The sequence below is a fragment of the Hyperolius riggenbachi genome, chromosome 2 (genome assembly GCF_040937935.1).
Source record: "Hyperolius riggenbachi isolate aHypRig1 chromosome 2, aHypRig1.pri, whole genome shotgun sequence".
NCBI classification, from domain to species: domain Eukaryota; kingdom Metazoa; phylum Chordata; class Amphibia; order Anura; family Hyperoliidae; genus Hyperolius; species Hyperolius riggenbachi.
In genome coordinates this window covers 365,040,414-365,112,502 of record NC_090647.1, presented here as the reverse complement: position 1 = coordinate 365,112,502, position 72,089 = coordinate 365,040,414, and positions in this window count along the sequence as shown.

Below are 72,089 nucleotides of genomic sequence, written 5' to 3'. Positions count from 1 at the left end.
TTCTTATATCCAAATGGGGGGTACAGTAAATTATTGAGCAATAGTAATAAGTAATAGCAGTAGGAAGTGATGTTACCCTAAGAGGGTAAGTATATCAGCCTGAATGTTATTGACTGTATTATAAAATACTTATGACATAAATCTGGCAGTTGTTATTGTTACTCCCTCCTAGTGATTCCCCACAATATGGTTGTACGTTTTGGCTTCTTATCTGAGGAAAGCCCTTCCTCTCTCTCTCACCCCCCCCCCCCCACCACCACCTTCCCCTCCACCAAGTAGCTAAATTAAGTCTCCAATGCTTCAGGAGATGGATAGGGCAGAGCAATAGGTAATGATAATAATAAAAAGTGTTAGGTAGATATAGGTATTATATAGTGCTACTGGGAGAGAGAAAAAGAAGAAAAAAAAAAAAAAAAAAGTCTATTAAACTGACTATATGGAGATGATGTTTCTGTTGTTTCTGTTTATAAATATCTGTTAATATTCAAATCAGAATTTTTAATTTCTCAAATCCAGCGATATACGCCACAGCACTACCAACTCACTACCAACTCACACCTACTCACATCCACCAGCCAATATATATCTGACCAGCCAATATAAGTTACAAATCAGGCAGTGCCGTGTTACACCACACTACACCGTATTACCCTGAGATGCCACATGAGTGTATAAGAGCACATAAGAGCACATAAAGCATATAGGGGTACATAAGTGGTACATAAGAATATAGAAAAACACCCCATAAGAGTCTTAGAAGGAGGAGGGAACAAACCAGAACAGAAAAAGAAAAAAAAAAAAAAAAAAAAAAAAGAGAAAACATTCCAGGGAGAAACCGCACAGCCTACGGCCAGTTTTGGGCTGGGCGGTACTCTCATCGCCTCAGCGTGTCAGCATGTCAACATGTCAGCCACCATAGATCGGTATGCCGAACCACTGCTCGGGTGGCTGCTCAGGTGGCTGCGTGGATGGCTACACAGTTGACTGAGTATTTGATTACCCAGGGGGTATATAGTGCTATCATCCAGCACTGGGCAGTACCGGTGAGTATGCAACAATTATGCGTCGATTTTGGTGTTTTGTGTCGCCACTTACAGTGCTGCAATACTCAGCACGCAAGCCCGCAAGTGAACAAAAGTATTAGGTATTAGGCAAATATATTAGTGTGTAACGTACTCAACAGCACTCAACAGTACTCAACAAGCAAATGCACTAAACCCCACAATACCCAGTCACACCACCCCCACAATGCCCTCACCCCCCGCAGCTTTTCCCCCAACAAACAAATATGCAAAATGTATGCAGGGAATGTATGTAAGTATTATATGGGAGCTGGGTGTGGACAAAAAAAAAATAAAAAAAAAAAAAATACAAAAATAGGCAGATAGCTAGGTAGTTGCTAGGTAGTTGCTAAGCTAGGCCGCCACTAGATGCTGATACCGCCACTAGATACTGATACCGCCACAGGTGCTGGGTAGGCAGTAGGCAAACACCAAGCAAACACCAGGCACCAAGCACCAAACATCAGATACACGTGCTACATACAAGTAATGGCACTAAGCAGTAAATGGTAATGATAGTGGCAATGAGCTACTTAACGGCACTAGCAATATTACAGTGATAACGCCAGATAATGCCAGTGAAGCCGGTACTGCCCTACTGCTGTTATTGCTGCTCTGATGCTCTGATGCCCCCAGCCCCAGCCCCACTCAGCTCTGATATCCCCAGCTATCCCCAGCTATTAGCCGCTACACCCGCTTCACACATGCCCAGCTCACAGGCTCATGTATTAAGTGTAAGACACAGAGGTGCTGAGCCTGATCAGGACAGATAGCTGTGAGATACTCCTGTTTTTTAATGCCTGAGGAAGCGGGCTTTTGACCCGAGAAACGCGTCGCAGTATTTTGGAGTATGTGAATAAATTTCCGTTAATTTGAACTGACAGCATCGTGTCTGTTTTGGGTTGGTTGGTCCACCACCACCACCTAGATGTTTTAAACCTTTTATCATCTTTTATTCTACTGGCGCCTCTGTACACCGGTTTATCCAGCGAACCACCCTTGGTGGAAGGGTGTCATACCCTCCTTTCTTCTATCACAGAGAGCGACATCTTAATCCTGAGTGGGGACAGGCTTGTACTCCCCACCTGCCTATACAGTGGTTGCCTTTGCGGTAACCCGTGTTTGTAAGTATAATACTTACCTTCATTTATATTCCTCCTGGGTTAATACCTACTACACCATATTGGGCTCTCGGTTTGTCTCTTTTACAAAAACACATATGTATATGTACAAGTAATGGCGTGTGTGTGTGTGTGTGTGTGTGTGTGTGTGTATGTGTATATATATATATATATATATATATATATATATATATGTATACATACAGTGGGATGTGAAAGTTTGGGCAACCTTGTTAATTGTCATGATTTTCCTGTATAAATTGTTGGTTGTTACGATAAAAATGTCAGTTAAATATATCATATAGGAGTCACACACAGTGATATTTCAGAAGTGAAATGAAGTTTATTGGATTTACAGAAAGTGTGCAATGATTGTTTAAACATAATTAGACAGGTGCCTACATTTGGGCACCACAAAAAAATAAATGAAATCAATATTTAGTAGATCCTTCTTTTGCAGAAAGTACAGCCTCTAAATGCTTCCTGTAGGTTCTAGTGAGAGTCTGGATTCTGGTTGAAGGCATTTTGGACCATTCCTCTTTACATCTCTAGTGCATTCAGGTTTGATGGCTTCTGAGCATGGACAGCTTTCTTCGGAGCAGTGCTTTTCAGCGCTGCTAGATTTGGGCGCAGCTGGCGCCTCCATAGACTACAATAGGAATCACTCCTATTGCAGTGCTCAGTGAGTAACGTCGGTGCCGTCAGAAGACGGAGCCGAAGTTGCTTAAAAACATAATAATTCGGCCTCCAGCAATCGCTGGAAGCCGAATTATTTCATTCCCCCACTATCCATGTCGGCCTGGAGGGGGAATAGTAATTAAATTGGCCCGGACTTGTGCAGAAGCAGGATCAGCCATATACCGCTGTATCCTGCGCCCAAGTCTACCGGCGCCGATTTCAAATGTACTCGCTTTCTTTAACTCATCACACATATTTTCAATTATATTCAGGTCTGGGGATTAAGATGGCTGTTCCAGAACGTTGTACTTGTTCCTCTGCATGAATGCCTTAGTGGATTTTGAGCAGTGTTTAGGGTTGTTGTCTTGTTGAAAGATCCAGCCCCGGCGCAGCTTCAGCTTTGTCACTGATTCCTGGACATTGGTCTCCAGAATCTGCTGTTACTGAGTGGAATCCATGTGTCCCTCAACATTGACAAGATTCCCACTCCCTGTACTGGCCGCACAGCCCCAAAGCATGATGGAACCACTACCATATTTTACTGTAGGTAGCAGGTGTCGATCTAGGAATGCTGTGTTCTTTTTCCTCCCCTTGTTCTGCCCAAATAACTCAATTTTAGTTTCAACAGTCCACAGCATCTTATTCCAAAATGAAACTGGCTTGTCCAAATGTACTTTAGAATACCTGAAACGGCTCTGTTTATGCTGTGGTGGGCAGAGAAAAGGCTTCCTCTGCATCACTCTTGCATACAGCATCTCCTTGTGTAAAGTGTGCCGAATGGTTGAATGATGCACAGTGACTCCATCTGCAGCAAGATGATGTTGTAGGTCTTTGGTGCTGGTCTGTGGGTTGACTCTGACTGTTCTCACCATTCGTCGCTTCTGTTTATCCGAGATTTTTCTTGGTCTGCCACTTCGAGCCTTAACTTGAACTGAGCCTGTGGTCTACTATTTCCTCAATATGTTCCTAACTGTGGAAACAGACAGCTGAAATCTCTGAGACAGCTTTCTTTATGCTTCCCCTAAACCATGATGGTGAACAATCTTTGTCTTCAGGTCATTTGAGAGTTGTTTTGAGACCCCCCCCCCCCCCATGTTGCTAGTCTTCAGAGGAAATTAAAAGAGGAGGGAAACTTACAATTAACCCCCTTAACCACTTGCCGACCGCCCACTGGGCGGCTGCAAAGTGGCACCCCCAGGACCGCGTAACGCCGATCTGCAGCAGCTCCTGGGGGACTGAATTGCCGGGGATAGTGTGCATTGATGCGAGCGCATCCGCCGGCATTAGGCTCCGCCCACCCGTGACATCAACCCGCCGGCCAATTAGCAGCATCGGCAAGTTGTTAACCCCCGAATCTGCCGCAAAGCAACAGTATAATACGCTTTGTAATGTATACAAAGCTTATTATACAGGCTGCCTCCTGCCCTGGTGGTCCCAGTGATCGAGGCAGCCCCCCTGGTAAGCACACACAAACACTGGCCCCCCTGCCCCCAGATCACCCACATCACCCCTCAGACCTACCCCCCCCCCCCCCCCCCCCCGATCACCCCTTCAGACCCCTGTTTGCACCCAATCACCCCCCTAATCACCCATCAATCACTCCTGTCACTCTCTGTCAATGCTATTTTTTAGATTAGGTCCTAAACTGCCCCCTGGGGGCTCCTGATCACCCCCCCCCCACACACACACACATACACACACACACACCCTCAGATCCTCCCTTGACCTCCCCGTGTACTGTATACATCTAACCTCCCTTGTAATCACCCACTGATCACCTGTCAATCACCCATCAATCACCCCCTGTCACCACCTGTCACTGCTCCCCAATAGATCGGACCCTAATCTGTCCCTTGCGGGCACCCAATTACCCGCCCACACCCTCAGATTGCCTTCAGACCCCCTTGATCACCTCGCCAGTGCATTGCGTGCATCTATTCTCTCCTCTAATCACACCCTGATCACCTATCAATCACCCCGTCACCCCCTGTCACCACCTGTCACTGCTACCCATCAGATCAGACCCTAATCTGCCCCTTGCGGGCACCCAAATACACGCCCACACCCTAAGGTTGCCCTTACACCCCCCCCCCCCTTATCAGCTTCCCAGTGCATTATTTACATCTGTTCTCCCCTCTAATCACCCACTGATCACACATCAATCACCCCCTGTCACTACCTGTCACTGCTACTCATCATACCCATCAGATCAGACCCTCATCTGCCCCTTGCAGGCACCCAATCACCCGCCCACACCCTCAGATTGCTCTCAGACCCCCCCCCCGATCACCTCACCAGTGCATTGCTTGCATCTATTCTCCCCTCTATCACACCCTGATCACCTATCAATTACCCCGTCTCCCCCTGTCACTGCTACCCATCAGATCAGTCCCTAATCTGCCCCCTGCAGGCACCCAAACAGCCGCCCACACCCTCAGATCACCCTCATACCCGCCTGAACACCTCCCCAGTGCATTATTTACATCTGTTCTCCCCTCTAATTACCCACTGATCACCCATCAATCACCCATCAATCACCCCCTGTCACTGCTACCCCTCATACCCATCAGTTAAGACCCTCATCTGCCCCTTGCAGGCACCCAATAACATGCCCACACCCTCTGATCACCCTCAGACCCCCCCTGATCACCTCGCCAGTGCATTGCTTGCATCTATTCTCCCCTCTAATCACACCCTGATCACCTATCAATCACCCTGTCACCCCCTGTCGCCACCTGTCACTGCTACCCATCAGATCAGACCCTAATCTGCCCCTTGCGGGAACCCAAACACCTGCCCACACCCTCAGATCACCCTCAGACCCCCCTTATCACCTCCCCAGTGCATTATTTACATCTGTTCTCCCTTCTAATCACCCACTGATCACCCATCAATCACCCATCAATCACCACCTGTCACCACCTGTCACTGCTACCCATCAGATCAGACCCTAGTCTGCCCCTTGCGGGCACCCAATCACCCGCCCACACCCTCAGATCCCCTCTGATCAACTTGCCAGTGCATTGCTTGCATCTATTAGCTCCTCTAATCACACCCTGAGACACCCATCAATCCCCTCCTGTCACCACCTGTCACCCCCTAGCACACCTACCCATCAGATAAGGCCCCAATTTGCCCCGTGTGGGCTCCTGATCACTTGGCCAAACCCTCAGATCCCACTCAGACCCCCTTCCGATCACCTCCCCAGTCATTGATTGCATATATTCTCCCCTCTAACCACCCCCTGAGACACCCATCAATCACCTCCTGTCATCACCTGTCATCCCCTAGCACTCCTATCCATCAGATCAGGCCCTAATCTGCCCCCTGCGGGCTTCTGATCACCCAGCCAAACCCTCACCTGACAGAATTTTTTTTCTGATCACTGCTGGTCTCTACGACTTAATTGTGACTGAGACCAACCGTTATGCAGGGCCGGATTTCTGGGAAGGCCTCCGAGTCTGGGGCCTAGGGCGGAGACTGGGGGCCACACAGTACAGTCTCTGAATCAGCTACACACACAGATCACTCTGACCCGTCTGTCCGTGCACAGCTGCCTGCCAGATACAAACGGCACACTCTCCTTTCATTTGCTCCGTTTTAGCTGGAGCAAATAGTTACTTTGCCAGCCGCCCTCGCTCTCTCCCCTGCGCGTTATTGGACAGTGGAACCTAGAGGGAGACTGGGATGAGAAGCTGCAGTCTGCAGAATCCCCGCCCCTGCACGAGTCATCATTAGAGAAGTGCAGGGGATCCCGGAGGACTGAAAGCAGCTCGATAGGCTGTGTTGCTGCAGAGGCTCCGCCCTCATACACAAGGAAGGCAGAAGCACGTGGGGCTGAAAACTGTCCTGTCTGCATTAGGATCAGGAGGCTGGCCCACGGATTACGAAAGAGTCCCTGAGGGTCGACCTACACAATAACATCAGGAAGAATGTAAGAAAGCCTGCCTCTCTACTCTGCCCCCCAACCTCTTCCAGTACCACCAGCCACCCTCTGTCACTACTACCACCCTCTCCCAGTACCACCAGCCACCCTCTGTCACTACTGTCACCCTCTCCCAGTACTACCAGCCACCCTCTGTCACTACTGCCACCCTCTCCCAGTACTACCAGCCACCCTCTGTCACTACTGCCACCCTCTCCCAGTACCACCAGCCACCCTCTGTCACTACTGCCACCCTCTCCCAGTACCACCAGCCACTCTCTCCCAGTACCACCAGCCACCCTGTCACGGTACCAGCAGTCACCCTCTGTCACTACTGTCACCCTCTCCCAGTACCACCAGCCACCCTCTGTCACTACTGCCACCATCTCCCAGTACCACCAGCCACTCTCTCCCAGTACCACCAGCCACCCTGTCACGGTACCAGCAGTCACCCTCTGTCACTACTGCCACCCTCTCCCAGTACCACCAGCCACCCTCTGTCACTACTGCCACCCTCTCCCAGTACCACCAGCCACCCCCTGTCACTACTGTCACCCTCTCTCAGTACCACCAGCCACCCCGTCACTACTGCCATCCTCTCCCAGTACCACCAGCCACCCCCTGTCACTACTGCCACCCTCTCCCAGTACCACCAGCCACTCTCTCCCAGTACCACCAGCCACCCTGTCACGGTACCAGCAGTCACCCTCTGTCACTACTGTCACCCTCTCCCAGTACCACCAGCCACCCTCTCCCAGTACCACCAGCCACCCTGTCACGGTACCAGCAGTCACCCTCTGTCACTACTGTCACCCTCTCCCAGTACCACCAGCCACCCTCTGTCACTACTGCCACCCTCTCCCAGTACCACCAGCCACTTGTTATAATTTAAGTAGGCCTCAGTTACTTGGCCTGAGTTTTATGTAAAAGGCTTGTCCGCAGTGTATGCCTTTAAAATAAATAGAAGTTTTGTGATGCAGGCAGAGGCATCTCAGGGTCTGCGTGTAGCAGAGGATACACGCAGATACTGAGAACATGTTCCTAAAAGAAGGCCATTGGACTACTCTGACCTTAACACTACACCACAGGAACATAAAACATTGGTCATATTTACTAAACATCCACGTTCCTGCATATGGGTCAAATGCCTCATTGATTATTAATCAAGTAGGTGTGTATGATGACACCACGAGTGAGTCCACCAATAATCTGGTCTAGGGGGTGGCGAAGATGATGTCATATTTAACTCTTTCCTAGTCGGTATAAAAGGCTGAGGGAGCTACGAGAGCTCACTTCTGCTTCTTCCTTCTGCACTAGCTAGCAAGGCTGACTGGGACGACTTCTAAGCATGTTCTTCCTTTCTGTAATCTGATATAATGTATGCTGTACATAGGTAGCTTAGTGTAACGTAGTTAGGAAGAAGGTACCTGATAGACTCCAGCAGGGAGTCTAATCACGAGCTTGTAACGCAACATGAAGATTGGCATAGCTAGGATATGATGAATGTATCTATCTGTATTCCTGTTTCCTGAATAAATAACGTAAACATTGAAGAAGCCTGAGAAAGTCTATATCCTGTTTGCGGTGTGGAGAGTCAAGTGATCTCACAGTCTGTGAGACGATGGTGTCGAAGCAAGGTGATTAGAACAGTTTATAACAGTGGTGCCGAAACCCTCTCCCAGTACCACCAGCCACCCTGTCACGGTACCAGCAGTCACCCTCTGTCACCCTCTACCAGTACCACCAGCCACCCTCTGTCACTACTGCCACCCTCTCCCAGTACCACCAGCCACCCCCTGTCACTACTGCCACCCTCTCCCAGTACCACCAGCCATCCCCTGTCACTACTGCCACCCTCTCCCAGTACCACCAGCCACCCCCTGTCACTACTGCCACCCTCTCCCAGTACCACCAGCCACTCTTTCCCAGTACCACCAGCCACCCTGTCACAGTACCAGCAGTCACCCTCTGTCACTACTGTCACCCTCTCCCAGTACCACCAGCCACCCTCTGTCACTACTGCCACCCTGTCCCAGTACCACCAGCCACCCTCTCCCAGTACCGCCAGCCACCCTGTCACGGTACCAGCAGTCACACTCTGTCACTACTGTCACCCTCTCCCAGTACCACCAGCCACCCTCTGTCACTACTGCCACCTCTCCCAGTACCACCAGCCAACCTCTCCCAGTACCACCAGCCACCCTGTCACGGTACCAGCAGTCACCCTCTGTCACTACTGTCACCCTCTCCCAGTACCACCAGCCACCCTCTGTCACTACTGCCACCCTCTCCCAGTACCACCAGCCACCCTCTCCCAGTACCACCAGCCACCCTGTCACGGTACCAGCAGTAACACTCTGTCACTACTTTTACCCTCTCCCAGTACCACCAGCCACCCTCTGTCACTACTGCCACCCTCTCCCAGTACCACCAGCCACCCTTTCCCAGTACCACCAGCCACCCTGTCACGGTACCAGCAGTCACCCTCAGTCACTACTGTCACCCTCTCCCAGTACCACCAGCCACTCTCTGTCACTACTGCCACCCTCTCCAGGAACTACCAGCCACTCTCTCCCAGTACCACCAGCCACCCTGTCACGGTACCAGCAGTCACCCTCTGTCACTACTGTCACCCTCTCCCAGTACCACCAGCCACCCTCTGTCACTACTGCCACCCTCTCCCAGTACCACCAGCCACCCTGTCACAGTACCAACAGCCACCCTCTGTCACTACTGCCACCCTCTCCCAGTACCACCAGTCACCCTCTGTCACTACTGCCTCCTTCTCCCAGTACCACCAGCCACCCTCTGTCACTACTGCCACCCTCTCCCAGTACCACCAGCCACCCTGTCACAGTACCAGCAGTCACCCTCTGTCACTACTGCCACCCTCTCCCAGCACCACCAGCCACCCTCTCCCAGTACCACCAGCCACCCTGTCACGGTACCAGCAGTCACCCTCTGTCACTACTGCCATCCTCTCCCAGTACCACCAGCCACCCTCTCCCAGTACCACCAGCCACCCTGTCACGGTACTAGCAGTCACCCTCTGTCACTACTGTCACCCTCTCCCAGTACCACCAGCCACCCTCTGTCATTACTGCCATCCTCTCCCAGTACCACCAGCCACCCTCTCCCAGTACCACCAGCCACCCTGTCACGGTACCAGCAGTCACCCTCTGTCACTACTGCCACCCTCTCCCAGTACCACCAGCCACCCTCTGTCACTACTGCCACCCTCTCCCAGTACCACCAGCCACCCTGTCACAGTACCAGCAGTCACCCCCTGTCACTACTGCCACCCTCTCCCAGTACCACCAGTCACCCTCTGTCACTACTGCCTCCTTCTCCCAGTACCACCAGCCACCCTCTGTCAATACTGCCACCCTCTCCCAGTACCACTAGCCACCCTCTGTCACTACTGCCACCCTCTCCCAGTACCACCAGCCACCCTGTCACGGTACCAGCAGTCACCCTCTGTCACCCTCTCCCAGTACCACCAGCCACCCTCTGTCACTACTGCCACCCTCTCCCAGTACCACCAGCCACCCCCTGTCACTACTGCCACCCTCTCCCAGTACCACCAGCCATCCCCTGTCACTACTGCCACCCTCTCCCAGTACCACCAGCCACCCCCTGTCACTACTGCCACCCTCTCCCAGTACCACCAGCCACTCTTTCCCAGTACCACCAGCCACCCTGTCACAGTACCAGCAGTCACCCTCTGTCACTACTGTCACCCTCTCCCAGTACCACCAGCCACCCTCTGTCACTACTGCCACCCTCTCCCAGTACCACCAGCCACCCTCTCCCAGTACCGCCAGCCACCCTGTCACGGTACCAGCAGTCACACTCTGTCACTACTGTCACCCTCTCCCAGTACCACCAGCCACCCTCTGTCACTACTGCCACCTCTCCCAGTACCACCAGCCAACCTCTCCCAGTACCACCAGCCACCCTGTCACGGTACCAGCAGTCACCCTCTGTCACTACTGTCACCCTCTCCCAGTACCACCAGCCACCCTCTGTCACTACTGCCACCCTCTCCCAGTACCACCAGCCACCCTCTCCCAGTACCACCAGCCACCCTGTCACGGTACCAGCAGTAACACTCTGTCACTACTGTCACCCTCTCCCAGTACCACCAGCCACCCTCTGTCACTACTGCCACCCTCTCCCAGTACCACCAGCCACCCTTTCCCAGTACCACCAGCCACCCTGTCACGGTACCAGCAGTCACCCTCAGTCACTACTGTCACCCTCTCCCAGTACCACCAGCCACTCTCTGTCACTACTGCCACCCTCTCCAGGAACTACCAGCCACTCTCTCCCAGTACCACCAGCCACCCTGTCACGGTACCAGCAGTCACCCTCTGTCACTACTGTCACCCTCTCCCAGTACCACCAGCCACCCTCTGTCACTACTGCCACCCTCTCCCAGTACCACCAGCCACCCTGTCACAGTACCAACAGCCACCCTCTGTCACTACTGCCACCCTCTCCCAGTACCACCAGTCACCCTCTGTCACTACTGCCTCCTTCTCCCAGTACCACCAGCCACCCTCTGTCACTACTGCCACCCTCTCCCAGTACCACCAGCCACCCTGTCACAGTACCAGCAGTCACCCTCTGTCACTACTGCCACCCTCTCCCAGCACCACCAGCCACCCTCTCCCAGTACCACCAGCCACCCTGTCACGGTACCAGCAGTCACCCTCTGTCACTACTGCCATCCTCTCCCAGTACCACCAGCCACCCTCTCCCAGTACCACCAGCCACCCTGTCACGGTACTAGCAGTCACCCTCTGTCACTACTGTCACCCTCTCCCAGTACCACCAGCCACCCTCTGTCATTACTGCCATCCTCTCCCAGTACCACCAGCCACCCTCTCCCAGTACCACCAGCCACCCTGTCACGGTACCAGCAGTCACCCTCTGTCACTACTGCCACCCTCTCCCAGTACCACCAGCCACCCTCTGTCACTACTGCCACCCTCTCCCAGTACCACCAGCCACCCTGTCACAGTACCAGCAGTCACCCCCTGTCACTACTGCCACCCTCTCCCAGTACCACCAGTCACCCTCTGTCACTACTGCCTCCTTCTCCCAGTACCACCAGCCACCCTCTGTCAATACTGCCACCCTCTCCCAGTACCACTAGCCACCCTCTGTCACTACTGCCACCCTCTCCCAGTACCACCAGCCACCCTGTCACGGTACCAGCAGTCACCCTCTGTCACCCTCTCCCAGTACCACCAGCCACCCTCTGTCACTACTGCCACCCTCTCCCAGTACCACCAGCCACCCCCTGTCACTACTGCCACCCTCTCCCAGTACCACCAGCCATCCCCTGTCACTACTGCCACCCTCTCCCAGTACCACCAGCCACCCCCTGTCACTACTGCCACCCTCTCCCAGTACCACCAGCCACTCTTTCCCAGTACCACCAGCCACCCTGTCACAGTACCAGCAGTCACCCTCTGTCACTACTGTCACCCTCTCCCAGTACCACCAGCCACCCTCTGTCACTACTGCCACCCTCTCCCAGTACCACCAGCCACCCTCTCCCAGTACCGCCAGCCACCCTGTCACGGTACCAGCAGTCACACTCTGTCACTACTGTCACCCTCTCCCAGTACCACCAGCCACCCTCTGTCACTACTGCCACCTCTCCCAGTACCACCAGCCAACCTCTCCCAGTACCACCAGCCACCCTGTCACGGTACCAGCAGTCACCCTCTGTCACTACTGTCACCCTCTCCCAGTACCACCAGCCACCCTCTGTCACTACTGCCACCCTCTCCCAGTACCACCAGCCACCCTCTCCCAGTACCACCAGCCACCCTGTCACGGTACCAGCAGTAACACTCTGTCACTACTGTCACCCTCTCTCAGTACCACCAGCCACCCTCTGTCACTACTGCCACCCTCTCCCAGTACCACCAGCCACCCTTTCCCAGTACCACCAGCCACCCTGTCACGGTACCAGCAGTCACCCTCAGTCACTAATGTCACCCTCTCCCAGTACCACCAGCCACTCTCTGTCACTACTGCCACCCTCTCCAGGAACTACCAGCCACTCTCTCCCAGTACCACCAACCACCCTGTCACGGTACCAGCAGTCACCCTCTGTCACTACTGTCACCCTCTCCCAGTACCACCAGCCACCCTCTGTCACTACTGCCTCCTTCTCCCAGTACCACCAGCCACCCTCTGTCACTACTGCCACCCTCTCCCAGTACCACCAGCCACCCTGTCACAGTACCAGCAGTCACCCTCTGTCACTACTGCCACCCTCTCCCAGCACCACCAGCCACCCTCTCCCAGTACCACCAGCCACCCTGTCACGGTACCAGCAGTCACCCTCTGTCACTACTGCCATCCTCTCCCAGTACCACCAGCCACCCTCTCCCAGTACCACCAGCCACCCTGTCACGGTACTAGCAGTCACCCTCTGTCACTACTGTCACCCTCTCCCAGTACCACCAGCCACCCTCTGTCATTACTGCCATCCTCTCCCAGTACCACCAGCCACCCTCTCCCAGTACCACCAGCCACCCTGTCACGGTACCAGCAGTCACCCTCTGTCACTACTGCCACCCTCTCCCAGTACCACCAGCCACCCTCTGTCACTACTGCCACCCTCTCCCAGTACCACCAGCCACCCTGTCACAGTACCAGCAGTCACCCCCTGTCACTACTGCCACCCTCTCCCAGTACCACCAGTCACCCTCTGTCACTACTGCCTCCTTCTCCCAGTACCACCAGCCACCCTCTGTCAATACTGCCACCCTCTCCCAGTACCACTAGCCACCCTCTGTCACTATTGCCACCCTCTCCCAGTACCACCAGCCACCCTGTCACGGTACCAGCAGTCACCCTCTGTCACCCTCTCCCAGTACCACCAGCCACCCTCTGTCACTACTGCCACCCTCTCCCAGTACCACCAGCCACCCCCTGTCACTACTGCCACCCTCTCCCAGTACCACCAGCCATCCCCTGTCACTACTGCCACCCTCTCCCAGTACCACCAGCCACCCCCTGTCACTACTGCCACCCTCTCCCAGTACCACCAGCCACTATTTCCCAGTACCACCAGCCACCCTGTCACAGTACCAGCAGTCACCCTCTGTCACTACTGTCACCCTCTCCCAGTACCACCAGCCACCCTCTGTCACTACTGCCACCCTCTCCCAGTACCACCAGCCACCCTCTCCCAGTACCGCCAGCCACCCTGTCACGGTACCAGCAGTCACACTCTGTCACTACTGTCACCCTCTCCCAGTACCACCAGCCACCCTCTGTCACTACTGCCACCTCTCCCAGTACCACCAGCCAACCTCTCCCAGTACCACCAGCCACCCTGTCACGGTACCAGCAGTCACCCTCTGTCACTACTGTCACCCTCTCCCAGTACCACCAGCCACCCTCTGTCACTACTGCCACCCTCTCCCAGTACCACCAGCCACCCTCTCCCAGTACCACCAGCCACCCTGTCACGGTACCAGCAGTAACACTCTGTCACTACTGTCACCCTCTCCCAGTACCACCAGCCACCCTCTGTCACTACTGCCACCCTCTCCCAGTACCACCAGCCACCCTTTCCCAGTACCACCAGCCACCCTGTCACGGTACCAGCAGTCACCCTCAGTCACTACTGTCACCCTCTCCCAGTACCACCAGCCACTCTCTGTCACTACTGCCACCCTCTCCAGGAACTACCAGCCACTCTCTCCCAGTACCACCAGCCACCCTGTCACGGTACCAGCAGTCACCCTCTGTCACTACTGTCACCCTCTCCCAGTACCACCAGCCACCCTCTGTCACTACTGCCACCCTCTCCCAGTACCACCAGCCACCCTGTCACAGTACCAACAGCCACCCTCTGTCACTACTGCCACCCTCTCCCAGTACCACCAGTCACCCTCTGTCACTACTGCCTCCTTCTCCCAGTACCACCAGCCACCCTCGGTCACTACTGCCACCCTCTCCCAGTACCACCAGCCACCCTGTCACAGTACCAGCAGTCACCCTCTGTCACTACTGCCACCCTCTCCCAGCACCACCAGCCACCCTCTCCCAGTACCACCAGCCACCCTGTCACGGTACCAGCAGTCACCCTCTGTCACTACTGCCATCCTCTCCCAGTACCACCAGCCACCCTCTCCCAGTACCACCAGCCACCCTGTCACGGTACTAGCAGTCACCCTCTGTCACTACTGTCACCCTCTCCCAGTACCACCAGCCACCCTCTGTCATTACTGCCATCCTCTCCCAGTACCACCAGCCACCCTCTCCCAGTACCACCAGCCACCCTGTCACGGTACCAGCAGTCACCCTCTGTCACTACTGCCACCCTCTCCCAGTACCACCAGCCACCCTCTGTCACTACTGCCACCCTCTCCCAGTACCACCAGCCACCCTGTCACAGTACCAGCAGTCACCCCCTGTCACTACTGCCACCCTCTCCCAGTACCACCAGTCACCCTCTGTCACTACTGCCTCCTTCTCCCAGTACCACCAGCCACCCTCTGTCAATACTGCCACCCTCTCCCAGTACCACTAGCCACCCTCTGTCACTACTGCCACCCTCTCCCAGTACCACCAGCCACCCTGTCACGGTACCAGCAGTCACCCCCTGTCACTACTGCCACCCTCTTCCAGTACCACCAGCAACCCTTTGTCACTACTGCCACCCTCTCCCAGTACCACCAGCCACCCTTTCCCAGTACCACCAGCCACCCTGTCACGGTACCAGCAGTCACCCTCAGTCACTACTGTCACCCTCTCCCAGTACCACCAGCCACTCTCTGTCACTACTGCCACCCTCTCCAGGAACTACCAGCCACTCTCTCCCAGTACCACCAACCACCCTGTCACGGTACCAGCAGTCACCCTCTGTCACTACTGTCACCCTCTCCCAGTACCACCAGCCACCCTCTGTCACTACTGCCACCCTCTCCCAGTACCACCAGCCACCCTGTCACAGTACCAACAGCCACCCTCTGTCACTACTGCCACCCTCTCCCAGTACCACCAGTCACCCTCTGTCACTACTGCCTCCTTCTCCCAGTACCACCAGCCACCCTCTGTCACTACTGCCACCCTCTCCCAGTACCACCAGCCACCCTGTCACAGTACCAGCAGTCACCCTCTGTCACTACTGCCACCCTCTCCCAGCACCACCAGCCACCCTCTCCCAGTACCACCAGCCACCCTGTAAAGGTACCAGCAGTCACCCTCTGTCACTACTGCCATCCTCTCCCAGTACCACCAGCCACCCTCTCCCAGTACCACCAGCCACCCTGTCACGGTACTAGCAGTCACCCTCTGTCACTACTGTCACCCTCTCCCAGTACCACCAGCCACCCTCTGTCATTACTGCCATCCTCTCCCAGTACCACCAGCCACCCTCTCCCAGTACCACCAGCCACCCTGTCACGGTACCAGCAGTCACCCTCTGTCACTACTGCCACCCTCTCCCAGTACCACCAGCCACCCTCTGTCACTACTGCCACCCTCTCCCAGTACCACCAGCCACCCTGTCACAGTACCAGCAGTCACCCCCTGTCACTACTGCCACCCTCTCCCAGTACCACCAGTCACCCTCTGTCACTACTGCCTCCTTCTCCCAGTACCACCAGCCACCCTCTGTCAATACTGCCACCCTCTCCCAGTACCACTAGCCACCCTCTGTCACTATTGCCACCCTCTCCCAGTACCACCAGCCACCCTGTCACGGTACCAGCAGTCACCCTCTGTCACCCTCTCCCAGTACCACCAGCCACCCTCTGTCACTACTGCCACCCTCTCCCAGTACCACCAGCCACCCCCTGTCACTACTGCCACCCTCTCCCAGTACCACCAGCCATCCCCTGTCACTACTGCCACCCTCTCCCAGTACCACCAGCCACCCCCTGTCACTACTGCCACCCTCTCCCAGTACCACCAGCCACTCTTTCCCAGTACCACCAGCCACCCTGTCACAGTACCAGCAGTCACCCTCTGTCACTACTGTCACCCTCTCCCAGTACCACCAGCCACCCTCTGTCACTACTGCCACCCTCTCCCAGTACCACCAGCCACCCTCTCCCAGTACCGCCAGCCACCCTGTCACGGTACCAGCAGTCACACTCTGTCACTACTGTCACCCTCTCCCAGTACCACCAGCCACCCTCTGTCACTACTGCCACCTCTCCCAGTACCACCAGCCAACCTCTCCCAGTACCACCAGCCACCCTGTCACGGTACCAGCAGTCACCCTCTGTCACTACTGTCACCCTCTCCCAGTACCACCAGCCACCCTCTGTCACTACTGCCACCCTCTCCCAGTACCACCAGCCACCCTCTCCCAGTACCACCAGCCACCCTGTCACGGTACCAGCAGTAACACTCTGTCACTACTGTCACCCTCTCCCAGTACCACCAGCCACCCTCTGTCACTACTGCCACCCTCTCCCAGTACCACCAGCCACCCTTTCCCAGTACCACCAGCCACCCTGTCACGGTACCAGCAGTCACCCTCAGTCACTACTGTCACCCTCTCCCAGTACCACCAGCCACTCTCTGTCACTACTGCCACCCTCTCCAGGAACTACCAGCCACTCTCTCCCAGTACCACCAGCCACCCTGTCACGGTACCAGCAGTCACCCTCTGTCACTACTGTCACCCTCTCCCAGTACCACCAGCCACCCTCTGTCACTACTGCCACCCTCTCCCAGTACCACCAGCCACCCTGTCACAGTACCAACAGCCACCCTCTGTCACTACTGCCACCCTCTCCCAGTACCACCAGTCACCCTCTGTCACTACTGCCTCCTTCTCCCAGTACCACCAGCCACCCTCTGTCACTACTGCCACCCTCTCCCAGTACCACCAGCCACCCTGTCACAGTACCAGCAGTCACCCTCTGTCACTACTGCCACCCTCTCCCAGCACCACCAGCCACCCTCTCCCAGTACCACCAGCCACCCTGTCACGGTACCAGCAGTCACCCTCTGTCACTACTGCCATCCTCTCCCAGTACCACCAGCCACCCTCTCCCAGTACCACCAGCCACCCTGTCACGGTACTAGCAGTCACCCTCTGTCACTACTGTCACCCTCTCCCAGTACCACCAGCCACCCTCTGTCATTACTGCCATCCTCTCCCAGTACCACCAGCCACCCTCTCCCAGTACCACCAGCCACCCTGTCACGGTACCAGCAGTCACCCTCTGTCACTACTGCCACCCTCTCCCAGTACCACCAGCCACCCTGTCACAGTACCAGCAGTCACCCCCTGTCACTACTGCCACCCTCTCCCAGTACCACCAGTCACCCTCTGTCACTACTGCCTCCTTCTCCCAGTACCACCAGCCACCCTCTGTCAATACTGCCACCCTCTCCCAGTACCACTAGCCACCCTCTGTCACTACTGCCACCCTCTCCCAGTACCACCAGCCACCCTGTCACGGTACCAGCAGTCACCCCCTGTCACTACTGCCACCCTCTTCCAGTACCACCAGCAACCCTTTGTCACTACTGCCACCCTCTCCCAGTACAACCAGCCACCCTCTGTCACTACTGCCACTCTCTACCAGCACCACCAGCCACCCTGTTGCTATTGACACTCTACCACTCTCAGCCACCCGCTGCTGCTGCTACCACCCTATGCACCAATGTCACACAAAACACATTAACTGGCTCCCCCTAAAAATGGTCTTGGAGATATGACTCTGGTAGGGATTAGATTGTGAGCTCCTCAGTGACAAGAATATTTGTATATTCTGTAAAATCACTGTGGAAGATGTCAGTGCTATATAAATACAAAGTAAAAAATCTGTATACTGTATGAGTAATATCTGTCTATCTTTGGTAATGATATCTGCCACCAATTGAAAATATACACATGTTATTGACATTTGCTTGCCTCCTGTATCTGCCCCTTCCTTTGTGCTACATCCCTATCAAACTTTTTCAGGATAGTGCTTGAAGTTTGGGGAGCAAGTGCTGTATAGACATGCTGTATGGCTTGGCTATCATCGAGCAGTGTACACTTCTTAGCTGAGAGGGACAACATTGCAGAGTGAGGATGAGCTATGTTCTTTGGCTTTCTAAGAAAACAGTGTACTTGTTTGTACTCCTTCAGCAGTCAGTAGCAAAGTTAATGATGCTTTTTTTCTAGTAGTTTATCTTAATTCATTTTCAGTTTTGTGTGATCTGGAAAAAATGATTGGGGGGGGGGGGGCGGCTTTTGAGTCTGGACCTTGGGTGGTGAAAAGTACAAATCCGGCCCTGCCGTTATGCCACACAATACGCAACCGCCAATCCAAGAAGCTACCATGCACAGCCTTTTCGGTGGAAACCACTCCAAGTTTTCGAACGTAACATTTTTTGGGGCCTTCTCCTTAACATGGGTCTACAAAGATATTTCTCCCACCCAGCATGGGTATGTGTAAAAATACACCCTAAAACACATTATACTACTTCTCCTGAGTACGGCGATACCACATGTGCAACAGTTTTTTGCAGCCTAGGTGCGCTAAGGGGCCCAACGTCCTATGAGTACCTTTAGGGTTAGAGATAGGTAGAGGGAGGGATCTGTTTGAGAGTAGGGTTAGGTTTAGTAGTAATAATACAAACTCTAACTCCATTTTTTCTATCACCTGAATCAGTAACACTAAAATACCATATGATTCATGGAAAGGTGTTATATTGGACTTAAAAAATCAGCCACTAAAATTTTTCTGAAACAAAAAGATATGATTAAGATTACATCTAAAGTTTTGTACCGTTTAATTAATACTTTACATGTGTTTTTACAGTAACATGTTATTTGTTAGTTTCTGCTAATTGTCAGACAGAAAACACGATTAAACATAAACTACCGTATGTGTCTCTGGAATAATAACAATAGTTAAAAATGAAATTTAAACAAAGTGATCATTCAAAACAAAATTTATTTGGAAGCCGATATTTTTATACTTATTATTGTAAAATAAGGAATTCGGCTGTATCCTGCACGCTTTTTTCATAGCAACTCTATTTCATGCAAGCATTTCTGTATCCATGTGCACACATTTTCTTCTGGTCCCTGTATCCTTAGCTGCTGCACCAGACTATTGTGGGGAAAAATGTCAAAAGTTGTTATAAAATCCAGATATACTACATGTATTGCTTTCTCAAGATCTAAATTAGCATCGACCACTTGAGTATGTCAGTGAGACAAGACCTCTCATGATGTTGATGAACTGAAATGAGATTATTTTGTGCTAAATAATCTTGTATAGCATCCCTTAGCATACCTTCATACCCTTTACACACAACTGATGTTATACTTACAGATCTTTAGTTCTGCTGACAAAAGCTTTCCACAATAACATGTGAGGCTCTGTAATATTTTATGGCAAAACATCTGAATCCTTCAATGTAAATCAAAGTGTTAGGCAAGGTTGCGTGCTAGCGTCCGCGCTCTTTGGAAACTTGTTCTCAGCACTGCTACTGGTAGCCTTCAAAAATTGTGATGTTGGAGTCCATCTGCACTCCAGAAAAGATGGAAAGCTCTTCACCATCTGTCTCCTAAAGTCAACAACCAAACGTCAGGTCGCCAGAGAACTCTTACAGTGGGATGTGAAAGTTTGGGCAACCTTGTTAATCATCATGATTTTCCTGTATAAATCGTTGGTTGTTACGATACAAAGTTTCAGTCAAATATGTCATATAGGAGACACACACAGTAATGTTTGAGAAGTGAAATGAAGTTCATTGGATTTACAGAACGTGTTCAATAATTTTTTAAACACAATTAGGCAGGTGCATGAATTTGGGCACCACAAAAAATAAATAAAATCAATATTTAGTAGATCCTCCTTTTGCAGAAATTACAGCTTCTAAACGCTTCCTGTAGGTTCCAATGAGAGTCAGGATTCCAGTTGAAGGTATTTTGGACCATTCTTCTTTACAAAACATCTCTAGTTCATTCAAGTTTGATGGCTTCCCAGCATGGACAACTCTCTTTAACTCGCACCACAGATTTTCAATTATATTCAGGTCGAGGGACTGAGATGGCCATTCCACAACATTGTACTTGTTCCTCTGCATGTATGCCTTAGTGGATTTTGAGCAGTGTTTAGGGTCATTGTCTTGTTGAAAGATCAAACCCCGGCGCAGCTTCAGCTTTGTCACTGATTCCTGGACATTGGTCTCCAGAATCTGCTGATACTGAGTGGAATCCATGTGTCCCTCAAATTTGATTCAGACCCAGTCCCTGTACTGGCCGCACAGCCCCACAGCATGATGGAACCACCACCATATTTTACTGTAGGAAGCAGGTGTTTTTCTTGGAATGCTGTGTTTTTTTTCCTCCATGCATAACGCCACTTGTTTTGCCCAAATAACTCAATTTCAGTTTTATCAGTCCACAGCACCTTATTCCAAGATGAAGCTGGCTTGTCCAAATGTGCTTTAGTATATCTCAAGCGGCTCTGTTTGTGCTGTGGGTGGAGAAAAGGCTTCCTCTGCATCACTCTCATATACAGCATCTCCTTGTGTAAGGTGCACCGAATGTTTAAACGATGCACAGTGACCCCATCTGTAGCAAGATGATGTTGTAGGTCTTTGGTGCTGGTCTGTGGGATGAGTTTCACTGTTCTCACCATTCGTTGCTTCTGTTTATCTGAGATTTTTCGTGGTCTGCCACTTCAAGCCTTAACTTGAACTGAGCCTGTGGTCTACTACAGGGAGTGTAGAATTATTAGGCAAGTGGTATTTTTGAGGAAACATTTTATTACTGAACAACAACCATGTTCTCAATGAACCCAAAAAACTCATTAATATCAAAGCTGAATATTTTTGAAAGTAGTTTTTAGTTTGTTTTTAAGCTATTTTAGGGGGATATCTGTGTGTGCAGGTGACTATTACTGTGCATAATTATTAGGCAACTTAACAAAAAACAAATATATACCCATTTCAATTATTTATTTTTACCAGTGAAACCAATATAACATCTCAACATTCACAAATATACATTTCTGACATTCAAAAACAAAACAAAAACAAATCAGTGACCAATATAGCCACCTTTCTTTGCAAGGACACTCAAAAGCCTGCCATCCATGGATTCTGTCAGTGTTTTGATCTGTTCACCATCAACATTGCGTGCAGCAGCAACCACAGCCTCCCAGACACTGTTCAGAGAGGTGTACTGTTTTCCCTCCTTGTAAATCTCACATTTTATGATGGACCACAGGTTCTCAATGGGGTTCAGATCAGGTGAACAAGGAGGCCATGTCATTAGTTTTTCTTCTTTTACACCCTTTCTTGCCAGCCACGCTGTGGAGTACTTGGACGCGTGTGATGGAGCATTGTCCTGCATGAAAATCAAGTTTTTCTTGAAGGATGCAGACTTCTTCCTGTACCACTGCTTGAAAAAGGTGTCTTCCAGAAACTGGCAGTAGGACTGGGAGTTGAGCTTGATTCCATCCTCAACCCAAAAAGGCCCCACAAGCTCATCTTTGATGATACCAGCCCAAACCAGTAGTCCACCTCCACCTTTCTGGCATCTGAGTCGGACTGGAGCTCTCTGCCCTTTACCAATCCAGCCACTGGCCCATCCATCTGGCCCATCAAGACTCACTCTCATTTCATCAGTCCATAAAACCTTAGAAAAATCAGTCTTGAGATATTTCTTGGCCCAGTCTTGACGTTTCAGCTTGTGTGTCTTGTTCAGTGGTGGTCGTCTTTCAGCCTTTCTTACCTTGGCCATGTCTCTGAGTATTGCACACCTTGTGCTTTTGGGCACTCCAGTGATGTTGCAGCTCTGAAATATGGCCAAACTGGTGGCAAGTGGCATCTTGGCAGCTGCACGCTTGACTTTTCTCAGTTAATGGGCAGTTATTTTGCGCCTTGGTTTTTCCACACGCTTCTTGCGACCTTGTTGACTATTTTGAATAAAACGCTAGATTGTTCGATGATCACGCTTCAGAAGCTTTGCAATTTTAAGAGTGCTGCATCCCTTTGCAAGATATCTCATTATTTTTTACTTTTCTGAGCCTGTCAAGTCCTTCTTTTGTCCCATTTTGCCAAAGGAAAGGAAGTTGCCTAATAATTATGCACACCTGATATAGGGTGTTGATGTAATTAGACCACACCCCTTCTCCTTACAGAGATGCACATCACCTAATATGCTTAATTGGTAGTAGGCTTTCGAGCCTGTACAGCTTGGAGTAAGACAACATGCATAAAGAGGATGATGTGGTCAAAATACTAATTTGCCTAATAATTCTGCACTCCCTGTTTTTCCTCAATACTCTTTCTCATAATTGGATTCACCTGTGTATGTAGGTCAGGGGTCACTGAGCTTACCAAGCCAATTTGAGTTCCAATAATTAGTTCTAAAGGTTTTGGAATCAATAAAATGACAACAGTGCCCAATTTATGCATCTGTCTAATTTTATGTAAACAATTATTGCGCACTTTCTGTAAATCCAATAAACTTAATTCCACTTCTCAAATATCACTGTGTGTGTCTCCTACACTATGTATTACACTGACATTTTTTATCATAACAACCAATGATTTATACAGGAAAATCATGAAGATTAACAAGGTTGCTCACTTTCGCATCCTACTGTATATGCAGATGATACTGCACTTGTCGCAAACTCAGAAGAGGAGCTGCAGGAACTTATTACAAGATTTGGACGTGCCCGGCAACTATTTTCTATAAGTGTCAACACTAGAAAGACCATTGTTAAGGTTCAAGGAACAGACCAGCAGCCCAACATCATGCTGGGCGGTGCTACTTTTGAAGATGTTGATCATTTTTATCTTGGCTCCACAACAACATCTGCACTATCTAATAGCAAAGAAATAGACTCTCGTATCAGCAAGGCATCAACAACTTTTGGGAAGCTCCAAGCTTGCGTTTAGAGAAATCAAAAACTTACCATTACCACCAAAGTCTTTGAGTACTAGACTTACTTCCTGAGCATTCTTTTGTACGCATCGGAGACATGGACAACATATGCCAAACAAGAACACCTACTAAATGCTTTCCACATGCACTGCCTAAGATCTATTTTGGGAGTCAAGTGGAAGGACAAAATGAGCAATGAGGCTGTTCTCTCAAAGATACACTGTACCAGTATCATGGCAATCCTCAGACAGAGAAGACTGCTGGCTGGGTCACATATATAGAATGGACCCGGAAACATTACCTCGACAAGTTCTGTTGGGTCAAATTGCACATGCAAAAAGACCAGTGGGTTGACCTATGCTTCGATTCAAAGACTCTTGCAAACATGAAATGGGTTGCTTTGGCATTAATACTGGAGGATTGGAAAGATGTGCTGAAATTAGATCCTTATGGCATCAAGACCTAAGTATCGGCACTAAAAGATACAACAAAGTCTGGCTTGAAAATCTAAAGCAGAAAAGACTTTGCATCACTTCGGCCACCCTAACCGATTCACATTTTATCTGCGACAAATGTGGCAAAGAAAGCCGTGCTGCTATCGGCTTATTTAGCCACAAGTGAAAATGTGGCAACATTAAGGCCCGGTTCACACTTGCGGTTTTGCAAAAACCGCACCGGATGTCCGGACCGCACCGGAGCCGGATCGGACCTGAACCGTACGGTTCCTGTCCGGATCCGGTCCGGTTGCATACGGTTTCCGTGCGGTATGAACACGGTTGCGGTCCGGATCCGGATTCTTAAAGAGATAACAACCTGTATAAAAACAAAAAAAAATGTTGGGGTCTGGGAGGTCAGCAGAAGGGGGACCTGTGGAATCAGGCCCTCCGCTGTTTAGCACTCACCTCCACCTCCAACATGCTGCCAACATCTCCAGCTCGTGCTGCTCCACTCCAAAATGGTTGCCCATGTGTCCCCGATACAATATCGCCGCAACAATCCTTATAGGAAGTGGGGTAGAACATCCGGATTTTTTGCCAGTGTGTTGTGCGCTCTCCGGTTCTCATTGGTTTCCATTGGCCGGATGGTGCAGTCCGGCTCCGCCCCGGATACGGCTGCCGGAGGAGCCGGACCAAAAAATAGCGCATGTTGGAACGGACACCGGAGTCCGGATCCGGTCCGGCTCCGGTCCGGACGAAACGGACACATGTGAACCCTGGCATAGACTTACATTGCTATGCCGTGCGTCCGTTTCGTCCGGCCAGCATGCGGTGCGGCTCCGGCACGGCTATTCCGGATAGCCACCGCTAATGTGAACCGGGCCTTACAGATGATACCCACAGACGTAGCAGCAATCATCTGAAAAAGATAGAAAAAGGAAGGTCCGCACCGATGTCTCCACAATCAATGTAATATTTATTCAGGACATATACAGTAACAGAAGGTAGCACTTGACTAACATGTTTTCGGACCTTAGGTCCTTAATCATGGACTATGATTAAGGACCTAAGGTCCGAAACATGTTAGTCAAGTGCTACCTTCTGTTACTGGATATGTCCTGAATAAATATTACATTGATTGTGGAGACATCGGTGTGGACCTTCCTTTTCTACCTTGCTACATTGGGCCTGGCTGCCTGTGGTCCTGCACGGTCCCACATGGTACAGTGGAGCGGTACTTTCTGTTGCTAATCTGAAAAAGATGTGGTGGCCAATGATGATTCCCGTTACACAGAACTGATGTTATACTTACAGATTTATAGTTTCCTGATTTTTTTCCTTCAAAACATCAGCTGTACACCAGTCATAGACCAGGTAGAAAGAGAATCACAGAAAATAAGCTAAAGTGGCCTCTCAATAACTGAACACAACTCTCTTAACCATTTAAGGACCAGGCTCCTTTTCCCTGATCTTTGCTGCGTGGGCTCTCCAGCCCACAGCACAGATCAGGTTTGCTGCAGGGCAACCAGACTTCCCCCTTTTTTCCCCACTAGGGGGATGTCCTGCTGGGGGGGGGGTCTGATCGCCGCCGGCTACATGTTTTTAGCGGGGGCTTCTCAAAGCCCCCCTCCGCTGCGATATCCTGAGCTCCCTCTCCTTCCCTCCCTCTCCTGTAGGCTATGGGCGGCACAGGATGGATATCCGTCCTGCGCCGCTTCTAATAGGCTTCAGCCTATCAGACTGCGGCAATCCCTGGCCAATCAGAGGCCGGGGATCGCCGATCTCCTTTACGGCGCTGCTGCGCAGCAGCGCCGTATTGATGTAAACACAGGGGATTTCTTCCCCGCGTGTTTACAACTAGCCTGCGAGCCGCGATCGGAGGCTCGAAGGCTGTTCACGGAGGCACCCTCCATGAACTGACATGGAACGGCTCCATGGTAACACCACTTTGACCTGCCAACGCCTATCGGCGTTAGGCGGTCGTTAAGTGGTTAATACCCAGGTATATGCCATCTTTATCCTTATCTTAACCACTTGCCTTCCCTTGCAACACATATGTACACCCCATAAAATTTCACTTTGCATCGCAGGGATGTCAATTAGAGATGGCTTGAACCTCCGATTTTCGGTTCGTGAACCTCGAACGCAAACTTCTGCAAAAGGTTCGGTTCGCATGAACGTTTGCGAACCGCAATAGACTTCAATGGGGAGGCGAACTTTGGAAACTACAAACATTTATGCTGGGCTGGTCACAAAAGTTTTAAAACATTTTTAAAAAGACCTTATAGTTTGAGAAAATCGATTTTAAAATTCTCCTTCTGACCATGGAAAAATTAAAACGCCCACCGACTTTAGCGGTTAATAGAAAAGCCCCCTTAAAAGCTAGAAACACCAAAATTGCTGGGAATGTTAAGAAGAATAGTGGGAACAAGAGGAACATTTTTTTTTTCAAACGACCTTATACTTTTTGAGAAAATCGATTTTAAAGTTTCAAAGGAAAAAGAGCTGATTCATTTGATTCAATTCATTAAAAAGAACCAGATCACTCATGAACCGGTTACTATAGCTTAGAATGCGTCCTTAACAGGAAGCATAGCTGCGGCTCCCGCTGTCTCTCCCCACCTGCCTTCACCTGTCAACCCCCTCCTAGGCTGGCACTCAGTGCACCCATGGGTGCACCAGGTGCCAGGCTAGGTGAGGGTGAGAGGTGAGGAGGCGGGGAGGACAGCGGGAGCCGGCAGCTATGTGCCCCACAGGATGCATTCTCTGGTATGTGGGGGGCGGTGGAGATCTTCAATCAACTTAATTGAAGATCGCAAGATTAGAGGATACTGTAGCCGTGGGACATTTCCGAGGATATTGGCGTGGGAACTTTGTTTAAAAGGTAGAGGTAAGTATTTCTGAAGATCGCAAGAAAGAGGATACAGTCGTCGTAGGGTATAACAGATTATAGCGTGGGAACTTTTCCCAAGGATACTGGCGTGGGAACTTTTTCTTAAAGGTGCAGGTAAGTATTTCTGGTTAATTGAGAACATTAAAGGACTTTTTTCGTTGTTGTGTTTTTATTTCATTTAACCCTTAGTGGAAATGGGTAAGGGGTACTTTGTACCCCTATACTCATTTCTCCTGGGAGGGGGGTGGGCATCTGGGGTCCCCTTCTTAAAGGGGACACCCAGATGCCACCATGAACCCCCCCAGGGTATCGTCGCCCCCCACCTCCTCCTGGGGCACCGGAGGTGGGGAAGAGCCCCTTGTCCATGGATTGGACAAGGGCCCGGGGGAAGAGGGGCAGCCAAGCCTTACGCTCTCCCCCTGAGCCCTTGTCCAATTCATGGACAAGGGGCTCTTCCCCACCTCCAGTGCCCCAGGAGAAGGTGGGGGGCGATGACTCCCTGGGGGGGTTCATGGTGGCATCTGGGAGTCCCCCATACCATGGACCATGGGGGCTGGTATAGCTCATGGTGCGAAGCACCACGTGGTGGGGGCTCCGCATTCTGCCTATCCCAGCCTGCATGGGGGACAAGGGGTTACAGAGAGCTTGGTAGGGGGGACCCCATGTCATTTTTTTTCAGATTTACCACACAGCACATAAAAATAATACAAAAATTATTATTATTATTTGTTTTAATATTGTTTCCTTCTATCTTTTTAACATATCCTAAAAATGTGGTGTTGCTAGGATGTAAGGGGTCTTTGCTATTACCTGCTAAAGTCGGCGCACGATAACCAACCAGAGTTATGGGGGTGTAAAAATGCTGAATTTTGCCATTGGGTTGTATTGGGCTTCCTATTTCACTGTTAAAAAACCTCAAATCTCTTCAAAGGACGATGGCTCAGCAGTGGCAAATTTTCTAGCATTGTAGGGACTTTTAGGGGGCTCAGGACTGGTGAGTTTGGGACCCCTAGGCCAAAGAGGTCATAGCCTAGGGTCACAAAAGCTTGTTTTGTTTTGTTTTTTGCAATGATGCCGGTGACAAACGTAAATTGCCGCCATGGCCGTTAAAGTCAGAAGCTCGCGACATGTCGCATGCAGCTAGAAGGCAGGCATATTGTTGTACTTGCACTCTAATTTTGTGTTTCCTACATTTCTGCACACCAGAGTTATGGGGGTGTGAAAGTGCTAAAATCTCTCTCAGGCTTTCATTGGGGCCTAGGTTTTGAGGGTACAAAAGCGCAGGTTTCTGCCGAACGGTACGGCTGAACAACCTCAAATTTTCAGGCTTTGTATGAAGTTTAAGGGGACTCAGGGCTGGTGAGTTTCGGGCCTCTAACCCAAAGAGATCATATCCTAGGGTCACAAAAACCTGTTTATTTTTGCAATGGTACTGGTGACGAACATAAATCCCCGTCATGACCGTGAGCAAAGTCTGAAGCTCACAACATTTTGCATGCAGGTAGAAGGCATATTGTTGTACTTGCACTCCAACGTTGGGTTCCCTACATCTCTGCAAACCAGAGTTATGGGGGTGCATAAGTGCTGAATTTTGCCATTGGCTTTCATTGGGCTTTCTATTTCATTGTCAAACATCTCAAATCTTTTCAAAGAACGATGGCTCAGCAGTGGCACATTATCTAGCATTGTATGGACTTTTAGGGGGCTCAGGACTGGTGATTTTGGGGCCCCTAGGCCAAAGAGGTCATAGCCTAAGGTAACAAAAGCTTGTTTTTTTGGCAATGATGCTGGTGACAAACGTAAATCGCCACCATGACCGTTAGCAAAGTCTGAAGCTCATGACATGTTGCATGCAGGTAGAAAGCATGTTGTTGTATTGCACTCCAATTTTGGGTTTCCTACATTTCTGCAAACCAGAGTTATGGGGGTGCAAAAGTGCTAAAATCTCCCATAGGCTTTCATTGGGGCCTAGGTTCTGAGGGTACAAAAGCGCAGGTTTCTGCCGAACGGTACGGCTGAGCAACCCCAAATTTTAAGGCTTTGTACGAAGTTTAAGGAGGCTCAGGACTGGTGAGTTTGGGACCCCTAGGCCAAAGAGATCATAGCCTAGGGTCACAAAAGCTTGTTTTTTTGGCAATGATGCCGGTGATGAACGTCAATCGCTGCCATGGCAGTTAACAAAGTCTGAAGCTCACGACATGTCGCATGCAGGTAAAAGGCATATTGTTGTACTTGCACTCCAATGTTGGGTTCCATACATTTCTGCAAACCAGAGTTATGGGAGTGCAAAAGTGCTAAAATCCCCCATAGGCTTTCATTGGGGCCTAGGTTTTGAGGGTACAAAAGCGCAGGTTTCTGCCGAACGGTAAGGTAAGGGCCCGAAACTCACCAGCCCTGAGCCCCTTAAACTCTGTACAAAGCCTGAAAATTTGGGGCCGCTCAGCCGTACTGTTTGGCAGAAACCTGCGCTTTTGTACCCTCAAAACCTAGGCCCCAATGAAAGCCTATGGAAGATTTTAGCACTTTTACACCCCCATAACTCTGGTTTGCAGAAATGTAGGAAACCCAAAATTGGAGTGCAAGTACAACAATATGCCTGCCTTCTACCTGCATGCGACATGTCGTGAGCTTCAGACTTTGCTAATGGCAATGGAGGCGATTTACATTCGTCACCGGCATCATTGCCAAAAAAACAAGCTTTTGTGACCCTAGGCTGTGACCCCTTTGGCCTAGGGGCCCCAAAATCACCAGTCCTGAGCCCCCTAAAAGTCCCTACAATGCTAGAAAATTTGCCACTGCTGAGCCATCGTTCTTTGAAAATATGTGAGATTTTTGAGAGGGAAATAGGAAGCCCAATAAAAGCCTATGGGAGATTTTAGCACTTTTGCACCCCCATAACTCTGATTTGCAGAGATGTAGGGAAGCCAAAATTGGAGTGCAAGTACAACAATATGCCTTCTACCTGCATGCATAAAACCGCCATGGAGGGGATTTATGTTCCTCACCAGTACCATTGCAAAAATAAACAGGTTTTTGTCACCCTAGGATATGATCTCTTTGGGTTAGTGGCCCGAAACTCACCAGTCCTGAGCCCCCTTAAACTCCGTACAAAGCCTGAAAATTTGGGGCCGCTCAGCCGTACCGTTCGGCAGAAACCTGCACTTTTGTACCCTCAAAACCTAGGCCCCAATGAAAGCCTGAGGGAGATTTTAGCACTTTTGCAGCCCCATAACTCTGGTTTGCAGAGATGTAGGGAACCCAAAATTGGAGTACAAGTACATCAATATGCCTGCTACCTGCATGTGACATGTCGTGAGCTTCAGACTTTGTTAATGGCCATGGCGGCGATTTACGTTCATCACCGGCACCATTGCTAAAAAAACAAGCTTTTGTGACCCTAGGCTATGACCTCTTTGGCCTAGGGGCCCCAAACTTACCAGTCCTGAATCCCCTAAAAGTCCCTACAATGCTAGAAAATTTGCCACTGCTGAGCCATCGTCCTTTGAAGAGATTTGAGGTTTTTAATAGTGTAAAGGGGCCCATACACTGGTCGATTCAAGCCTATAGATTTGATCGATTGATCAGAAATCGATTCTTTTAAGTTCCCCATTCGAACGATTTGCGGCCAATTTTGATTGATTTCGATTGATTTGATCTTTCTGACAGGATGGAAGATCTAGGTCGATCTGCTGCTGGCAGCAGATCGATGGCCCACAGAGTTTCATTGGATCTAATGGTCCAATAATTCATTTAGATCGATTTCCAATAGATTTAATTCTGAAATCTATTGGAAATCTGTTCCTAGTGTGTGGCACACATCAGATAGATTCCTGTCAGATTTTACTTGACAGGCATCTGACAGAAATCTATCTGATGGTCGCATCTGCTGCAAATCTATAAGTGTCGGCCACCTAAATAGGAAGCCAAATACAAGCCAATGGCAAAATTCAGCATTTTTGCACCCCCATAACTCTGGTTGGTTATCAACCGTTGACTTTAGCAGTTAATAGCAAAGGCCCCTTACATCCTAGCAACACCTAATTAGAGATGTGGCGAACTGTTCGCCCGGCGAACATCTCTGGGGCTTTTACTACTTCCGGGTCGCATTGACCCGGAGTAGTACGCCTGCGCTGCCCGGTGGAGCGCGTCCTAGATCGCGCTCCTGTTGCCGGGCACTCTCTGCGCATGCGTGTGACGTCGTTCATGACGTCACTCACACGCGCAGAAAGTTCGCCACATCGGGAACTGTTCGCCACATCTCTACACCTAATTTGCACGATATGTTAAAAAGATAGCAGGAAACAATATTAAAAAAAATTATAATATTTTTTTAATTATTTTTAATAAAAAAATGCAGAGCCCTGGCCACATGGGGCTTCACACCCTGAGCTATACCAGCACGCATGGTCCATGGTATGGGAAGGCTCCGGGGGAGTGGGGCAGCCAAGCCTTCCCCTGTCCCCCCGAGCTCTTGTCCAATCCATGAGGGCACCGGAGGTGGGGGGCGACGACTCCCTGGGGGGGCACATGGTGGCATCTGGGAGTCCCCTTTAAGAGGGGGACCCCAGATGCCCACCCCCTCCCATGAGAAATGAGTATACACATTTCCACGAAGGGTTAACCTACCTGGCGTTCTGATTTATTGCGGCGCACGGCCGTGGGAGGGTTTTTTGAAGCTTTTTTTTTTACATGCAGCTAGCCTAGCACTAGCCTAGCGCTAGCTACATGCTTCCCCCCTCCCTTCGCTTTCCCACCCACCCCTCCGATCACCGCCGGCACAAATACCCAACAGGAAATCCCGTTCTGAACTGAATTTCCCGTATGGGCTTCCCCTGTCGCCATGGCGATGATCGCAATGACGTCATCAACGTCTTGACGTCAGGGGGAGTCTCGATCTACCCCATAGCGCAGCCTGGCGGTGATTGGCCAGGCTGCGCAAGGGGTCTGTCGGGGGGGCTCTTTTCCGGCGGGTATCAGCGGATCGGCGACGAGCGGCGACGATTGCAACAAACACGCAGTTAGCAAAAAAAATTGTGCAAATCGGCCCACCAGGGCCTGAGCAGTGTACTGCGGCGTTACTGGACGAGCTGAGCTCATCCATAACGCCCAGGAGGTTAAATAAAATAAAAACACAACAACGAAAAAAATCCTTTAATGTTCTTAATTAACCAGAAATACTTACCTGTACCTTTAAGAAAAAGTTCCCACTCCAATATCCTCTGGAAAAGTTCCCACGCTATAATCTGTTATGTCCCACGACGACAGTATCCTCTATCTTGCGATTTTCAGAAATACTTACCTGTACCTTTAAAACAAAGTTCCCACGCCAATATCCTCGGAAATGTCCCACGGCTACAGTATCTTCTAATCTTGCGATCTTCAATTAAGTGGATTGAAGATCTCCGCCGCCCCCCACATACCAGAGAATGCATCCTGTGGGGCGCATAGCTGACGGCTCTCTGTCCTCCCCGCCTCCTCACCTCTCACCCTCACCTAGCCTGGCACCTGGTGCACCCATGGGTGCACCGGGTGCCAGCCTAGGTGGGGGTTGATAGGGGAAGGCAGGTAGGGAGAGACAGCGGAAGTCGGCAGCTATGCCTCCTGCACAGGACGCATTCTAAGCTATACTAACCGGTTCATGAATGATCCGGTTCTTTTTAATGAATTGGCTCTTTTTAATGAATCAAATGAATCGACTCTGTAACTTTTCCTTATACTTTTTTTTTTCTCAAAAAGTATAAGGTCTTTTTGAAAAAAAAATGTCCTCTTGTTCCCACTATTCTTCTTAACATTCCCAACAATTTTGGTGTTTCTAGATTTTAAGGGGGCTTTGCTATTAACCTTTAAAGTCGGTGGGCGTTTTAATTTTCCCACGGTTAGAAGGAGAATTTTAAAATCGATTTTCTCAAAAACTACAATGTCTTTTTTTCCTCTTGCAGTCACTGCCCCCCTCTACATACCCTGCAAATTTGGTGTTTCTACTATGTAAGGGGACTTTGCTATTTACCGCTAAACTCAGCGGGCATTAAAGTCTATGGGAAAAATGCAAACCCAAGCTTTTTGGGAAAAACTTTGCGGTTCACCTCGAACGCGAACTGCTGAGGTTCGCGCAAACAAGTTCAACCGACGAACCGTTCGGGCCACCTCTAATGTCAATATGCATACACTGTTTTAAATCACCTTTGCGCACGAGCGGATACATGCTGAATAATTATTTCTGTATGGTGAACAGAGGTGCCAAAAGAGTGAAATCAACTAAAAAGGTTAAAAATTGCTTGGAAGGTAGTGGTGGACCCACCTTCTTAAACCAGACATATAAACTGTCGATTTTAAAAGGACATAAATGTATTAGATACTCTACAGAATGCTGCAATGCATTTCACAGGTAAAGTCCTGCTTCTTCAGGCAATGAAAGGGGGAGTATAAACAGTATGCTGTCAAAGATGCACCAGGCACCTCTGCATTCCATGTTCTATTCCACCTGCCAGCGTGACTATTCCCTATAGGTACTTTTAAAGGACAATTTAAGCAGGAGGGATATGGAGGCTGTCATATTTATTTCCTTTTAAACAATACCAGTTGCCTGGCTAGCCCGATGAACCTCTGTCTCTAAAACTTTTAGCTATAGACCCTGAACAAGCATATGTAGATCAGTGTTTCTGGCATTAATGTCAGATCTGACAAGATTAGCTGCATGCTGGTTTCTGGTGTGATTCAGACACTACTGTAGTCCAATAGATCAGCAGGCCTGCCAGGCAACTGGTATTGTTTAAAAGGAAATACATATGCCAGCCTCCATATTCTTCTCACTTCAGTCGTCCTTTAAGAGTTCTCATACTTAAGTATGGCCTAATAACCTGGAGATTACTGAATGTGTTGTAGCCACCTTCTTATTGTGGTTAAAGCCAAGGTATGTAGTTCTGATTCTTTTCTCTTTCTTGTCATTGACTCATCATTCCATAACCAAGTCAGACAAAAGTTAATAAAAAGATCTCTGTGGGTGTTTTTTTTTTATTGGAGGAGGGTAATAATAAATGGAGGGGGGAGGGGGGGAGGGGGGGGGAGGATTTTTGACAATCAAAAATTAATGAAATTGGCCCTGATGCATGAAAATGCTTTCATGAGACATCTCGGGCCTGATTCACAAAGCGGTGCTAACAGTTAGCACCCTGGTGAAAAGCCCTTTATCATGCCTAAACTCAGTTTAGGCATGATAAGTTTAGGTGTGATAAGTTTAGGCATGATAAGTTTAAGCGCCAACTGCGTTAGCACCGCAGTGCACAGCTGATCAAAAGTTTTACGCTAGCAAAGTCTGGTGCACTTCGTATAAAGCTTAATGGCGCTGCTTTGCGTGCGGGACTTTGCAAGCGATCTAAACTTATCTAAACTTATCATGCCTAAACTTATCACACCTAAACTTATCACGCCTAAACTTATCACGCCTAAACTTATCACACCTAAACTTATCACACCTAAACTGGCTTTTCACCAGCATGGTGCAATGGTTATCATGCCTAAAGTCTCTAAATGGGTTATCACCGCTTTGTGAATCGAGCCCCTCATGTTTTATCTTTTAAATAAGGGTTTGAAGTCTTTTTTTCACTACAATTGCTCAGTATCTGTTTTTCCTTGCTAACTCTCAAGAATAGTGTTGCAGAGCCGCTGGCAGAATTAGCAGAAACCAAGTTAAAAATAGCCTGTAAAGAACAATGAGCATAGTAGCAATTTAAACTAGCTCCCTGCACTTTCAGGTGAAATGCCAGTGCACCTCATCTGTAAAACCAATCTTACAGATTGAGAATAGCAGCTTTAAACTATTATTGCAACATCTTTACTACACATACGGTAAGCTTTTTCATACAATTTCAGACTCAAGCATGCAAAAAAATGCCCAAAATGAATTTAGCTCTGTTAGTAACAGTTTGATAATGCCTTTTTCAACTTTTCTTGCAGGTCTTCACTTGTGTCATTGCTGAAATTGCATAGATAAGGATATAAAAAGATTTTAGATAGCTCATGAGAAAAGATTAATGCATTGGGTTCCTTATTTTTCTCAGCCTATCTAAATAATACTTTTCTGAACACATAGCCAGTTATAATTAACTAAAAATGTGTTCAGAATCAATGTTAACCACGTCACCCCACAGGCTATTTTACCTTGCCCGCCAAGGGTCATTTTCACCTTTCAGCACTCCTCCCATTCATTTGGCTATAACTTTATCACACCTTTAATTTGTTTTGGGGGGTTTTCACCGCAAATTAGGCTGTTTGTGGGTGATGTTTTTTTTCCCTGTAATTGCTTAATTTTCTATGTATTTTAAAAGGAGAAACAAGGAAAAACATGAAAAAGTATGGTATTTCTCCAATTTTAACCACTAAAGTTTTAAAATAAATAATGCTACTGTAGATAGAACTCACACATTTTATTTGCCCTTTGTCTTGTTCTCAAAAGATTAAAATTATGTTCCTAGTACAATCTATGGTGACAATACTTTATTAATTACTTTATTAAATAAAGGTGTTTTTTTTTTGTTTTCTCATTGTATTCTATCAATGATTAGTCTTTATTTCTTTATTTGCAAAAATAACAGTAATATACCCTTATGACATACATATTTAAAAAGTTGAGTTGCTAAGGTAAGAAATTATGTATTTGCTTTTAAATACAGTTATTTTGTTTTCATTTTGCAAGTTTTTTTTTAATTTGGTTCAGAATATATGAAAATATCAATGCTTTTACTTTTGATTCAGTTTGTCACTAAAAGTTATTTGAAAGACATAGGCCTAAATACTAAAACATCAAAAAATGAACAGTTAAAATGATAGCACATCTTTTATTTGATAGCTAACTGGATATTTATCAAGCTATTAACTCCAGAGTGTGCATGTGGCTTTGCACAAACATATTTTAGAGTCATTCTTTGTTTGCATAGCCCCAGAAAAGTATGTGCAGCAAAAAAAAGGCCACAAATGTCACCATTATGGAAAGCTGGTAACCAGAGCTCAGTCCTTCATAGGATGATCTACAACACCCACTTTTGACACCTGTATGTTTAAAAGGACAATCATTTTCTGTTGAGATACGATGGAACACTTTTGCAGTACAAAACTTGATTCAACTTTATTGGCAAAATTACAAAAGTAGTTATTTTATAAGAATTCAATATTTATGAACAAGAATAGGACATATCAAGAACCTTCACAAGACTGACAAAATATGTAATCTGGCTTGACGTAATGAGCAGTTATAGTTTCAGGCAATGACACATGTTCGTTTCGGGCGACTTCAGGGGCAAACCCAGGATTTTCAAGGGGGCATTCCTGAAAGGTCTCCCTCGGCCCTGCACAATATAATCATACGGTAGGACAGGGGTAGGGAACCTATGGCTTGGGAGCCAGATGTGGCTCTTTTGATGGCTACATCTGGCTCACACACAAATCAGTAGGGGTTGATTCACTAAGCTACACTGCTCAAGCAGCGCAGCTTAGCGTGGCAGCGCAAGTACAATTTTCAAATTAGGCACGCTACTGCTGTAGGTGGTGACAGGGGGTGATTGATGGGTGATTGATGGGTGATAGGTGATTGGCAGGTGATTGACAGGTGATTCGTGGGCTAATACAGGGAAGAAAAGATGTAAATAATGCAATGGCGAATTGATAAGGGGGAGTCTGAGGGCAATCTGAGTGTGTGGGCGGGTGATTTGGTGCCCACAAGGGGCAGATTAGGGTCTCATCTGATAGGTAACAGTGGCAGGTGGTGATAGGGGGTGATTGATGGGTGATTGATGGGTAATTAGTTGGTGTTTAGAGGAGAGAACAGATGTAAACAATGCACTTGGGAGGTGATCTGACGGCGGGTTTGCGGGCGATCTGATGGTGTGGGTGGGTGATCAGATTGCCCGCAAGGGGCAGGTTAGGGGCTGATTGATGGGTGGCAGTGACAGGGGGTGATTGATGGGTGATAGGTGATTGACAGGTGATCAGTGGGTTATTACAGGGAAGAACAGATGTAAATAATGCACTGGCAAATTGATAAGGGGGGGTCTGAGGGCGATCTGAGCATGTGGGCGGGTGATTGGGTGCCCACAAGGGGCAGATTAGGGTCTGATCTGATAGGTAACAGTGACAGGTGGTGATAGGGGGTGATTGATGGGTGATTGATGGGTAATTAGTGGGTGTTTAGAGGAGAGAACAGATGTAAACAATGCACGTGGGAGGTGATCTGACGGCGGGTTTGCGGGCGATCTGATGGTGTGGGTGGGTGATCAGATTGCCCGCAAGGGACAGGTTAGGGGCTGATTGATGGGTGGCAGTGACAGGGGGTGATTGACGGGTGATTGACAGGTGATTGACAGGTGATCAGTGGGTTATTACAGGGGGGATAGATGTATACAGTACACAGGGGGGGGGGTCTGGGGGAGGGGTCTGGGGAGAATCTGAGGGGTGGGGGGGAGTGATCAGGAGCCCCCAGAGGGCAGTTTAGGGCATAAAAAAAAATAGCGTTGACAGATAGTGACAGGGAGTGATTGATAGGTGATTAGGGGGGTGATTGGGTGCAAACCGTGGTCTGGGGGGTGAGCAGGGGGGTCTGAGGGGTGCTGTGGGCGATCAGGGGGTGGGGGGGGGAGATCAGTGTGCTTCGGTGCTTACCGTGGTGGCTGCAACCTGCCCTGGTGGTCCCTTGGACACTGGGACCACCAGGGCAGGAGGCAGCCTGTATAATACACTTTGTATACATTACAAAGTGTATTATACACTTTGTAGCGGTGATCGGGCAGCTAGTAACCCGCCGGTGCTTCCGAACGGCCGGCGAGTTACTGCGCAAGGGGGGCGGAGCCTGTCGCCGGTGCCTGACGCGTGACGCGATCGGCGCATAACCACGCCCGCCGCCGCCGCCGATGGGCGTATTGCAGTCGTTTAGGCCCAGTACTTGCCGCCGCCCATCGGCTGTGGGCGGTCGGCAACTGGTTAAAATATGTGGCAGTTCATGGCTCTCTCAGCCAAAAAGGTTCCTGACCCTGTGGTAGGATATCATGCTGGGTCCATGCTGTAAGACACACCAACATTTATTGTACAATTCATTTTGATTAAAAGGAGGTTACATATGTCTCATTTGATAACAAACTGGATACACAGTAATGCATTATTGTCAATGTGCACCTATGGCTTTTCTTTGTTACAGCACCATTCTTTGTTTGCATAGCACCAGAAGAGTCAAGACATCAGGAAAAAAAAAATATGGAAATCTAATAACCTGGGCTATTCAAAACTAGGTATTTTGTAAGGTACTGCTTGTGTAGTTTTGTTGAAACTTTCCAAAGTTTGATCATATTTTTGATAGTAGTAAAAATGTTTCTGTACCGTGTTCGCCAAACAATATATGTAGGTAGAAAAAAACAAAGTCTTGTAAAAGTAATACCTTTTAATGGCTAACTGATAATAATGCGCGCCGTACTGCAGAGATGCAAGTATGTCCCGTGCCTGCACAGTAGCATGAAGCAGCTTGTGCTTTATGCTACTGTGCAGGTGCTGACCATGTCTTCACATTATGACCGTGTTCATACACGTTCGGGGCCACTGCCATAAAGAAGAAGTTCTGAAGCAGTGGCGGAGTGGAGAAGGATTGGAGAAGCCTCTGGATCATCCTGAGATTTCCCTCTAGCATTTAAAGGGAAGGTTCAGGGACTATTCGAAAAAAATAAAAATCCCCATCCACTTACCTGGGGCTTCCTCCAGCCCGTGACAGGCAGGAGGTGCCCTCGGCGCCGCTCCGCAGGCTCCCGGTGGTCTCCGGTGGCGCGCCCGACCTGGCCAGGCCGGCGGCCAGGTCGGGCTCTTCTGCGCTCCAAGGCCCGGGCACTTCTGCATCCCACGCCGGCGCGCTGACGTCATCGGACGTCCTCCGGGCTGTACTGCGCAGGCGCAGAACTACTGATGCAGATGCAGAAGTGCCCGGGCCTTGGAGCGCAGAAGAGCCCGACCTGGCCTGCCGGCCTGGCCTGGTCGGGCGCGCCACCGGAGACCACCGGGAGCCTGCGGAGCGGCGCCGAGGGCACCTCCTGCCTGTCACGGGCTGGAGGAAGCCCCAGGTAAGTGGATGCGGATTTTTATTTTTTTCGGATAGTCCCTGAACCTTCCCTTTAAGTTTTTTGTGTAGCTTTGCTTTAAGACGGGACCCTATGTAATGCTTTTCAATGGTGATGCGCATGTTCGTTCCAAAGCTTGTACATTTTTGAATGTGATACCTTAGCCCCCCCCTTTCCCAGCATAAAATCATAGACTGTTGGCAAGAGGTCTATGGTGGGTAAAGTGTGCATTGAAACATGTGCAAAATCGCCTGTGGAAAAACACAGCCACTTTCTGCAAAGCAAGTGTTGTCCTGGCCTAAGAATGATCACTGTTACTAGCTGTAATAGCGATCATTCACAAAAACAAGCATAAATGTACTCAGGGAAAACATGTTGTGGCTGGATAGTGTAATGGTTAAGATTAAGGGCTCTGCCTCTGACACAGGAGACCTGGGTTCGAATCTCGGCTCTTCCTGTTCAGTAAGCCAGCACCTATTCAGTAGGAAACCTTGGGCAAGTCTCCCTAACACTGCTACTGCCTATAAAGTGCGTCCTAGTGGCTGCAGCTCTGGCGCTTTGAGTCTGCCAGGAGAAAAGCGCAATATAAATGTTCTGTGTTTCTTTGTTTGCATTAATCCCCGCTGTCTTTGGAGCATTTGGGATCCGAGGGAGCGTGTACATGTGCATGATCATGCACGGCAGCGGTAGAATGACAGGCAGTATATAAACAGCCAGTTTGCAGGAAAGATAGACAAACAAGTCATTTGTTTGACTTAGGGTTCATTCATACTGCTCGATGCATGCACAAAAGCAATTTTGTGCAGGCGTTTCCGATGCACTAAATGCACGTCGCAGGGCTTTATAAAACAAACATCGGTAGACTTGACACAATTGAACCTGATGGGAAAACTTGTGTGTCATGCAAGATTTTCCCTGCCACGTTACAATGCAACATGCGGCAACTCACACTGTATTGTGAATGTTAACATAAAAGTCTATGAACTTTCAGGTTATCATTTGTATTGCATACTATGTGCAGTGTGTCATGACTGACTGTAACACACATAGGGCCATATGCAATTCACTTTTTCACCTGAGTTTTCTCCTAGGAGATAATTTATCATCTTCAATTTAAAATAACTTTCCACACTTTTTAAGTAAAAAAGTACCAAAAAGTAGGTGAGAAAGTACTATTAAAATGATTTTGAGTATTTTCTTCCTTGCTGGTGGCTTAAAATACATTTTATTGACAAGTTTAGAATTATCACCTAGGAGAAAACTCCGGTGAAAAAGTGAATTGCATATGGGCCATAGGCCTCAATTCACTAAGCTTTATCAAACACTTTATCAAACATTTGATAATTTTGAATTCACTAAGGTGTTATAGATTTATCAAATGCTTTATCAGTAAAACGTTCAATAAATCTATAACACCTTAGTGAATTCAAAATTAGATTTTACCCATGAGGTAAATTATCAAATGTTTGATAAAGCTTAGTGATTTGAGGCCATAGTGTGAATGAGCCCTCAAGCTAATACCCCAACCTGAACAGTTATAAATCAATGGAGGCTACTGTCATGTGTAGACAGTGGTGCTAAAGCTTACCGCTCCCCCGATCACTTCTGTGCTGCTCCTTTGTCCTGCAAAATGCCCCATTAGTGGCCGTGACTCAGCCAACCTCAGTATGTCCATTCCCCCTTTGTGACCGTGCTCCCTATGCTCCTCCCTCCCATCGCATGGACTCCCCCCTAGCACCTGCATTCCCGGGGGGGGGGGCACACTCCCATACAGACCACAGTACAAGGGGGGTGAATCTGACATATTGCACATGTGCAATATATCCAATCTACCCCCTTGTACTGCGATCTTGACAGGAGTATATTTGCCGGGAATGTAGAAATACAAGGAGGGCGGCCACAAGGGGGTGGTATTGACATACTGCTGAGTCACAGGTGTTAACGAGCATTTTGCAGTGCAATGCAGCAGCACAGGAGTGATCCGGGTGATCAGATATGCTTTTGCTTATCTTTTAGATTAGACAGAAAGTACTGAGTTCAGGTCTGCTTTAAAAGAAATAAAAGTAAGGTTATGCCTAATATGCTTTCTGCAGACTGTCCCTGTAGACTGACAATGTTAGAACACAGTTTACTTACATTAAATATACAGAAGGAAGCGGAGAGATTTTTGCAAATATAAGTGTCATTAAGAAAAAATAATTACAAGGGAGCTTGCAAGGATTATGAGGTATTTATGGCAGATAGATAAGACCCTTTGTTTAGTTAACTCCTATTAAGCCTGGTACACACCATACAATTTCCCATCAGATAGATGGGTCGAAAAGATAATTTTCGACAGGTCTAATCTGATTTCCAATCATTTTTCCGCTCGATTTACATAGAAGTGATCAGAAAATCAATCAGAAGAAACAATCGGAAATCCGATCGGATCTGTCAGGCAATAGACTCAGGCTGACATGTAGACTTTTTTTTACAGACCCTATCCTGTTCAATGCATGCTTCTGAAGCCTGGAAACAGTTCAATGTATGTGTTTGAGCGGGGGGGGGGGGGGGGGGGCAGGGCCGGTTTAAGCAACAATGGGGCCCCAGGGCTAAATAAACCTGGGGGCCCCCCAACAGATACCCCGGAGCAAAAATTGGCATTAAGGGACCTTTTTTGCAGCCGGTATAGTCAGGGTTTGAAGCCCCAATCGGTCGGAGATCCACATTCTGGCTACCCCAGCCTGCATGGGGGACAAGGGGTTAAAAAGTTTCAGGAGGGGGGACGCCACATAATTAAAAAAAAAAATTCCCACACTCTAAACATAAAAAAAAAAAATTGGGTAAATAGGAAAAAAATGCCAGAAATCTTCATACAGCCATATTGCGGCTGTATAGCGATCCCTGGCCAAAGCGGCTGTGTATGGACCCCCTGGAAACCCTGTCAGGAAATTTGCTCTTTCTTTTGATACATGTAGAATTACACTACCGTTAGGTACTAAAAGTGACATTTACCGCATTTAAAAGTATACTTTTTTCCTTCGAAACTTTAAAATCGATTTTCTCAAAAACTATAAGGTCTTTTTGAAAAATTGTTTTTTCCTCTTATTCCCAATGATCTCCTTAACATATCCTGCAAATTTAGAGTTTCTAGAATTTAAGGTGGATTTGCTATTAACCATTAAATTTGGCTGGTTTTTAAATGTGTATTTTTTTTCCTTTGAAACTTTAAAATCGATTTTCTCAGGAACTATAAGGTCGATTTTATTTTATTTTTCTCTTGTACCCACTGATGGCCCCTACAAGCTCTGGGGCCCTGGGGCAGCTGCCTCCTTTGCCTCTATGGTAGCGCCGGCCTTGGGGGGCGCACAGTAATTCCCTGGGGGGGGAGGCAGTGCCCCAGCTACCCCCAGTGTAGAGCTGCCACTGCCCTGGGGTCTCCTATTGAATCAGAATCAGAATCATTTATTTCGCCAAGCATGACAGGATCATGCCTGGAATTGGGTTTGGCACATACAGAGCTCAACATCTACAAGGACATGAAAAATAGTGCACTAAAACAAGAGACATACATGATAAAGCATTTAACAAGATACAACAGATAGCATTTAGCAAGATACAACAGAAAGTGAAGGCAGGCTATGAGGGCTCAGCCCAAGTCCCAAGCACGTCTGCAAACCTAAGAAGGATGGGGCGGTGGTGAGACGTGGGTGGAGTTCAGGAGATTGACTGCTGAAGGGAAAAAAGAGTTCCTATGCCTCGTGGTCCTGGTGGGGATGACCCGGAATCTTCGCCCTGAACGCAGGCGACTGAAGTAGCAGTGGCCCGGGTGTGAGGGGTCCATGGCTATCTTTAGCGCCCTAGTGTGTAGTCTCCAGTTGTAGAGTAGATCAAGTGGAGGGAGGGGTTTCCCGATGATTCTCTCTGCTGATCTAATGATCCTCTGGAGTTTTTGTCTGTCGCTGACGGAGGAACCAGCGTACCAGACCAGGATGGAAGAGCAGAGTATAGATTCTGTGGTGGCAGAGTAGAATCTTGTGAGGACCTGATGGGGCATGCCAAACTTTTTCAGCTGACGGAGGAAGAAGAGTCTCTTCTGGGCCTTTGACACGGTGGAGCTGGTGTTAGCCTTCCATCTCAGGTCGTTTGAGATGGTGGTGCCCAGGAGGCGGACGCAGGGAACTATCGCCACTTCAGTTCCGTCAATGTGGATTGGTGGTGGAGAAGGGGCATGCTTCCTGAAGTCGATAATCATCTCCACAGTTTTTGCTGCGTTAAGGACCAACCTGTTCTCTCTGCACCAGTGACAGATACTGTCTACCTGCTGACGATAGGCACTCTCGTCGTTCTTGGTGATAAGGCCCACAATAGTGGTGTCATCTGCAAATTTGATAACCTTGACAGAGTCCGCTGTGGATCTGCAGTTGTTGGTGTAGAGGGAGAACAGCATTGGAGACAGGACGCAGCCTTGTGGAGCCCCCATGTTCGTGGTTGGGAGGAAATGTCGCCCAGCTTGACAGATTGTGACCTGTGGGATAGGAAGTCCGTGATCCAAAGGCGAAGGCTGGAATGGACACCGAGTGTAACTAGATCCTCCTGAAGTCTGCGTGGACAGATGGTGTTAAATGCCGAACTAAAGTCCAGGAGGAGGACTCTGGCATATGAGTCTGGCCTGTCCAGGTGGTTGCTGATGAGCTCCAGGCAGATATTGATGGCATCATCGGTGGACCTGTTTTCCCTGTACGCAAATTGGAATGGGTCTAGGAGGGGCGTAGTGTAGGACTTCAGAAAGGACAGGACAACTCTTTCGAGGGTCTTCATGATAACGGATGTTAGTACTACAGGCCTGAAGTTATTGAGGTCAGTGACGCCCTGCTTTTTGGGGACTGGGATGATGGTGGACCTCTTAAAGCAGGCAGGAACCTTGCCCATCTGAAGTGACTTGTTGAATATGGTGGTGAGAATAGCCTAGAACAGGACTTCAGGCAGGCAGGGGACACTCCGTCCGGGCCAGAGGCTTTCCTGGAGTTCATAGTTGACAGGTGATGTGTGACGTCGGATTCTTTCACAGCCATGGGGGGAGAACTTAGACTCGAGGTGGGGTCAGCATGTACCAGAGGGGAAGTGGGCGGTGGCAGGTCCACCGCAGGCGAATCCTGGCACTCGAACCTGCAGTAGAATTTACTGAGTTCTTCAGCAAGTTCGATGCTAGGTGGAGCGTGTCGGGGGGAGGCTTGTAATTGGTAGCAGCTTTAAGGCCTTTCCATACGGCTCTTAAATCTTTTGAACAGAGGTTTTGTTCCATCCTCTCAGCGAACTCACGTTTGGCAACCCTCAATTCACGATTAAGGTCGTTCCTTGCCCTCCTGTATTCCTCAAGGTTGCCTGATTTGTGTGCAGCTTCCTTGCACTTCCTAAGTTGCCGTAGTTTGTTGGAGAACCACGGCTTGTTGTTCGGAAAGACTTTATAGGTTTTGGTTGGCACACAGGAGTTCTCACAAAAGCTGATGTACGATGTAACGTTCTCCACCCACTCATCCAGGTTGGGTGCCTCCAGAGTCTGCCAGTCCGTACAGTCAAAACAGGCTTGAAGTTGGAGCTTGGCCTCACTAGACCAGACCTTGGAGGACCTGAGGGCCGGTTTTGCTGACTCCAGACGCCTCTTGTAGGTGGGGATGAGATGGATGAGGCAGTGGTCAGAGGAGCCCAACGCAGCCCCCAGAACAGCTTTAAATGCATCTTTCAGTACAGTATAGCAGTGGTCGAGTGTGGCTGAGTCTCTAGTGGGGCAGGCAACATGTTGCTGATAGCGCGGTAGCTCGTGGCGGAGGTTGGCTCTATTGAAGTCGCCCACAACTATGAACAGAGAGTCCGGGAGGGACGTCTCCCACTGGGAAATGCAGTCGCTCAGGACAAGCAGGGCAGAATTGACATTGGCATCCGGTGGGATGTACACTCCCACCAGGACGAAGGAGGAGAACTCCCTTGGTGAGTAAACTGGCCTGCAGTTAACAAGAAGGAGCTCAAGGTCCGGAGAGCATTTCCTGGCTAGTACTGAGATGTTGGGACACCATGCGGAACTGATGTAGAAACAGATGCCGCCGCCTCTCTTTTTCCCGGACGAAGCGGTGTCTCGGTCAGCTCGGATGAGCTATTGGTCTTTATACTGACCAATGGGATCTCGTAAAATGAATGGATCCCATTGTCAGTGTGATGTCCCATTCAAAACTTAGCAACAAATTCAAAAATGCTTTTGACGGGGTTCCACGGACGAGAGGGACTTCAGGTCTCCTGTTGTACTCTGCATACAGTCTTTAAAGGGGCCTGGTAGGCCCAGTGCATCTAGAAGACTACTGCCCCTACAGAGGTAGCACCATACCACTGCTACCATTGAGGTCCCCCTAACCATCCTTACTGTTCTACTGTGGGGTCTTCTACCATCCACAACAGCTAGCATGATGCTGAGGACTAGATTCTCCCCATCACCATGAATTTGCATGGTAAACCATGGGAATACTGTCATGCCCACCTCTAGTCTACAGACTACCTTTCACCTAGATAATGCCAGATATAGACATACTCTTTCCTCTGTCAACAACTCTAGCTTTGTTTCAATGTGGCAGCCACATCTAAATAAAATTACTTGTCTGCAAGAGAGACACCCTTATTAGTCAGAAAAAATGTCATTTGTATTTATAGTAAATTAACGTTTCAACATAGCAGGAAAACAATGTATAATTTGCTATGATCAACAGCTGCAAGGTGTGAGTGTTTTTTTTTTTATTGGAATCATTAATGGATTAAGTCTACTCAAGGAAATGAATGTGTAAAAGTATTATATTCATCTCTAGCAATGGGTGGTTCTCTTTCATTAATCTGTCTCCTCTATGGAATAGATATTATGTGAACGCTGCAGCAGCCTCCTGTTTGCACACTGCACAGTGGGAATATCTGCATGGGGCTTTTTGTTCAGATACAGTTCTTTCATAATAATTGCATTGGAATAAGTGGATATTATCTACATTTCAATAAAAAGAAGAGGTTAAGTCCTGTAAATTTGTTTAACAGTAATAAAACGAGAACACACTTTTCTAGTTTTGTGTTTCTCTGTAGTCTTTAAAAGCAATGAAGAAAATTCCTTGTAGAAGCGATATTTATATTGCCTGTGTCAGGTAATGTCCTTATGGCACCGTCCCTGTTTAGTGCTTTTAGCAGAAACTTCATGTTTTTACATCAGTTTGGTAATTTTGTCATCTCTTTGTGGCACCAACTGCAATCTTGTCTATCCCATTCTTCTTGATAGGACCAAACTGATGCTTAGTGTTCTGGACAAATACAGCAAAAGGTGAGCTCCGGATTTCAGGTAAGCAATATTGTGAATCATACTTTATGCTCAAAGATCTTTATCTTCAAAGTGGTGGATTCTGTTATATGTGCTGTACTGTCAAAGTGTTGGAGATGTCTGGTTAGGAGGACCATTACTTTACAGCAGCACACGGGGCACTGGGGGCAGCATGGTGGCGTAGTGGTTAGCGCTCTCACCTTGCAGTGCTGGGTCCCCAGTTCAAATCCCAGCCTGGTCAACACCTGCAAGGCGATTATATGTTCTCCCCGTGTCTGTGTGGGTTTCCGCCTGGGCACTCTGGTTTCCTCCCATGTCCCAAAAACATACAGATAAGTTAATTGGCATCCCCCTAAATTGGCCCTAAACTACTATACATACACTACACAATACATACATAGACATATGACTATGGTAGGGATTAGATTGTGAGCTCCTCATAGGGACAGTTAAGTGACAAGACTATATACTCTGTACAGCGCTGCGTAAGATGTTATATAAATACTAAATAATAATAATAAATAATAATGTTATACTTTCTCATGACAGCAATTGTCAGTCCTTCATTCAGAGATCATTTTGCACTGTTAGCACAATTTGGAGCGTAATGAACAGCACAACGTTGTGCTTTTGATACAAAAATCGACCACTAGATTGCTGTATGAAAGTAACCAAGTAACAACAAAACATTCAGTTTATGGCTGTAAGGTATGTGCATGTATTAGTTGATTATTGCCTAATTTGCCTATTTATAATGTAATATGTATGAAGTTTTCTCTCTTGGTCTGACCTTTATGGGCAAGGCATTAACTAAGCCAGGCTAGGCTCACAATCTGATCCCTACCATAGTCATAGTCTAATCTCCCTCACATAGTCTAAAGCCAGTTGGGAGGGGGGGGGGGGGGGGGTAACCGTTAACTTACCAGTGTGTTTTTGGGATGCCAAGAAGAACATAAACATAACATGGGTAAAACATACAAGCTCCATGTGGATATTGCCCTAGCCAACATTTCCTTCCAAATTCAGATAATTCTACCTGACTACAATTGTTTATGTGCATCAGCTTTTATTTCAGTAATGCAAAGCAATGTGGTTTTATTGGAGCAAGTAATTTGAAACTGTTTACTGTTATGGTGTCACAGGACCCATTCATTCACCAGGTAGGTACTATTTATTGAAACACTGATATAATATTTTTATTTGTTTTATTCAGTTCCCTTTAACTTTTCTTAACTGTATTTTATCTATTACATTTTTAAATCATGCGAGGATTACAGATGCAATCTCCTTTTACTGACCTTGGAGTGGATGTGTTTGAATAACACCTTAAGCAAATATTTATCGGAAGTGTTAAAAGTCATGCATACCACGTTTGACAATGTTCATGTCTCTGACTTCCGCTCTCTTCTGATCTACCTGTCCTTACTATGAAACTATTAAACTATATCTGTGCGTGCTGCAGACATTAATAAACATGATCTACTGATTTTAGATTGTAGTAATAAAGACAAAAGTGGAAACAATAACTTGTATTTGGTTAAAAGATGCAACAGAATCTCGCAATTCTTTAGTTCTCTCTCTGTCAAACTATTCAAGTACACCGTACTCAGAGATGCAGGCACTAATTTATTAAGGCAAGGTATCGGATAATGCAGTGTGTCAAGTTACTGCTGTTGCAATGGACAAGCACCAGGTAAAGCATACTTTCAATGATACTGTATGCTTTACTGTATGTGTTGTAATGTGTTGCATCACTTGTCTCACATGTGATGCGACTTTTTGGCAGTGTTGCAATTCTTTTGCAATGCAAAGGACACAGTATGCAGGGAGCCTAATACATACAACTTCTGTTTTCATGTGAGTACAGATCTACATGCATGCATTCTGCACTCAGTACTAGCAGATAATGTGGAAAAGGGTTAGACCATCTTATGGGTATCTGCTTCTATATTAAGCCTCATACAGGAAAATGTCCCTATTCCCTTTACTGAAAGGAAGTGGGAAGATCTATACAATAGGGACAAAGATGATAAGTAATAAAATAAATCGCACAGTGAGAAAAAGAGTGCTCATCAAGATTTTTTTTGCTATTTTATAATAACGTATAGCCCACTCCAGTTGCAAAGGCTCTCCTAGTTTGTAGGCACACAGCTCTGTATAAAGCTGTGTACTCACTGCCCGACGGGTCCTGCGACGTCCCCTTGACAACTTGACAGCAGTCAGCAGCGACACCTCTTCCTGTTGGCAGGTGAGCACGACCTCACATGACGCTAAATTCCGGGAGCGAACGAGACTTCAAGCGATCGCGGTACTTTGCGTGGGAGTCGTTAGGGATCTTAGCAATCCGATCTGAAGTGACAGTTGTTATTGCGATGCGACGTTGCGTGGCATTGCGATATCGCGGAAAGGACCGCTCGGTGCTCAAAAAATTGTTATATAGGAGAGATATAGGAGAGAACAGAGGCGCCAAAAGGATAAAAGGGGTTTTAAACTAGCTTAAAAGCCAAAAATTTGGTAATTAGAGGAGGCAGTGGTGGACTTACCTCCTCCAAGCAGACACAACTGTACATTCAGTCTATTTATTAACGATCTCCAGATAAAACAAAGCAACGCGTTTCACGGGTCAGCACCCGCTTCCTCAGGCAATAGAAAAAGGAGTTACAGCATCTAGCAAAACAAACAACACTCGGCACCTCTGTCTCTGTCAAAAAATCGTTGGTCAGCGGGAAAATTGTCTGGAAAATCATGACGTGGGTACTAAGCTTAAAGAAAACCTGAACTGAAAATTAAAAGTCAAAATAAGCATACACAAGTCATACTTACCTTCCATGTAGTCTACTCCTCAGTGTCTTTCTCCTCTCCTGCGTCCTGTTTGGCCACTTTGATCAATGAAATTCTACGTCCTCCATTTTGCAAATGGCCATTACCCCATAACAGCTTCCTGGTCAGAACACTGTTAAACTGTTATTTCGCCCACTGGAGCCATAGGGAAACATGGACACATCAGTTCTCCTTTCAGCTGTAACTGACAGCAACTGATATATAACTGAGAGCAACTGATATATTTCAGTTCTGACAAAATAGTGTCAGAACTGGAAGGGATCATTGTAAGAAGAAATGGTGAGCTTCTGAGAGGAACTGATGGCAAGGTAACTATGGAATGTTCATTTGAAGTTACCTCATGTGTTTATTTTAAATAATGTTACTCAGTACAGGTTCCCTTTAAGTACCTTGACCAGCTCATATCATATACTGTAACGCACTTTTAGAGTACTTGATCAGGCAGTCGGAGCTGTGGGCCCTGATGCAAGTTTTACTTTGGGGCCCCGCAAGCACTCTATACATAACAATTTATACAGCGCACCAAAACCTGCCAATGGCAACTACAGTGTCAGAGGTGCAAGAAGGGGATGGGGAACAGTTTGTTAATAATTACCACTGTTCAAAGTATCTATAGAAGTGATTATTATGAGCACAGGACCAATAAGCTAATACTGTAGTTGAGAAAGGGCCCCTCAGGGCCCCTCTGGCTCAAGGGCCTTGATGCGGCCACAACCTCTGCACCCCCCATTGCTACACCCCTGGGATCAGGAGACCCTCAGCCAACCTCTCCCTGTAGCACAAAGTTCAAGAGCTGCAGGCTACAAATGTCTCAGAGTGCTCTCTGTGCCCAACTCCTCGCAGCATGAACAGTATGATGATGGTGAGCCAAGAAACAGCAGAAGCAACTCAGACCATAGAACGTGCTGCTGAATGTTTCAGGCTGGATGCTTAAAGGAAAGCCAAGGTGAGATAGATATGGAGGCTACCATATTTATTTCAATGTTAACAATGCTAGTTGCCTGGCATAAGTAGTGTCTGAATCAAAACCCTTGAACATGCATATAGCTAATGCAGTAAAAGCTGAGTCAGAGTACATGATCTGCTGCATGTTTGGCTAAAAGTATTATAGACACAGGATCAGGAGGACTGCCAGGCAACTGGTATTGTTTAAAAGGAAATAAATATGGCAACCTCCATAACCCTTTCACCTCGGGTTCCCTTTAAAGTAAACCTAAACTGAGAGGGATATGGGTGTTTCCTTTTAAACAATACCAGTTGCTTGTCAGTCCTGCCGATCTCTTTGGCTGCAGTAGTGGCTGAATCACACGCCTGAAACAATCATGCAGCTAATCCAGTCTGACCTCAGTCAGAACACCTGATCTACATGCTTGTTCAGGGGATGTGGCTAAAAGTATTAGAGACGCGGACAGCAGGAGAGTCAGGCAAATGGTATTATTTTAAAAGGAAAAAAATCCATATCCTTCTCAGTTGAGGCTCCCTTTAAAGTGATTGAACCCAAGGTGAGAGTGATATGGAGGCTGCCATATTTATTTCCATTTAAGCAATACCAGTTGCCTGGCTGCCAGTTCCGATTTGTCTGTTGTTAAAACGTCTTGCTGTAAACATTTTTCCAGATAGTGATTTGTGTTGCCATTCATTTGCTAAATGGCATACCTGTGCTCTGGAACAGCACTGGACACTGCAGTGGACCTTGCAACAGAAACACTTATATGCAACATTTTACTCGTGCCTTGTGTGAACCAGGCCTGAATAATATGGCTGAATGATGCAAGTTCCATTTATGGTACCTGCCATAGTCGCATATAGTTTAGTTCCTGTTTTTTATGTGACGGCTATTTTACATTTTTGCACCTCAAAGATATGCTGGTAAAGTGGTAATACAATTTTTTATGTTCTAGTATTTCTCTCATCGTATATATAGTATAATATTGTTAGAGCAGCTGTATTTCCATGAAAGAGGTTAAAGTACTCACTTGGAAATGTTGACATGCACACTTAAAGTTTTAACACTGCCAAACGCCTTTAGCAAACATTAGCTAGAGTACTGCTTCTATGGCTGAATTGTATTTTCAAATCATTTTTCCCGTGAGATAACAGAAGGAATGTAAAGCACATATTTCATTACATATTTCTGCCTATCCCACTTTCTTTTTTTTTGCAGTGACTTGTCATATTCATATAACAGTTATATTTATAGATTCACATTTTAACATTTATATTATAGATAAACATACAGTGCAGCCTATAATTATTCATACCCCCGGCAAATTTTGACTTATAGTTACTTTTATTCAACCAGCAAGTCATTTTTTGATGGGAAATGACATAGATGTCTCCCAAAAGATAATAAGATGATGTACAAAACATTTCTCAGCATATATTTACATTTTAGCAAAATGTGTCCAGTCCAAAATTATTCATACCCTTCACAAACTGTCACAGTCTGTAGGGAAATTCAAAGTTCTATACCATTCCAAATAGTCCAAGCTGTTTCAAAGCATTCGAATTACCTTGATTATTGGGAATAGCTGTTTTAATCAACTCAATAGGTGAAAAACAGCAGCTCTCTGCAGTTGGCTTTTGGACAGTTATGGCTACGACAAAGGAAATCAGTGACGACTTGCGGCTGCGCATTGTGGCTGCTCACAAGTCAGGAAAGGCCTACCAGGCCATTTCTAAATGTGTTCAAATTCTAGTGGCTGCAGTGCAAAGTATTATTAAAAATACAAGATGTTCTGCATTGTGGAAAATCTCAGAGGATGTGGTCGGAAGCCAAAAGTGACACCTGTGCTGGCCAGAAGGATAGTGAGAGAGGTGAAAAAGAATCCAAGGATCACCACCCAGGCCATCCTGGTGAATCTGGGCTCTGCTGGTGGCAATGTCCCAAGGCAGACAATCCAACGGACACTGTACACTGCTGGGTTCCACAGATGCAGATCAAGGAGGTCGCCACTTCTCCAGATAAAGCACACAAAAGCTTGCTTGGCCTTTGCAAATTCTCATGTGGACAAAGAAGAAGACTTCTGGTCTTCTGTGATAGGGTTAGATGAAACAAAAATTGAATTGTTTGGTCACAATGATGTTTCCTTTATTTGGCGTAACAATAGAGAAGTCTTCAACCCAAAGAACACGATCCCCACTGTCAAACATGGTGGTGGGAACCTAATGCTTTGGGGGTGTTTTTCAGCAAATGGACCAGGGAACCTAATCACAGTAAACAGCACCATGATGCTTAGCCTTAGACTATGGTGCTCACATTAGTGAGTACAGTAGTGATTAGACTGTGCCCTGCTCTAAGGTACAGTTAAAGACAGGAATTGCACCCTGTGAGGCACTGTAGAAAATGTCAGTGCTATATAAATGCATAATAAAAAGTATTTCTGAGAGTAGGTAAGACAGGTGATCAGTTGGGGGAGGAATGGTTGAGGATCCGTGATTCCTGAAAACTGATTGAGATTGGTGGAAAAATCTAATTGCAACTCCTCACCTGTCAGGAAATAATCAACCATTCACCAAATCAGCCAAGTATAGAATAGCTGATGGTCACTTTATCTCCATATTTACAAAATCAAGTGCAGAATTTATTGCTGCAATTACTCTCAATAGAAAGGGTCAATTATATGCTAATGCAGTAATTTCAGCTCCAATGAAAAAGTGATAACAAAAAAATTGTATGCAGCTTGGAACTGTTTCAATTAAAATCACCAAGAGGTGCATTAGATTATTTCAATTCAAAGCTGCATACAGTGTGCATTTAATTTGCATGCAAGACAGATTTATTAGCACCTGATTGACTACTATGTCAACTCTTCAACCTGGTAGCTGCTGTTTTTAAAGCTAAAGTAAATTGGGTAGAAAAAAAAAGAACAGATACTTACCTATAGAGAGGGAAGGCTCTGGGTCCTATAGAGCCTTCTGGCAACTCTCACCAGGGCTGGGCCGAGGCAAGAGAGGCTCCAGCCCCAGGGGGCAATGTAGGAGGGGGTGCACAACTCACTTAGCTATCATTCTCCTACTGTGTTTGAAACAGAGAGAAATAAGAAAAGGGGATACATGGTAGTGAATGCAAGCTACATAACTAGATATTAAGGTCTTGGGGGAGGGAGGTATTGGGGGCCTTGGGGTGCCTCTTAGTCTAATAGCAGTCAGTGTGTGACGGCTGGGGTAGGAGGGATGAAGGGGCGCACTTTGGTGTCTATGCCTTGAGGGCTGGAAGACCTTGTCCCAGCTCTCACTCTAACGGTTCCAATCGTTCCAATCTACCACCGCGGGAGGCTTTGGAAATCTTTGGGAAGTCTTTGGGAGCCCGATCTGTTGGATACTGCAACGAGGGCAACAGCGTTGGAACGAGGGCACAGTGAGCTTAGCCAGAAGGCTCTATACTGCAGTGTTTCCCAACCCTGTCCTCAAGGCCTACCAACAGAGCATGTTTTGTGGAAATACACACGGATAGTTAATCAGCTCTACTGAGATTCTAATTACCCCACCTGTGAATGTTTGTGGTTTCCTGCAAAACATGTACTGTTGCTTGGCCTTGAGGACAGGGTTGGGGAACACTGCACTATAGGACCCAGAGCCTTGCCTCTCCAAAGGTGAGTTTTGTTTCTGTTTTTGGGGGGATTTTTCGGTTTACATTTACTTTAAGGGCTGTGTGCTGTTAAGGTGACCACATACAATACTTTTTTTTACAATTCTTTTCAATTCAAGAATTACAATACTTTTTCTGATTGATTGTAATATTTAAAATACCTGATCAATGGATCACAACATGTTTTTAATTTTTCGCCAATTATGAAAAAAAAGACTGAAATCTCTGAAAAAAATTGCTTGGGTCTATACTTTAAGAAATTGATCTACTCTAGTACCATTCAATTTTCAAATAAAGGTGTAATGGATGGCGGAGACACCGCCGCGCGGTCTGACAGCGAGGCGGCCGAGGCCGCGTTCAGACCGGCGGTTTCTCCGCAGCAGCGTGCGTCTGATTTGTCTGAGCCTAGTAGTGCACACAGATGGAGAGCTACGCGCACATGCGCTAACAGGCAAGCCCTTTATGCCAATAGGAGAGGGATCAGCTGATCCCAGCGCAGCAGGTGATTGGCTGGATGGGACTGGGCGGCGCTGAGGAGCGCTCTGCTATATATACTTCTCCCCTGTCAGTTGCCGGTTGTCTGCCATTGCAAATGCTTATGTGTTAGCACTCAGACCATAGTCAGATCCTTCAGTGTGGTTGAACCAGGTGGACCTGGGAATCCACACTTAGCCAGATTACTGTGTTATTATTGTGTTATACTCCCCACTAGTTCCAGGGTGTTGAGACCACGGACCTCACACCCAAGACTAGGGATACTGTGTTATTATTGTGTTATACTCCAGACTAGTTCCAGGGTGTTGAGACCACGGACCTCACACCCAAGACTAGGGATACTGTGTTATTATTGTGTTATACTCCAGACTAGTTCCAGGGTGTTGAGACCACGGACCTTACACCCAAGACTAGGGATACTGTGTTATTATTGTGTTATACTCCAGACTAGTTCCAGGGTGTTGAGACCACGGACCTCACACCCAAGACTAGGGATACTGTGTTATTATTGTGTTATACTCCAGACTAGTTCCAGGGTGTTGAGACCACGGACCTCACACCCAAGACTAGGGATACTGTGTTATTCTTGTCTTATACTTTAGACCAGTTCCTGGGTGTTGAGAACACGGACCTCACACTCTAGACTAGGCCTTTGCTTGATATCTGTTATGGCCTATTGCTTTCCTGACCCTCCTTCTGCTCTCTGATTCGGTACTTACGCACATCTGATTACTTGTTGCCAACCCTGCCTGTCCCTGGTTACTGTATCAGTCTTCTGTCTCTGTACCTTATCTGCTCGTGTGTTGCCGACCCGGCCTGGCCGACCTCTCTTACTGTCTACAGAGACTCCCTGTATCTCAAAGGGACCTCTCTGCAATCCATGTAAAACAAAACACAGGGAAAAAAACGGGAGCCCCCAATGGTGTATTACTGAGATTATTTGGATAATTTGTGATAGACAATCAGAGATATACTCACAAACATGGGTTGCCAAATCTCAGGCAACCACTTTCAGCGCTTATGGGGATATTAGGCCTGTCCCATCTTAGGCTAAGAAGTCGCTCTCTGTAGTAGGTAAAAAGAAGGGGTGCTCGCACCCATCCACCAGGTGGATAACAATATACGATAGTTACAGAGGCGCCAGCAGAATAAAATATGACCAATTTAAAAACAATAAAATCCGGGGGGTAAGGGTGGACTTACCTCCCTAGAAGCCAAAAAACACAACCACTGTGGAAAGTGTAGACAAAATTTAATATGTACTCCAGAACAACAATTGCAACGCGTTTCACGGGTCTCAAGCCCGCTTCCTCAGGCAAAATATAAGAAAGGAGCAGCTGTAACACATAAATAAAGGACCATCTGCAATTTACATATCATAAGGAACACATAAATATCTAAAAACCATATCAAAAGTCATATAGATAACAAAAGGATTGGAAGGTTTACATTTGTTGTTGTGTCTTTTACCGCAATGTTAGTGATTCCTTAGAGGTGCATACATGCTATACGTGTTATTGTGCAATATTAGGGATTCTTTATAGTTGCATACTATCCACAAACATTGTTGTCCCATATCTTTCTATGTCATGTATCACATTATCTCTCAAGTAATGATATGGGACCTTTAAGTATCCTATTTGCCCTTATCTGTCTCATACCGCAGTGTAACAATAAGTCAAGATAATTCTTACCTCAGAAGTTTTGCACGTACAGCGCAGCGCCTCTGTTGCGAGCGGGCGCCGCACTGACCTCTAATATACTAAATGACTACTATACTTGTGTCCAGCCAGCGGGCGTTTAATGTTGGAGGCGTGGTCGGTGCGGAAAATTCCGCTCTACCGCACGCTGATTGGAACACCACGTCAAGGCGGAAGTGTGCGGAAGTTATATTAAAACATAATGAAATCAATTTACTCAATAGGGGTTTGTCTTTTTGCCCAACCAATACGGCTCAACTCAGTGAATTGTTCACAGATTTAAATTCCTTTGTCCGAAAGTTAACACTTAAGAGACATTTTACTCTGAAACAAATAGATAAAACTCTTAAACCCATATTTACTCAGGAAGCACCCAACACCCTGGTTACAGTAAATGAACAAGAACTAGAATTAGAAAAATGCATAACCACATCCCTCAAAGGACGGTCTAGATTCTATCCTACAGCCTCCAAGGGCAATTTTATAGAGACATTTTACGCACTGGTGTTAGAGGACGTTCAAGCACTTTGCCAAGAGTCCATCCACTATCCCTCCAACCTCACCCAAGCTGAAAAGACAGCACTAAACCAGCTAAGAAGGAACCCCAATCTTATCATAAAACCTGCTGATAAAGGGGGAGGCATAGTGGTTTTGAACAAACAGGATTATGTCCAGGAATCCCTTCGCCTCCTCAGTGACCCGCTCAGTTATGAAACACTCAAGGAAGATCCTACACGTACATATCACAATTTGCTTAAAACATTTATCAACAAGGCCCATATGGAGGGACTGATCACCAAGGGGGAACGAAACTTCATCATAATTGAAAATCCATCTGTTCCATATTTTTACCAACTACCTAAAATTCATAAAAATTTACACAAACCACCCGGAAGACCGATAATTTCGGGTATCGACTCTGTAACCTGTAATTTGTCCAGATTTGTGGACCGCCACCTACAAAAATATGTCCAAAGACTAGAATCATATACTAAAGACTCAAAACATTTGATTGATATGCTGAAGGAATATGGGTGGAGTTCGGAATATACATGGCTGACATGTGATGTGTCAGCTCTGTATACCAACATTCCCTATACATTTGGGATCGAAGCAGTACAATTTTATTTTAACTCTGACACTGATATGCCACAGATCTAAAAAACATTCCTAATCCAATGTGTGGAATTCATTTTAACACACAACTATTTCTCCTTTATGGATACTATGTACCGCCAGGTAGGGGGTACGGCCATGGGTAGCAGTTTTGCACCCAGTTATGCCAACCTGGCCATGGGTTTGCTTGAAAATTTATATATCTATCACAACAATCCCTTTTGGGAACACATAGTGCTGTACAAGCGCTATATAGATGATTTAGTGTTTATTTGGAGGGGTGACCCATCCCACATATCACACTCCCTAAATTACCTCAATTCCAATAGAGTAGGCTTGTCCTTTACATCACAGCACAGTAATGTATCCATGAACTTTTTGGACTTGGTCTTGTTCCATGAACATGGACAGATAAAAACCAAAACACATTTCAAAACTGTCGATTCAGACAACTATATTCACTTTAAGAGTTTTTATTACAAATCCTGGACCCTCAACACCACATACAACCAATTCCAATGCATTCATAGAAACTGTACAGACATCAAGGACTACAATACACAATCCAAAATTCTAGTTAAGAAATTTCAAAAACGTAAGTATCCTAAGAAGCTCATACAGAATGCAAGAAACAGAGCCAAACATACACAGGATACAATCACCAAAAATGGTAGTGCACATACAGAACCCGACAACACATTGAGATTTATCACGAAATACAGTGCCCAACATAAGGCCCTTAAAGATATTCTCACCAATAGATGGGAGATTTTGAGACAAGATCAGTTTTGAATCCATTCCAATAAGACCAATTATGACGTATCGCAGGGCACCCAATCTCCGAAATCTCCTGGCTCCGAGTAAATTGAAAACCCAAACATCCACACCCACACAACCAGCAGGCTGTTATACATGCCAAAAGAAACGTTGTCTGGCTTGTAGTTTCATTGTTTGTTCTTACTGTATTGTAGCATTCAGCAACAATAATGTTTATCCTATTCACAAACACATCAACTGTGAAACCAGATTTGTAATCTATGTGGCGTCTTGTCCCTGCGGCCTGCAGTATGTTGGCCGTACAACACAACTATGGCGGGACAGAATAGGACAACATAGACGCAACATCGAAAAAGGATTCCCGAACCACAGTCTTTCTCGACATTTTGATATTGTCCATAACCAGAATCATAATCAGAATCAGAATCAGGTTTATTTCGCCAAGCATGACTGGGTCATGCCCAGAATTGGGTTCGGTACAAAAAACAGAGAACTCAGGGGCACGAAAAGGCAATAACAAAGACATTAAAAACAACCATGACAACTTACAACAAAAACAGTAGGAAGATGTACGCTAAAAGAGTGTAGCTTTACAGAAGTATGGCACTAATAAAGGCACTAATAATGACATGGGTGGCAGGAAAACAAAAAAAAAAAGACACACAGTCAGTGGATGACCTATCGCTCATATCAATGGACCATATGATCTGGCAGCTGGCCTGAGCGAGGGAGCCAGTGAATGGAGTTCAAGAGTTTAATGGCAGCAGGGAAGAAGGAATCCAGCAGAAGTGTCCGTTATGGCAATAGAAGTCATAAACCCTATGAGCACCCTTGCAATTCAGACTTTAAAGAACAGGGAGATCTTTTGGATACAGACCTTGAAAACACTAGTTCCCATAGGACTGAATGAACAATTAGAGAAACCTTTCTAGTTATGTGATTCCCCCCCCCCCCCCCCCCCCAGAATGAGGTCCCCTAATTCCCTACCTTCACGTAGCGTTTAATTGGTATGTACATGTGGTAGAGGATCATATGTGACACCTAAATGGAGCCAATGCCTATACGAGCCCTCATATAATCTCGGGTGTGCAGTCTAGAGCAAGTATCAATATACATTCTGTACAGTTGGACTATATATCTAGAATATAGTTATACAACAATAGAGATTTGCTCACAGTTGCTCTCTTTTAAATCATTTTAAGTTGAAATCATGTAACTAGCATGATTGATTGATCAACTAATTAATGTCCCTATTATTGTTCTTATTATTGTTACTTATGTTATTTTCATGATTATTTTATTGTTTTTTTAATTATTTTATATGTATATATAAGTGACTCATTTATCTGCATATGTCTTCTTTACAGATGGAGTACATAAACATGGGTGTATATATATATTTTATATTCCAAGGTTTATACATGTCCCTTGTGTCCTCCACTACATGATTGCCTGTCCGTATTTGCATGCTGAATTTGCATAGTGCATCCTGCGCTGTGCGGATATAGACATGCATCTCCCCCTATCATGCCCTACACTAACATGGAGGTTGTGGTAGGAATGTGGTAGGGATGGTTATTATTATTATTTTTATTTTTTTATGTGTTTTTTAAATATTATATACTTTCCCTTAGCAGCATATAAATCCCGTTTTTTGACCAATGAGGTTGGGACAGAGTTTTGCTCTTCCCTTCCCCTGCTCCCCCCCCCCCCGCCCTTTAGGAAGGCCCACATCCATCATGGAGGCTGCGGCGGAGGTGCCCTCAGGTGATGCGCTTCCGCTTAGCCGCACACAACATCATAATGAGCCGGGTTTTTCTCTCCGCTCCGACAATGCCCTTCTCCAAAATGGCGGCCGCAGTATTTCCGCCCACAGTTGACACACTTCCGCCTTGACGTGGTGTTCCAATCAGCATGCGGTAGAGCGGAATTTTCCGCACCGACCACGCCTCCAACATTAAACGCCCGCTGGCTGGACACAAGTATAGTAGTCATTGAGTATATTAGAGGTCAGTGCGGCGCCCGCTCGCAACAGAGGCGCTGCGCTGTACGTGCACAACTTCTGAGGTAAGAATTATCTTGACTTATTGTTACACTGCGGTATGAGACAGATAAGGGCAAATAGGACACTTAAAGGTCCCATATCATTACTTGAGAGATAATGTGATACATGACATAGAAAGATATGGGACAACAATGTTTGTGGATAGTATGCACCTATAAAGAATCCCTAATATTGCACAATAACAAGTATAGCATGTATGCACCTCCAAGGAATCACTAACATTGCGGTAAAAGACACAACAACAAATGAAAACCTTCCAATCCCTTTGTTTTCTATATGACTTTTGATATGGTTTTTAGATATTTATGTGTTCCTTATGATGATATGTAAATTGCAGATGGTCCTTTATTTATGTGTTACAGCTGCTCCTTTCTTATATTTTGCCTATGGAAGCGGGCTTGAGACCCGCGAAACGCGTTGCAATTGTTGTTCTGGAGTACATATTAAATTTTGTCTACACTTTCCACAGTGGTTGTGTTTTTTGGCTTCTAGGGAGGTAAGTCCACCCTTACCCCCCAGATTTTATTGTTTTTAAATTTGTTCATATTTTATTCTGCTGGCGCCTCTGTAACTATCGTCTCTGCAATCCAGTCAGGGACTCCATCTCTTAGGTGTCCTTTGACTGCAGTAGAGTCTGATTCCCAGCAGTCAGGGAATCACTGGCTCATATACTGTCACACCAAACTTTTACACATTGTCAGGTGTCCAGAGGTTAGTTATACTTGTATTATTGGTGATTCTGCAGATCATCAATAATCAGATTCTCTCTGTGTGTTGACACCGATCGTTACAGAACGGCAGACCTTGAAAAACAAAATGGACGCACTTAACAGCCGTCTTGATACACTCACCACCTCGGTGAAAAATTTCATCAGAGTGCTAGATGGTCAGCAGGCCCAGATCTCTGCTATATCTGGGTCCTTACAGGTCCTTCAGACGGCTGTAAATTCAGTGCGATCTCCTCCAGTTACAGACTTACGTATGTCTGTACCCGAAAGGTTTTCTGGTCATAGATGTAACGATCGGTGTAACAGAGAGGATCTGATTATTGGTGATCTGCAGTATCACCAAAAATACAGATATATACCTGATCATTGATGATCTGCAGTATCACCGATAATCAGATATATCTCTAACCTCTGGACACCTGAGGTATGAGTGTTTGGGTGCAACAGTAATACTTTGAGGACAATACCTGGAGTACAGGTACAAAAGCAGTAAGGAATACTGCACAAGAGAACAAGTTCCTTCCAGTAGCCAGAGACTCTCCCGAAGGGAGGAGTCAGGCTGGGGGTAGGAAGGGCCAGAGCGTGAGTGACACCAAGGAAGGTGTCACTAACTGATCTGTGAACTATCTCCTAACTGGGAGATAGTTCTCGAGGTCGGGCAAGCCAGGTCGGCAACACACAGACAGATAAAGTACACAGACAGAAGGCTGGTTCGGTAATCCTAAGGAACGCAGGGTTTGGCAACAGAGTATCAGATAAAGTGAAGTACCGAATCAGTGATCAGAAGAGTAGTCAGGAAAGCAGAAAGTCATAACAGATAATAAACAATGCCTAATCTTGGGTGTGAGCTCCGTGATCATCAACACCCTGGAACTAGTCTGGTATATAACAGAATGGTAACTCAGATTCCTAATCTTGGGTGTGAGGTCCTTGATCATCAACACTCTGGAACTAGTCTGAAGTATAACAGAATGGTAACACAGTATCTGACAATAGGTCTGAGTGCTTCCACGTAGTGATCGCAACGGCAGACAACCAGAGAATGACCAGCACCCAGTATATATAGTAAAGCGCTCTCCAGTGCCTCCCCTAAATGCTGGACCAATGGGAACTGGTTGAATCGTCAGCTGACCGGCTTGGTCAGCTGACTCCCTTCTGGCTGTCATAAAAGTTCTGCCTCTCAGCGCGCGCGCGCATCCTTCTGAACCTGTGTGGACTATCAGTCCCAGCCACACCAGACATGTGTTGTAAAGCACCCGCCGCGCTAGACGCGGAACCGGCCGCACCGCTATCAGAGCATGCGGCGGTTTCTCAGCGTTCAGCCATAATAGTGGATGTAGGCCTATGCGTGCAAACCGCCGCGTTGGAAGCGGAATCAGCCGCCTTGTTCTGAGTACACGCGGTGGCTTTTCCGCGTTTTCTAACAGTACCCCCCTCCCCTGAGGAGTGGACTCCGGACAGCTCCTACCCGGTTTCTCAGGATGTAGGGTGTGGAATTCCTTCCTTAATTCATCCGCATGCATGCGGCAATCAGGTACCCATGTTCTTTCCTCAATGCCATAACCCTTCCAGTGAACCAGATACTGTACTGAGTTCTGTACAATACGTAAGTCTAAAATCTTTTCTACTTCATACTCAGGTTGGTCATCCACCATCACAGGGGGAGGAGGAGTGGAATCTACATGCACTGCTGGCTTAAGCAGGGATACATGGAATGATCTCACACCACGCATGCTGGCAGGAAGATCAATGGCATAAGTAACATTATTGATTTTCCTGGTTACTGGGCCGAGGGGAGTCCTTTCAGGGGCACGAAATGGGCCATTTTACTGAATCTGTCGACTACCACCCAAATGACTGACATGCCCTCAGACTTCGGGAGTTCACCCACAAAATCCATGGACAAATGGATCCAATGGTTCACTCGGGTGGGTAAAGACTGCATTGTTCCCACAGGTGCCTGACGGGAGGGTTTACTTCTTGCACACACTGCACATTCTCTCACATACTCCTTGCAGTCAGTTGCCAATGAAGGCCACCATGCACATCTAGCAACAAGGTCCTGTGTTCTGGTGGCCCCAGGATGTCCAGCATTTTTGTGGGAGTGGAACATCTGCAATATCTGGAGGCGAAATTGCAATGGTACAAACATGACCCCCTCAGGCTTTCCCTCAGGGACATCCTGCTGGAATGGACTTAACGTTTCAGTCCAGTTCCTCCAGGTCTCTGTGGCTGCCAACACCACTTTCTGTGGGAGAATAGTCTCTGGGTCTGAGGGCTGTGCTGTCTCTGCCTTAAAACATCTGGATAAAGCATCTGCTTTAATGTTTTTACTACCCGGGGTATACGTAATTACAAATCTGAATCTTGAGAAAAACAGTGACCACCGAGCCTGTCGGGGACTCAATCTCTTAGCCCCCTCGATGTATTCCACATTTTTGTGATCAGTGTAAACTGTAATCGTATGTTCTGCTCCTTCTAGCCAATGAAGCCATTCTTCAAAGGCAAACTTAATGGCTAGGAGCTCCCTGTTGCCTATATCGTAGTTTTTCTCTGCGGGTGAAAATCTACGGGAGAAATAGGCACACGGGTGTAACCTTCCCTGCAACCCAGAACGCTGAGACAGCACAGCCCCTACCCCAACCTCCGAGGCATCTACCTCCACAATAAAAGGATAGGAGATGTCAACGTGTCTCAAAATGGGGGCAGTACAAAACAATTCCTTCAGGGTGGAGAAAGCAGCAAGGGCTTCAGGGGACCAGTGGTTAGTATCTGCCCCTTTCTTTGTGAGGCTGGTGAGGGGTGCGATGACTGTGGAGTACCCCTTTATAAACCTTCTATAGTAGTTAGCGAACCCTAAGAATCTCTGGACATCCTTCAGTCCCACCAGCTGAGGCCATTCCAGAACAGCAGAGACTTTGGCAGGGTCCATAGAAAGGCCCGAAGTTGAAATTATGTACCCCAGAAAGGCGACAGATGTTACCTCAAAAATGCATTTCTCCAACTTGGCAAATAACATGTTCTGTCTTAGCTTGCGCAACACAAACCTGACATGATACCTATGCTCAGAGAAGTTGGCTGAGAAGATTAGTATATCATCCAGATATACCAGGACAAATTTGCCTAAAACTTCTCTGAACACCTCATTAATGAGCTCCTGAAAGACGGCCAGGGCGTTACACAACCCGAAGGGCATCACCAGGTACTCGTAATGCCCATCGGGTGTGTTAAAGGCCGTCTTCCACTCATCGCCCTCTCTGATCCGTACCAGGTTGTAAGCACCCCGCAAATCCAATTTTGAGAAAATCTTAGCATTGGTGACCTGAGTGAATAAATCGTCTATCAAAGGCAATGGATAGCGATTTTTTACTGTGATTTTATTCAGGCCCCGATAATCAATGCACGGCCGAAGGCCCCCGTCTTTTTTCTTTACAAAAAAGAAACCTGCTCCAGCAGGCGACTGGGAAGGGCGAATTAACCCCTTAGCTAAGTTTTCACGGATATATTCCTGCATGGCCAATTTTTCAGGCCCAGATAAATTGTAGAGATGACCTCTAAGGGGCATACAACCAGACCGGAGATCAATTGGACAATCGAAAGGGCGGTGTGGAGGAAGTTTATCGGCTGACTTAGGACAAAACACATCTGCAAACTCAGAATATTGATCTGGCAATCCTTCCACGTGAATCTTGGTCTTACCCAAGGTTACCTTCGCTAAACAATGATGAAGACAATAGGAAGACCAGCTCGTTAGCTGACCAGTGGCCCAATTAATCTGAGGTGAGTGAAGTTGTAACCAAGGCATGCCAAGAATGATCGTGGAGGTTGTCATTCGTAAGACAAAAAAATGCAGACTTTCTCTATGCAACACCCCGATAGTGACCCCCACTTCTGGAGTTTGTGACAGAGGACTGTTACCCTGCAGAGGAGAATTATCTACGGTGGTAACCTGAATCGGTGGTCTTACCGGGGTGACCGGAATACCTAATTTTTTTGCAAATTCACAATCCATAAAATTAGCCGCTGAGCCTGAGTCATTGAAGGCTTCAGTGACTTCAGACCTATCTTCCCACGAAACAGTACAGGGAAGAAGCAAACGTTTATCATCTAGGGGTAAAAATTGCACGTCTAGGGTATTACCCCCGACTACACCTAGGCAGTAGCGTTTCCTGACCTCTTAGGACAATTCTGCACTCTGTGACCCCCCTCTGAACAATAAAGACAGAGCTGCTCTGATATTCTGCGTTTCTGATCCACTTGAGACAATTTAGACCGACCAATCTGCATTGGCTCCGGTGGAGGTGAAGCGGGTGGAAGTGGAGTCACTGGGGGTGCAGCGTGGGACACTACTCTCGCATGTTTTTTTCCCCGAGTCTGTCTCTGGTAGCGCAGCCAGCGATTTATCCTGATGGCCGATGAAATGGCCTCATGGATTTAGGTTCAGACTGACTTAACATAAGATCAGAGACCTCGTCTGATAACCCTGATAAGAAACAATATAAAAGAGCAAATGTGTCCCACCTGGCCGATACTGACCATCTCCTAAATTCAGCAGCATAATCTTCAACCGGACTCTTGCCTTGACGTAGAAGTTCGAGCTTCCGCTCAGAAGTCGAGGCAATGTCTGGATCATCGTAAATTATAGCCATAGCTTTAAAGAATTCCTCTACAGAGGTCAGGGTCTGATGACTGCTGGGAAGGCTATAGGCCCAGGTCTGAGAATCGCCTGATAACACAGTTTTAATAAACGTAACCCTTTGGGCCATCGTTCCTGAAGAATTAGGTCTTAACTCAAAGTATGATAACACCCTACTTCTAAAATTTCGGAAGTCAGATCTGTGACCAGAAAATCTTTCAGGTACAGTCATACGTATGTCTGTGCTATGAGGAGATCGCACTTCCTTCACAGCCGTCTGGAGGGTTTGTACAGTTCCAGACAAAGCGTCCATTAATGTCTGGTGGCTGCCGAGCACTTGATTGATGTTTTCCACCGAAGTGGTAAGTGCGCCCAGACGGCTGGTGAGTGCGTCCATTTGCATTTGGTCTGCCGTTCTGTAACAATTGGTGTAACAGAGAGGATCTGATTATTGGCGATCTGCAGTATCACCAAAAATACAGATATATACCTGATCATTGATGATCTGCAGTATCACCGATAATCAGATATATCACTAACCTCTGGACACCTGAGGTATGAGTGTTTGGGTGCAACAGTAATACTTTGAGGACCATACTTGGAGTACAGGTACAAAAGCAGTAAGGAATACTGCACAAGAGAACAAGTTCCTTCCAGTAGCCAGAGACTCTCCCGAAGGGAGGAGTCAGGCTGGGGGTAGGAAGGGCCAGAGCGTGAGTGACACCAAGGAAGGTGTCACTAACTGATCTGTGAACTATCTCCTAACTGGTCAACTGAGGCTCATGCGGCTTTTTTCCACACACAGAAAAAACTGTTCTGTTCAGCACCTATACTGAGACATGTCGATGTCACCTTTCCCTTCATTGTGGAGGTTGATGCTTCAGAGGTGGGGGTAGGAGCTGTATTGTCTCAGAGGTCGGGTTTGCAGGGCAAACTCCACCCATGTGCCTATTTTTCCCATAGATTTTCACCCGCAGAGAAAAACTACGACATAGGTAATCGGGAGCTTTTGGCCATCAAGTTAGCCTTTGAGGAATGGCGACACTGGTTAGAAGGTGCAGAACACACTATCACAGTTTATACAGATCATAAGAATCTGGAGTACATAGAGGGTGCTAAAAGACTTAGTCCCTGCCAGGCCAGGTGGTCCCTCTTCTTTGCAAGATTCAGATTTGTAATTACATATACCCCTGGTAATAAAAACATCAAAGCTGATGCCTTATCCAGGTGTTTTGAACCTGAGACAGTACAGCCCTCAGCCCCTGAGACCATCCTACCTCAGAAGGTAGTTCTGGCAGCCACTGAGACTTGGAGGGATTGGACAGTCACTCTGAGTCCTTACCAACAGGATGTTCCAGAGGGGAAGCCTGATGGGGTCATGTTTGTGCCACTGCCTTTCCGGTTACAACTCTTGCAACTGTTCCATTCTCACAAGAATGCTGGTCATCCCGGGGCCACCAGAACTCAGGATTTGTTGGCCAGATATGCATGGTGGCCTACATTAGCAACAGATTGTAAGGAATTTGTAAGAGAGTGTGCAGTGTGTGCAAGGAGTAAACCCTCTCGTCAGGCCCCTGTTGGCACCTTACAGCCTTTGCCAGTCCCGAGTGAACCATGGACGCATGTCTCCATGGATTTTGTGGGTGAGCTCCCTCGGTCTAAAGGCCAAGACGGTCATTTGGGTGGTAGTGGACAGATTCAGTAAGATAGCTCATTTTGTCCCTCTGAAAGGACTACCCTCGGCCCAGGAATTGGCTGATCTCTTCATCCAGCACATTTTCCGGCTGCATGGCATTCCGGAGAATGTAGTGTCAGATCGGGGAGTCCAATTTGTTTCAAAGTTTTGGAAAGCCTTCTGCCATCAGTTAGACATGGATCTTGCATTTTCATCAGGCTACCACCCACAGACCAACGGCCAGACCGAGAGAGTTAACCAATCCCTGGAACAGTTCCTCAGGTGTTATGTTGCAGACGCGCAATCCGATTGGGTAAAATTTTTGCCGTTTGCGGAATTTGCGCACAACAATCTGAAAAGCTCCTCTTCTGGGTTTTCCCCATTCCAGGTAGTGTCAGGAAGATCACCTAAGTTTTCTCCTCTGCCGGTCGCATCTACACAGTTCCCAGCTCTGGAGAATTGGCAGAGGGCTCTAAAGGAGATTTGGGGAATGGTTAAGAGGAATCTGGGGAAAGCTTTTCAGACCCAGAAAAGACAGGCAGATAAAAGACGGTCCGTAGAGTGGAAGTTCTCTCCAGGAGATTTGGTGTGGGTATCCACTCGACATTTGGCCTTGAAACAACTGTCACCCAAACTGGGCCCTAGATTTATAGGACCATTTCCAGTGGCCAAGAAAATCAATAATGTCACTTACGCGATTGATCTCCCAGCCGGTATGAGAGGTGTGAGATCATTCCATGTGTCTCTTTTGAAGCCAGCAAGCCCCCCCCCCCCCCCCCCCCCCGTGTTAGTGGATAATCAACCAGAGTATGAAATTGAAAAGATCCTGGACTCTCGCTTAGTGCAGAACTCGGTGCAGTATCTGGTCCACTGGAAAGGATATGGCATAGAGGAAAGATATTGGGTGCCAGATTCCCGCATGCATGCGAAGGAGTTAAAAAAGGAGTTTAATGACTTACATCCTGGGAAGCCTGGTGGGAAGTGTCCGGAGTTCACTCCTCGGGTGGGGTACTGTAATGGATGGCGGTGACACCGCCGAGCGGTCTGACAGCGAGGCGGCTAAGGCCGCGTTCAGACCGGCGGTTTCTCCGCAGCAGCAGCGTGCGTCTGATTTGTCTGAGCCTAGTAGTGCGCACAGATGGAGAGCTACGCGCGCGCGCACTAACAGGCAAGCCCTTTATGCCAATAGGAGAGGGATCAGCTGATCCCAGCGCAGCAGGTGATTGGCTGGATGGGACTGGGCGGCGCTGAGGAGCGCTCTGCTATATATACTTCTCCCCTGTCAGTTGCCGGTTGTCTGCCATTGCAAATGCTTATGTGTTAGCACTCAGACCATAGTCAGATCCTTCAGTGTGGTTGAACCAGGTGGACCTGGGAATCCACACTTAGCCAGATTACTGTGTTATTATTGTGTTATACTCCAGACTAGTTCCAGGGTGTTGAGACCACGGACCTCACACCCAAAAACTAGGGATACTGTGTTATTATTGTGTTATACTCCAGACTAGTTCCAGGGTGTTGAGACCACGGACTTCACACCCAAGACTAGGGATACTGTGTTATTATTGTGTTATATTCCAGACTAGTTCCAGGGTGTTGAGACCACGGACCTCACACCCAAGACTAGGGATACTGTGTTATTCTTGTCTTATACTTTAGACCAGTTCCTGGGTGTTGAGAACACGGACCTCACACTCTAGACTAGGCCTATGCTTGATATCTGTTATGACCTATTGCTTTCCTGACCCTCCTTCTGCTCTCTGATTCGGTACTTACGCACATCTGATTACTTGTTGCCAACCCTGCCTGTCCCTGGTTACTGTATCAGTCTTCTGTCTCTGTACCTTATCTGCTCGTGTGTTGCCGACCCGGCCTGGCCGACCTCTCTTACTGTCTACAGAGACTTCCTGTCTCTCAAAGGGACCTCTCTGCAATCCAGTCAGGGACTCCATCTCTTAGGTGTCCTTTGACTGCAGTAGAGTCTGATTCCCAGCAGTCAGGGAATCACTGGCTCATATACTGTCACACCAAACTCTTATACATTGTCAGGTGTCCAGAGGTTAGTTATACTTGTATTATTGGTGATTCTGCAGATCATCAATAATCAGGTATACATCTGTATTCTTGGTGATACTGCAGATCACTAATAATCAGATTCTCTCTGTGTGTTGACACCGATCGTTACAAAAGGATTCGAAAAATCCCCCACTCACATTTTTTTATAGAAAAAAAACTGGAAATTCAGATTTCTTAAATGAACAAAAGAAAATTTCAAATTTTCTGTACATCCAATCATTTTTATTGAATTTCTGAAGAATTAGATATTTTCATTGTATTGTATGGCCACCTTTAGTTGAGTATAGATCTCCCCCTTATCTGCTTGTGAGACTGAGCAGAATACAATATGTTGCCAGGATAATCCCTCCCTCAAGACCTCCTAGGAAAGGATTCTAATATAGAACAACAGCATTATCCTATATAATAAAACTATAAGGAATCTGTCCGTACCTGGTGGGATTTCCGCCGAGACCCCGACGTAATCCATTGTTTTCGGGTCTTGGCGCTTGTTCCCCGCTGATGACGCTGTTCCTGGCTTACAGGCTGCACATTCTGATAGGCGGAGGGCGTGTTCCCAGTACGTCCTCCGCAAAAACAATAGTCAGCTGACTCCGGTCAGCTGATAGAGCGGTGTCAGCTGACATTACAACTGACACCAAGGCAGGGCCGTGCTGTGTGATTGGATGTGCGGAGTGTGGCCGGCCACTGATTGGATGATGAGTTGTATTTAAATCTGCAGAGTGCTCCCAGTCATCGCCCGTGATAAGCATAGCTTTGGCTAGTTGATGAGTGCGCACTCACTTGTTAAAGGTTGCTGGATATTGACCTTGGCTTGTATTTGACTATCCTTGTCTGTTGTGATTAACCTCTGCTTGATTCCTGGAAATCCTTGCCTGCTGCCTGTACCGACCTTTGCCTGTTACTGGAAACTCTTTGCCTGCTGCCTGGACTGAACTTGCCTGTTACTGGAAACTATTGCCTGCTGCCTGGACAGACCTCTGCATGTTTACTGGATACTCTTGTCTGCTGCCTAGACCGAGCATTGCCTGTTTACTAGATACTTCTTGCATGCAACCTGAACTGGATGACAAGTATACTCAAACTAATCCCTGTCAGTTATTGAACAACTTTGCATGCAGACTCATATGAACTATATCACATACTGCCTGAAACATCCATTGCCTGTTGAATGACGTTGCATAGAGACTTGCTTGAACTGTATTATACCTGGATTATCCATTGCCTGAATCTTGCATGTGGACTTGCTTGATCCCTCTCCTGATACCTGGAAACCTGCACTTGTTATCTCTGCTATTACTGACAAATGACGCTGATAGCCTCATCCTTCTGAACCAAGCTAATAACCCTGTGTGATACTGATGACCCACTAAACTGTGTTATTAGCCTCATTAGGGTTCCAACAGGTTATTCCTCTCTACTGCAGTCTGTATGCCTTGCACGTTAAGACCTGGGGTAACCGTAGTCAGGAGCAGGGCCGGGACAAGGTCCAAGACCAGCAGAGGCTGAGCTGCCCAATAGCGCCTCCCCCCCCCCCCCCACCCCTTCCAGTCCAAGTCCCTCCGGCCAGCATTGGTGATCACCACAAAGCTGGCCACACAACCAGGAACCACTCAGTCAGGAATCAGGATGAGGATCTAAGTACTTGCAGTAGTACTACTACTCACTGTAAATTGAAAATATTACCGCGGGTGTCAGTCCCCACTACACAGCCAGCAGCCAGAAGACGCCTGCGAGGGACATTCATGAGAAGAAGGCAGGCGGTCTCAGGCAAACACACAACAGCCAGCCAGCGTCAACAGAAGGGGGCGGAGCAGGAGTCACGTGGGAGCCACCAGGAAGCATCAGGCACAGTAAGCATAGGCTTACGTAAGATGCAGCCGCAGGATCGATTTCTTCCTATTAGCTATGTGCCCGCACTGCTCAGCGCCCGCCCCGCTATTTGCCTCTGTTAGTTTGGTGCTGCGAGCGGCAGTGGCGCAGATTGCCTTGTACTCCCTCCGAGTGAGAGTGTACAGTGGTTGCCATGGTGACGAATGTCGTGGGCGCCGCCCCCCGCCCAGCCGCTGCCGATATTTTTGTAACTAATCATGCATTAGTTACAAGAATACGCGGCTGGGCGGGGGGCGGCGCCGACGACATTCGTCACCATGGCAACCACTGTACACTCTCTCTCGGAGGGAGTACAAGGCAATCTGCGCCACTGCCGCTCGCAGCACAAAACTAACAGAGGCAAATAGCAGGGCGGGTGCTGGGCAGTGCGGGCACATAGCTAATAGGAAAAAAGCGATCCTGCGCCCCTCAATGACCTCACTGACCAGCGCCCAGAGGCTGTAGCCTTGCCAGACTATGTGTCGGCACGGCCCTGGTCAGGAGACAAATAACGTGTCCTGTTCATGCGGGGGCTTGTCTATAGGTGAAGACGTGGGCCGGGCTCAGAGCCACGGTAATAGATTGGGACATAGAGACTGACTGGGAACATAACCTCTCAAGCCTTATAAAAATGTAACTGTCCCTGCATCATCATTCTGTCCATGTTTTTTGGCTACTGCGCATGTGTAGCCGTATGGACAGAAGGAGGATGGGGACAGGAGGGCGGGCGGCTGTTGGTGTCCACGGCAGGGAGCGCGGTCATGCGCGTGCGGTCTGAAGCGTGGCATAGAGCATGGCTGTGCACCCTGGCGTCACAGCCCTAGCGCCCGTTATCCAACAGGTGGGCTAATTGACTAGCAAGACATACATATTTACAACATTGACACAATAAAAATGATTATTTAAATGTAAATAATCATTTTGTGTCTATAAAGAGGTTGCTATGTGTTGTGTATTATCTGCCCTGTAAACAGTGGACTTCTGTTTTGAAGTCATCTATACATTGCCAAAATTCAAACCAGAGTTTATTTCCACATGACAATATATGTTGTGCTGTTCCAGTAACAATCTATTTCCCAGGATTAGTGTATTGAAGAA